Genomic DNA, 72089 nt, shown 5'->3' with positions numbered 1-72089 from the left:
GTTGTTTTAGATCCACCATGTTGACACCTAGACTGGCGCCATCAGTGATTGAAATTTCCTCGAATTTCTTTCTTAGGCCCTCAGTGGCCTCAGTTGCTTTCCCCTTGAGACCTTCAGTGGCCCTTGGTTCGACGTTAGCAACCTGTTTACCTTTGACAGAGATTCCAAAGGAAACATCGTTATTTAGGCCATAAGTAGTCTGCTTTCCATCTAGCGTATAGCCTTCAGTTCCTATCGCCTTTACAGCCTCCACTTCCCCTACGTCAATCATGTTGATTTCGACAGATTCAGCATAGTTTGTATCAGCAATGTTGAGGGGATCGGCGTCAACCTTCATCTGGTTCTTTCCTTTGTCAGCGAACTTGATGCGGCCATCTCTGATTGCATTCTGAATAAGATCCCTGAAAAGAAAGCATTGTGAGGTTTTATGGCCTAAAAAATTGTGATATTTACAGAAGCCTCTTTTCTTTCGTTGTTCTAACGGAGGAATTTTGGTATTAGGAGGCACTATCATTTGGCCATCTTTTACTAATAAATCGAAGATCTCGTCACATTTGGTAACATCAAATGTGTAAGTCCTTTTAGGAAATCTATCATTCTTTTCAGTTTCGATAGGGTTCCTGTCATTCGAAGGTTTAAGTAATTTGCAGGCATAAGGTGGTGCTTCTTTTAATTCAACCAAATCTACTTCGAATCCCTCAAAACCATAAGGGTCTTCAGAGATTTCAGACTCCCCTTCTTCGAATTCGACATAAGCAACCCTCTCTTTCTTATAATTCTTATTTGCTCTGGCCTTTTCAGATTTTAAGCGTTTGACCTATTGAACCCTATATGCTAATTTGGCCATATCTCTTAGATGTTGGGTATCTAACTTTTTCCTGATGGAATAGTCTAAGCCTCCAGCGGCCATTTCGACCAACTCGTGCTCAAGCACTATTGTAAAGCATCTAGATTTCAACAAACGAAACCTATTCAGATAATCATCTATAGGTTCGGTGAATTTTCTTTTGATACTGGCTAATTCCTTAAGACTTATCTTAGTTTGGCCCACGTAGAATTGTTCATGAAACAATCTTTCCAGATGAGGCCAAGCATCTATGGAATTTGGTGGCAAAGTTGTAAACCACGTGAAGGCGTTATTTGTTAAAGAATTGGGGAAATATTTCATTCTTAGGTTCTCACTGTTCGCCAAATCCCCTGCCTCAGTCATGTATCTGGCTATGTGCTCTATAGCGGATTCACTAGTGTCTCCTGAGAATTTGGTGAACTTAGGGATTTTGCAACCCCTTGATAATTCTATTTGTAGGACATATTTTGATAACGGAGAGGAATAATTTGGCCGTCGAAGTCTTGTATTCAGACCATTCTGGGCCATGATTCTCTCTATCATACTAGTTAAGTCATTTTCCATCATGTTTTCCCGCCTGACCCTATGAATTACTTCGTCTGCATCCTGGTCTCTATTAACCATTATCACTCTCCTAGGTTGTTCTTCAGGGACTTCCAGTCGAATTGGTTGTTGTTCCAATCTTGCCTCCATGACCCTTTCGTCAGGCGCTTGCCTTGGTGGTCGAACCTGATCTATAGTTGGTTCTTCTCCCTGGACTATAACCTGGTTTGGCCTGCGTCGAACAGAAGACTGTGGGGCGCCTAGGAAATCTTCTATGCATCCCATCTGCGCTGACAGTTGTTGGTATGTTTGGGCATTGTCAGTGTTAGTCCTATTCACATTCTGTATCAGGGGAGAAAAAATGGTATTCATTTCTCTGGCCAGAACTCCCACCATATCATGGTTACTGGCATCCATTTGCTGTCTAAAGGTTGTCTGGTTATTCGTTGTAAGGGTAGGTAATAAGGTGGGGACTCCTTGTGATTGGATATTTCGACCTACATGGTTCATGCCAGATCCAGAATTTTGAATTGGCGAAATAACCGTATTATGTGGTTGAGTATATATGGAAGAATTGTTTTGAAGTCCCGCCATGGCAGTAGATGGTATTCCATATGGGTATTCTCTCAAAGGCCTAAAGTTCTCGAATCCTGGTGGCCTAGGGGTTGAAATTGCACGAGTGTTTGTTACGCCTGACATAATAGGCATTGTTGTCGAATTATGCAAGGCCATGGATCCAGATGTTGGTATGGCCTATGCACTAGGGATCTCAGTGGATACATCAATCGAATTTGCTCTGATTGTGCCTGTTCCCCGGGGAGGGAATTGTTCCCCTTGACTGGTTGTATTAACCATCTTTTTTGCGTTTTTTCTGTTGGTTATAGGTTGCGAATTATTGGTTATCCTACCACTTCTAAGGATCATACAACACTAATTTTTAAACCAAAAGAATAACAACAATTTTTGTATTGTAAAAGTAAAGCAAACTATTGTAATTAACAATTATTTTGACACTGTCCTACTGGGCGTGCCAATTTGTTTACCAGTGATTTCTGATAAACAACCGCTAGTCTTCCAATATTATAGATTTTTGGTAACTTACATGATCGACTAGATTGATCCTAGGACATGTGTCTCAAGAACTATTATTATGGTGATTTGACTCATGGTTAAATTTGTTTCTGGTTTATGAACATCGAAAAGTATTTTGACAACAATTCTAAACGAAATTTATGACTTTATGAATAAAGAGTAAATGACGATAACTTTGTAGGAAAGGGTTTTTAAAGATAACGAAAGTACTTGGAAAGGTGAAGATAAGTGAAGTAAATGTTTTCAGTTTTGAGAAAGTACTGGAAATGAAAACTTGACGAAATGTAAATGCAAAGGTGAAAATGATGATAAAATACTGAAAATAAGGGCAATTCGACAGAAGAAAAGACAGTGAATAATTTTAATTTAAATAACTTGCATGAAATAGATAACATGAACAAAATTATGGTGTTCTTCATACATACATTTTCAGCATAAAACTCTTTTCTCTCGCTCTGGTACTTTGAGTATATTTTGTGAATTTCTGTATATCTGTTTGAACACACCTTGAAATCTAAAACTAAGACCCCTATTTATAACAATCCGACCCTAACGGCCTCTATATAGATGACTTCCTCGTTCGACATTTTCAAGTGTTGCATGTCTTAGATGTTTCCACGTGTTGACCTGACGAAACTGCTTCGTTTAAATTTCAAATCTTTCCCACTTGAAGCTTCGACTCTGTCAAAACGCCTACGTCGAAGAGAGCTTTGTGGAGATCCAAAAAATCTTCTAAGTCTCAGGCTCTGACAAGAAAGATTTGTTTACCCAAGAAAAGAATTCAACAAACAGCTTCGACACAACCATTTTTTATTTATTCTTCAAACGTAACACTTCCAAAGAACTTCAACTATTTGTCGAAATCTCCAGTTAACACATGGTCATTGTGAAGCTATTATTTTGAACCTGTGACTTATGCCATCTTTGAAGTCATCTGACACATGGGCAAATTATGAAGAAGATTATGAAGTTGCTAAGCTTGGATGTGGCTATCTTTATTTCACACCTTGCTATTCATATTGCTATTTGTGTATTGCATTTTTGCTTGACTCTAAAGTCCAAGTAAAATTTGGGTTTCTATATGATATTCTTGTCTATTGGATTGCAGCCCATTGGTCAGATCTTTTCAACTCTTAACTTTAAAATTTGTGCTTAGGATTAGTCTCTTCATCTCCTCCCCACTTCTTTAATTTCAAAGTCTTTCCCTCCTTTTAAAATCTTCTTTGCTTGGATCTGTTTTTCTAACTTATACCATATTGCAAACTAGAAACTTTGGCCTTATGCCATTGCATTTTCAAACTTTTTTTCTTTAATCAAATTTGTAAATAAATTTAACTATACTTGACTTAAAATTTCAAAATCCAAAAAGAATTAACATTCATTCAAACCATTTTTAGGCCCTTGTGCCTTTTAAACTTAAAACTTTGTTAAAAGCAATGCATCCACTTTGAAATTGTTACCACGAACTACGAGGTTTTGATCCCTCATTTTTATGTTGGTACGTAGGCACAAGTCCGAAGGTCTTGTCAAACACAAAAATATAATTAATGAATTCTTTTCTCATCCCCCCATTCTATTTATTTGCAAACATCATTTGTCCAAAACACATATGCATACAAAAAAGGGCTCCCTAGGAGTACGTAAGACACTTTTGATGCTAACACCTTCCCTCTGTGTAACCAACCCCCTTACCTGTAATCTCTGGAATTTTATTAGTTTTGATTTGAAAACTTCTTATCTTTTGGGTTTTGTTCGTACTTTTCCTTTTTCCCTTGGAAATAATAAAAGCGCGGTGGCGACTCTTGTTTTATTGACGTCTAGCTTATCCATAGCTTGATGATCATGCATTTACTGTTACACAATGCATTCAATGTTTACGCTATTTAGGCTGTGCAGATGAATAACTTAGCAATGCATTCAATTTCAGTAAAGAAACTTAGATTTTTAAAAATGTCTTCCACGTAACATTACATGATGGTACGTAGGCACAAGTCCGAAGGTCTTGTCAAACACAAAAATATAATTAATGAATTCTTTTCTCATCCCCTCATTCTATTTATTTGCAAACATCATTTGTCCAAAACACATATGCATACAAAAAAGGGCTCCCTAGGAGTACGTAAGACACTTTTGGTGCTAACACCTTCCCTCTGTGTAACCAACCCCCTTACCTGTAATCTCTGGCATTTTATTAGTTTTGATTTGAAAACTTCTTATCTTTTGGGTTTTATTCATACTTTTCCTTTTTCCCTTGGAAATAGTAAAAGCGCGGTGGCGACTCTTGTTTTATTGACGTCTATCTTATCCATAGCTTAATGATCATGCATTTACTGCTACACAGTGCATTCAATGTTTACGCTATTTAGGCTGTGCAGATGAACAACTTAGCAATGCATTCAATTTAAGTAAAGAAACTTAGATTTTTAAAAATGTCTTCCACGTAACATTACATGGTCATCGCCCATGTCGAAGGTGAAATATTTGATCATCAGTTGTTCGGTTTTGGTTTTCGAAACACAGTGGTAACTCGGTTTACAATAAATCGATGATCAAAATTTTCACATCTGAAACAAAGAACAGAAAAGAAATTGCAGTGCAGTAATGTGGGCCAAATCATTTATAAAAATCCGGTTTGGTTTGCAGAAAACCAGGTGAAATTTTATCAGAAGAAGATTCGAGATGATGACGATGTTTAACATATGTTTGTCAGTCACGAACAATCTGGTTACAACGATATAGAGTTGTATATATTACCACATCAACAATAGATGTCTCAGTTCATTGATCAGTCGCAAGTGTTTTGTGAGACTGATGATGAACAAGCTGAGGTGAATGTTCCAGAGGACGAAGAAGAAGAAGCCGAGATCATGGTTGATTCAATGGTGAACGCTGATGAGGAAGAGGAGCCAATAACAGCAAGTCATGTATATTGTCCACCCTAACACATGACAAGGTTGAATTTGGGTTCCGATGAACCTTCATCAGATATATGGTATAATCCTTATGTGCAAATGCAAGGATCTTTAAAATAAGGAGACACATTTCGCACAAAAGAGGAATATGTAAAAGCCATTAAGGAATTCCACATGCAACTATCAGCTGATTTCAGAGTTGACAGAACTGACGCATTGAGGTATAAAATTTATTGTCTGAATGAGCACTTTCTTTTTAGGTTGTCAGCTTCGTATCGGAAGAGGAGCGAGTCTTGGGAGATTGGATCAATGGGTCCAGATCACACATGCATGCTGACAAACCCAATACGGGATCATCGTAAATTAAGCTCTCAGCTAATATACGATGAAATATTATCTGTCATTGGCGATAATCCGTCGTTAAAAGTGAGTACAATAATCTCGCATATTAGCGCAGAGTACGAGTACACTCTATCATATAGAAAGGCATGGATAGCTAGGACAAAGACATTTGAAAAAGTGTTTGGCAATTGGGAGGAGTCTTACAAACAACTTCCAAAATACCTATTGAAGGGGAGACTGTCGAGGGATGGAGTTTTTTCCTAAGAAATCTCCGATTGCATATTGCACCTCAGCCTAACTTATGTTTGATCTCCGACAGACACCCTTCAATCATCAGTGCATATGATAACATTGATAACGGCTGGCAAAATCCTCTTTCGATGCATATGTTATGTATTAGACATATTGCTCAGAATTTCATGCGGGAAATAAAAGATAAGACGTTGCAGAAGAAGGTTGTCAATGCAGGTTATGCATTATCAGAACCTTCTTTCGAACACTACCGCGAAGAAATAATATTGTCAAACGAAGATGCAGTACGGCAGATCGATAGTATTTCATTGGAGAAGTGGACTAGGGCATACGACAATGGTCAATGTTGAGGCCACATGACGACAAATCTTGTGGAATCAATGAACTCTGTCTTCAAAGGCATCAATAACCTACCTATAACCGCTTTGGTGCAAGGAACATATTTCAGGCTAGGGGCGCTGTTTGAAACCAGACGCTCAAAATGGAGTTCAATGTTGCAATCTGGACAGTTGTTCAATGATGCTTCAATGAAATTCATTAGACATGAAGCTACCAAAGCAAACACACACGTGGTTGCAGTCTTTGACCATACTAAAGGTTGGTATAAGGTTGTCGACTCCATGGATCATAATAAGGGCATGGCGATGAGACAATATAAAGTCGAACTAGATAGAGATTGATTTGACTGCGGAAAGTTCCAAGCCTTTCGTACCCCTTGCTCCCATGTAATTTCGGCATGCTCAAAGGTTCGAAGGGATCCATCCTACTTACTATCTGAAGTTTACAAAGTCACCAGCCTTTCAAATGTTTATAAAATTAGTTTTTTCGCAGTGGCAAAAGAGGATTATTGGCCAAAATATCAAGAGGACATCGTCTGACACAACGAAGTTATGTGAAGGAAGAAAAAGGGTCGCCCAAACAACACCCGGATTCGAACCGAAATGGATATGGCGAACAAAATGGTTAGACTGTGTAGTTCATGCCGTCAGACAGGTCAAAATCGCAATAACTGTCATAGTGTTGGAACGAGCACAACCAGATAAATCCACATGTACCTCTATCACAATATATGAAAAACTAAATTTATTTTATATTAGAGGTCCGTGACGAAAGTACCATTACATAAACAGTAACACAAATAATTATAACAACTAGAATACAAGAGCTATGCGATTACAACCATTAAAACAATTTTGAACATGTAATGCATCATCCTACGAACGTCTTGGTCGGTCTTAATATCCACTAATTCATGCACTTCTCCGTTTTGGTTGAACGTGGACATAAGCTATTGTATTCTTCTAATCCTTTCACCCTCTCCAATTTCTCCCTCTAACCAACTGTACAACGTCCGATTAAGATGTTCAAATGTATATGTGTTCCAAAGCCGAATTTGTACCGAAGCCGCAACAGTGAAAAATATTACATCTGCATTTCGTTTCTGAATGTATGCAGACATTGTTAAAACAGAGAAACTTGAAGGTGAGTGGGATTGAACTAGAGAAAATATGGTATTAGGAGATGATTTTGTGTGAAAAATATTGCATCAAAAGCGTGACATTTATACAGAGTGAACATAAAATGCATGCGTCAATAGTGTTGACGCCCACATGACATGACATGCAGGCGCCAAAGGGATTGACGCCCACACCACAAATAACACTAAGACGCCATGAGCATTGACGCCTCCTCATGAGGGCCAATGCATGCGCCAATAGCATTGACGCCTCCTCATGAGAAGCCCAATACATGCGTCAATGCTATTGGCGCCTCCTCTTCATGCTTAAGGGGTGCGTCAGTTCGTTTGGCACATCCTCTTCTAAAAGTGATTATTTTAATATATATTTTTTGAATTATTTGTTATTTTTGATTTTTTTTTTTAAAAATGATTATTTTAAAAAAATCACAAAGTGAGTACTATTTCTTTGTATACCTCTTCCAACGTATTTATAAATTTAATTGTTAACAAAATTATTAATCCGTAGGTAAAAACCTTAAACAAGATAACATTAAAACAAATAGAATATTTATTTTAGAAGCCTCGACCAATTAAATAAGGAGAATTGGAAGACGTGAGATTAGACCGAGACTAGGTATAAAAGAAAGTGCTAGTGTTACAAGACAAGACAATGGTTGATTTGAACATGAAGGAAGATTCGCACATCTAACACGTCATCACGTCCCTTCTCTCAATCTTCCAGTAGATAGCGACCTTCTCTTCACATAACAAATTAGAATCTTCTAAATTTGGACCAATTCATGCCCTTTACAAGACTTGTAATTATTCCACATTAGATATTACACCTTCCCCTTCCTATTTCTATTCATTTTCATATTTCCATGAATATTACTAGTCGTAATATAATTCAAATATCAAGATCTATTTTTTTTTTTAAATAATCAACTTTTTTTAAAAATAATTCTAAAATAATAAATTAAAAAAAAAAAATCCAAAATAATCACATTTAAAAGAGGATGCGTCAGATGAATCGGCACATTCCATATGGATGAAAAGGAGATGCCCAAGACATTTGTGCATGCACTGGTAGCCTCATGAGGATGTGTCAATGCTCTTGGTGCCTGCATTGACCCTCATGAGGAGGCGCCAATGCCTCTAGCGCCTGCATTGGGCCTCGTGAAGAGGCGTCAATGTCTTTGGCGCCTGCATGATGCCTTAAGAGGAGACGTCAATGCATATGGCACCTGCATGTGTTGACATGTTGGACGCCTAGCCTCTTGGCGCATGCATTTTATACCTTGTCATAGAGATTCCTTGGACGCATGCACTGTGTGTTCTTGTCATTCTTGTCACTGCATGCATGGTCAAGTCCGTGCAGACGAACCGAGTGATCAATGCATTCAACGTTTATACTATTTAAGTGCATTTGAATAACACATTAATGCATTCAATTTCAGTATAGAAAAGAAAGTTAGAATTATAAAAATGTCTTCCTCACAATATTACATGATTAGTACCCATATTGAAGGTGAAATATTTGAGCATGAATTATTCGGTTTTTGTTTTCGCAACACAGAGGTAACTCGGTTTACAATAAATCGATGATCAAATTTTTCACATCTGAAACAAAGAATAGAAAAGAAATTGCAATGCAGTCTTGTTGGACAAATCATCTATAAAAATCCGGTTTGGTTTGTAGAGAACCAGATGAAGTTTTATTAGAAGAAGATTCGAGATGATGAAGATGCTCAACATATGTTTCTCAGTCACGAACAATCAGGGTACAACGATATATAATTTTATATATTACCACAACAACAACAAGTGTCTCAGTTTATTGATCAGTCACAAGTGTTTTGTGAAACTGATGACGAACAAGTTGAGGTGAATGTTGCAGATGACGAAGAGGAAGAAGTCGAGATCTTAGTTGATTCAATGGTGAACGCTGATGAAGAAGAGGAGTCATTACTAACTAGTCATGTATATTGTCCAACTCAACACATGACAAGGTTGAATTTGGGTTTCGATGAACCTTCATCGGATATATGGTACAATCCTTATGTGAAAATGCAATGATCTTTGAAACAAGGAGACACATTTCGCACAAAAGATGATTGTGTAAAACCATAAAAAAAAAATCACATGTAATTATCAGTTGATTTCAGAGTTGATAGAACAAACTGTTCAACGTCCGATTAAGACGTTTAAACGTATCTCTATTCTAGAGACAGATCTTTATCAGAGACGCAACGACGGAAAATATTACATCAACATTTCACTTTTGAATGTATGCAGACATGGTTAAAACATAAAAATTTGAAGAAGAGTGGAGTTGAATGAGAGAAAATATGGTAGTAGGGGATGATTTTGTGAAAAATATTGCATCCAAGGCGAGGTATTTATGGAGAGGAGGTATAAAATGCATGTGCCAAGAGGCTAGGTGCCCAACATGTCAACACATGCAGGCGTTAGAGGCATTGGCGCCTCCTCTTAAGGCACCATGCAGGCGCTAGAGGCATTGTTGCCTCCTCATGAGGGCCAATGCAGACGCCAAGGGCATTGACGCCTCCTCATGAGACTACCAATGCAGACGTCAATGCCTTGGACGCCTCCTCTTCATCCATATGGGATGCGCCGGTTCATCTGACTCATCCTCTTTTAAATGTGATTATTTTGAAAAAAAATAAAAATTTTGCTATTTTAAAATTATTTTTCAAAAAATTGATTATTTAAAAAAATCAAGATCTAAACCCTTACAACTACTAAGTTTAGAGATTCCATCTAGAATAATATTTTATTTTATTTTTAAGATTAAACAATAAAATTTTACAATATTTTATTATTATTGTTAGTATTGTATAATAAAATATTCACATTAAAATGACAGTATTATGAAAAGCGATGTAATTTAAATGTTTCCATTTGTTACTGCTTTTGTATAAAAAAAGTAAAGCGTGTCCACATTTATAACCCTCTTAAAATAAACTCAAAAAAAAAAAATTTAAGAGAAGAGAATTTATTTTTCAAGAAAGACTTGTTTGACACAAAATCCAAATATTTGGGGCACATCCAATTTTTGTAAGAAAATAACTCCATTATATATTTTAATATTATTTTAACTTTGATTTATTTATTTATTTATTTATTTACGTGAGTGTCTCCTAAATATAAAAGAAAATGATAAGTTAATCGGTAAAATTGTCATCAATTTACATTTAGAAGGTCCCGAATTTGGTTAGATTTATTTACATCTTATCTATTTTTCTTTTTCTACTTCTCTTATTATGACTATCGTTTAATAGGTTTAAGGTTATTATTTGGCTCTCTCGTGCTTAGAATATTTTGGAGGTTTTTTGAGTGCCCCCTCCAAGAAATTGGATAAAGTTGAATTGTGATGGAACCTTCAAATCTCCTTCGGGTCTTTTGGCTTATGGGGGCATTGCTAGAGACAATGATGTTCCTTTTTGGATGTTTTTTTTTCGTATTTAGGAGTCTCAAATTCTCTCATTGCTAAACTCTCGGATGTTATAATAGTAATAGAGTTCGCTCTTAAGAAGAATTAACATAATGTTTGAGTGGAATCGGATTCGGCGGCGGTGGTTAGAGCTTTAAGTCCTATTTTTGTGTGCCATGGGTGATTAAGAATAGATGGCTTAATTGTATATATAAATTTAGTTTCAAAGTAGAATTTTGTTGTTTCTCATTTTTAGAGAAAGAAATAGTTGTGCAAATGTGCTTGTTAATTTAGGTCATATTTTGACTGATATTACTCTCTTTTCTTCTATATATTTGTGTATTATGGTTGATTTTATAAAGAGCAGGATTGATTTGTCTTTTTTTAAATTTGCTTAATATTGAGAGGGTTTTGATTAAAAATTTCACTAGTCATAATTTCTACGTCGGTGAAGATTTAAAAAAAAAACATATTCAAAATTCTATTAAATAGACGTGATTCATTGGATAGTGTAAAAATATTTTAAATAGACGTGATTCATTGGATAGTGTAAAAATATTTTAAAATGTCATTACAAAATAAATCCTTATTTTATTTAAGTTTCAGTTGCAACTAGCCTAGCAGCAGATAACTAAGGAGGATTATAATCCTTAATTTATTTTGAAGCAGTTTTGATTTAATCAATTTGGGTCAGAGTCGTATCCGTAAGTTACTACTAGCAGCCCCAATTGAGTAATCAATTGTTTTACCAAGTTACAAGACTTTTAAGTTTTTTAGTGGCTGAAATGAATCCTATATTCCATATAATGTATGAAATTTCCAAACAAATTGACAATTCTTTATTCATTTAAGACCAATATTAAGGTACACAATACAATTGACCGTGTGTGGTCCACATCGTTTCCTTTGATTTTTCTATCCATATACCATACCAAGTCTTCATCTTCTGAAAACTCTATCTATATAAACAAACTTCAACTCCTTCCATAATCATAAACATCCACTTAAACCCTAAAATACATTCTTCAAATACATCATAATATTTCAATCTTAATCTTCATATACTCAAAGACATGCCAATAGGGTTCATGGAACTGCATCTTCTCAAAGCCAAAGGCCTCAATGCCACTTGTTTCTTTGGTACTACATAAAAACTTCCTTGCCTTTTTTTTTAAAAATTAATAACTTATTTTTATTATATATTTTTAACAACTCTTTGTTTATTATTTTAGGTGGAATGGAAGATCCTTATGTTTTGATACAATATGAAGGCCAAGAGCATAAGAGCACTGTTGCTAAAGGTAACTTTATTATTATTATTATTATTATTATTATTATTATTCAACATCTTTATTTAAATAATGCTTGAAATAAATTAGTATTCTAATGGTTTTTTTGATGTAGGTAGAGGAAGAAAGCATATATGGGATGAGAAATTTATGTTCAAAGTAGAGAGTTTTGGATCAAAAGATAAACACAAAATCATTCTCAAGATTATGGACAAAGACAGCTTTTCTGCTGATGACTTCATTGGACAAACCATGTAATGATTACTACTTCATTATCATCTATAGCTCTAACCATGTTTCTTTTTGTTAATTTGTTCATGTGTTCTTTGAACAGAATCTATGTGAAGGATTTGTTGACTCAAGGTGTAGAAAATGGAGTTTCTAAGCTTCCACCTCTCAAGTATAGAGTTGTTCGTGCAGATCAATCTTATCGTGGAGAAGTTGATGTTGCCATTACTTTTACTCCAAAGGTCATATATATTATCATGCTAGTTAAACAATTGCTAATGATGCTAACTTTAAGTGCATTTAAATGTTTTATATGTATGTAGTTATGGTAATTGAGTTTTGGTTGATTTTTTTCTTTGTTGGAAATAGGTGGAAGATGAACTTAATATTGAAGAAGACATAGGAGGATGGAAAGAAAGTAACTATTATCTATCTTAGAATAGCATGGTCACCATGTGAAAATTATGTGTAGCTTGAAAGTAGTTTTGAATTTTCATTTTGTAATGTCATTACTTCATATTCTTTTGTTTTTTTAGCAAGTGTTAAAGGTAAAAATGTAAACTGTTAGGTGATAATCAGAGTTGTGGTTAAAGGGATTGTTAGTGAGGTTTATGGTAGCTAACAGTTGTTACATGGTACTTCTATGATGTTTGTATTCATTTGTACTATTCAATTCAATGAGAATCATTTCTCAATTCTCTCATTTCAACTTCTTTGATAGTATTTCATAGTTTTAAAAAGAACGTTGTGTTTGTGATTATTGTATCATCTTCCATCCCATCTTAGCTTTGAGATATTTTTTTTAAATAATTATATTTTTCAAAAAAATTTCTAAAATAATTATATTTTCAAAAAATATACCAAAGTAATCATGTTTCAAGAAAAAAAAACTGCCCATAAAAAGAATAGTTAGATGGTATGGCACATGGACTTAATTTTTGTATATAGGCGTCATAGGACATGGTTGTTGAAATTGTATATTTCGTGTCGGGTTTTTGTTATCGTATCCACAGGGATTGTAAGATATCACCGCCGTTCAATGGTTGTATTAATCTTAGCTCAATGTAACAATAGGGTTTTGGTTTTAATCAAGTTATCTTGCATAAAAAGTAATAAATTGCGGTAAAAGTTATGGTTTGATTAAACGAGAAATATTGTCAAAGTTAGGTTTCAATGATCACTTTGCATGTATTTGCTCGGTCAACAATCTTATAAACTCCTTTAGATGATAAATCATTTCACAAAGTCCTCTCAATATGTTTCTCTCGAACACATATTGTGAGTTTTGCCATTTTGATCCATTGTTTCTCTCGAACACAATCTATCAAAATGACAACTTTTTGGTTCAACCTTATGGTGAACAAAATCATTCGTTACTATCTCTAGCTAACAAACAAGTTTGGATGAAAACCTAGGTCAAGAGTCGGTAAACATCTCTCGATCATAAACCAACACAAAGAGTTTTAAATAGAAACAAAGTTTTCATCATATATTTACCGTTAAAGAGTTTACATATGAGGATCCTTACATTTACACACAAAGCTAGTAATCACCTACATCTAACCTTGACAAATGGATGACTTAGCTACTCATTTTCATGGTAGCTTGGTCGGCAAGTAAGGAAAGAAGGTTGATCAACATCCAAGTCGGATAATCGAAGTTGGATGGGAATCCACCTTCTTTTTGTAGAAGATGGTTCTAAGATGAAGAGAAATGAAAACTAGGGCATAAAAATCCCAAGAACAATGCTGCAAAAATATCTAGAAGAAAGTACAAAAGTGGAAAAAGTTGGTAAAAATGAGGTCTGGTGCTCAAAAGTGGCACCTGCTACTTATAGACCACTGCTGGGCTGTCAAGTTCGCTAGGCGAGCAGAATGGCTCGCCTAGCGAGGGTCTAAAATGTAGACAAAAGGCCCCTGCGCCCAGAGAAAACAGGGCCTGCTGAACTGTCATGTTCGCCTAGCGAACATACCTTCGCCTAGCGAAGGACACGCTTCAACCTTCGCCCCAGCGAGGTTGAGAGGTTTTGCTACTGGAATGCTCGCTGGGGACTCGCTAGAGCTTCGCCTAGCGAGTGAGTGCTGGCTGCGTTTTTCACCAAAACAGAATGAACTCGCTACCACCTTCGCCTCCAGCTCGCCTAGCGAATTAATTTGATAATTTACTGGAGCTGTTCGCCTGGAACTCGCCTAGCGAACCAATGCTTCGCCACAGCCTCGCCTAGCGAGCAGGCTGATGAAATGCTTGTATTCTTTGGTTCCTTTGCCAATTTTCTTGTGTCTTCATTTTCAATTAGTTCATATCTTTCCTGCACAATAACACACAAATCAAAGGCACCAAGCTTGTTTATCAATGTAATGCATTCCATGTAAAACAAATGTGGTTTTGACAGTTTTAGCAAGGAAAAAGAGTGAAAGATGCCCACATATGATAGCTCTAATAAGCACTTTTGGGCATCTGACAACTCTCCCCAACTAGATTCTTGCTTGTCCTCAAGCAAAGTATGCCTCTTGAAGGACAAGAGGATTTGCTTTAAGAAACTGGTTTCTCCGAAGTTGGATAAACGGCTCAAACACAAGCGAAATCAGCAAATACAAGTTCCCAACGGTTCGAATAAAATAATACATAAGAACTAAAACTTAAATAGCAATGCAAAATATTTATCTATCTACAACAATACTATTCTGAATGAATCATCCTATCTCTCCTCTTCGAATAAGGAATGAAGATTTTGCGCGTTTGCAACCGCGGGACTAATCTCACTCTCTAACAAATAATGAAGAAATCAAATAGATTCATACAATGTCTAACAATTAAAAATGGTATTGTGGAAGCATAAAGATCACTAAGGGCTTTTCGGTTGAAGCTTGGTTAGGTTAACAAACAAGGGTCATTTCTAAGGCCATTGAAACGAAAGTGCCGATGCAAAAGAGACATTCACAGTATTATTCACACTACTCGACTTTGTTTCATTTGTTTCTTATTTGAAACCTTCACAACACAAATTCCACAACTCAATTTTTATTTTTCACTATTTTTCTTCCAAGCAAGCACTCATTTTCATTTTTTTCTATTTTTGTTCTTTTCTTTCTCATCAAATATACAAAACAGATGTTTCTTTTCTATATTTTCTATACATATATTTTTCTATGCTTGCTCGGTTTTTCTTTTCTTTTTCAAGAGTTGTGGTACTTACCAATTCTTTTTCGTTCTCCCCAACTTATTTCTTCCACACCCTAAGTGAATGCTCTTAACTTTTTACGGTAAAAGAACAATAATCAAGATTTTCCGGGTTGTAAAAAAAAGATTTTTGAGATCTCGCTTTATTTCAAGCCGAGATTCAACTGTTTAGGCTCAAAGGGGTTAACAAATACTCTCTTTGCTCACAGGTAAGTTGTTTTTGGATGTAGTTGTGCTCGAAAGAAAACAAGTGCCTTGATCATTTCTAATTGCTTCCACAATTTCACAATAATAAAAGACAAATAATGAATCACTTGAATCAACAAAACTTATTAGAATCCAGCATTTAAGTGAACAATGGAGGTTTCCTCACAATTTGTGGTTTTAAGTTCTAGATGAAGCATTCATTCAATTATGTTGCAAAAAGACAATATTCAATTTACCAAAAAGAGTAAAGTTCCTAATGCATTCTAAAATTCTAGCCGATGGTAACCATGTACCTTAGCTTCATTCACTTGTTTATTCTTATCATTGCCATCCAAGCTCGGATGCACCTTCATTGGGTACTTCTTGAGGAGCAACCAATCTAGAAGGGTTTGCCACTCAATCAACCAAAAATTTATTAAACACACAAAATTAAAAACATAAATAAATAACATTAACTGAAAATATAAATTTGTTCATGGGGGACAAAACACCCCAATAGTACAACACCATGGTCAAAATACAAAATCCGAAGATACAAATAGAATTAACATAAAAACTGAAAAAAAAAATACAAAAACTTAACCCACTAAGGGCTCAGGACTCCTCCTCGCTACCGGCCTCAGAACCGGTAGCCTCATCATTATCATCAGCATCATCAGCATCATCAGCTTCATCGCCCACCCCCTCACCATAGACTGGCCTGTCCACAGGTCAATTAGCGTTAAGCATAAACTGCTCACGCGCCAACAATGCTCGAGCACCGGAGGGGTCATTACCTTGCAGTTCCAACCTCTGCATACTGTTGTGCATATCAATCATAGCTCTCTGGGATGCCGCCATCCACTCAAAACTGTAGTCACACACCGCTCGTAGGTAGGGATCAAGCCCGGGAGTAGAAGCACTAGGACCATCAGAAGCCCGAGTACTTCCTGAGGCTGCATTGCCACCGGTAGTCTTTGGTCTACAATATTTAGCCACATACCAATCATCGATAGGTGCCGGGATCCTAACCTGCCCACGAGACGGAAGTCTCACCCTTGCCTGAACGCATAAGCCCATGATCAAACACGGGAAAGCCAGGGGACAATTAACACGAGCCCCCGACTTAAGCCCGCTCTCGACCACCGTCTTCAGCTCATTGGCGATTATCCTCGCCACATCTATCTCAACATTTGTGAGGATGGAATAGACCAAATGTGCCACTGGGATCGGCACAGTAGAGGTGTGTGATTTAGGCTGGATGTTGGTCAAAACCAAGAGCAGTATCAGCTGAGCCATGGGAGTCATGTCCTCCCGGTGATACCTCACTGGAACCCCAGATGGGTTCGGCTCAACCGATTTCCCAGGTAAAAGCAGGTCGGCGGTAATGGCAGGGACATCTCGGTGAAGCCTTAGGTCGGTGTGGTATTGGTCTCTCTGGTCAGCTCCCAGCTGGAGCGGTTCCCCAAGGATTCGGTTGATAGCATCCCAGTCAAATGGAATTGCACGCCCGGCAACTCTAGAAACCCAAGTAAAGGGTTCGTCGTCGTCGGGCAGTGCGTTAGCATAAAACTCCCGCACTGTCGCAATGTCGTAATGCTCTATGGGACTTATCAACCTATCCCACTTCTTTGCGTCTATCAACCCGGAGAAAGTTCTGTAAGTGCCCTGTGGGTTGATCAGAAATCGCTTCTCTGGAAGTATCTTTCGCTTCTCCAGAGCGATGTACCGTGCAGCCTGTTTTGGACCGACAAACTTGTCGGTATCGAATTGAATAGGCACGGTCCGGGAAGTAGTTGCTCCCTTTCTTTTCTTACCAGCTCCAGACCTTGACTCCATCTGCAAATTATACAAAGAAACAACACACACCAAACAACAGATTAGCCAACAAAGCATAATTTAAAATACTGCCTTGCTCGCTGTTGCTTCGCCTAGCGAAGTGGCAGCGAACGCTCGCCCCAGGTTCGCCTAGCGAGTGCTAGCGAACCTTACGGGTTTTGGGGTTTTCTGCATTTTCAAAGTTTTTTCCCCCAATACCCATACTCTAATGGTTCCCACATCAGAACCTAATGATTTCTCATGAAAATTAATCGTTCTATGCTATTGGGGATTGCCTAATTGCATGCAAAACCTAAAGTAACACTAAATCCCCAATTTGAAAACCTAAATCTCCAAAAATTGCAAACTCCAAAATACCACATGCAACCTAAATGTTCCCATACCACACTCATCTTATTTGCCATTCACATTTGGAAATTAAGAGTTCAAACAAAAAGAAAAATGTAGTAGGGCAAACCTTAGGTACACGGATTCGGAAATGTGAAGTGAGAAGAGTTCGCAATCGACCGAAACGAACAAGTGTTGGTGATAAAGATGCAAATGAAAGAGTTTGAGAAGCCTAGCACAAATTCCTCAGCAGAGCCGTTCAGAAATTTTTTTGAAGGTTTGGGGCAAAATGGCCCTGCTGAGATTTAAATAGTAAACAGTACTGCAGCGCTCGCTGCTGCCTCGCCTAGCGAGCTGCTAGCGAGCATGCTCGCTACTGTCTCGCCTAGCGAGCTGCAAGGGAGCATGACAGCAAGTGCATTGGCAAATGCAGCACTTGCAAGTCATCCAGCATGGGTTTAGCACAATGTACTCAATACAACATAAAACATAAAACAGTAAATACTTACAATGTTGGGGTGCCTCCCAACTAGCGCTTGTTTAACGTCGGCTAAGCTCGACGGTGCGATGCTCACAGAGGAGCATCGAGCGGCTGAGCACAACTCTCGCGATCCACATGACCGCCGAGATACACTTTCAGTCGTTGACCATTCACGGTCCAACTATCTTTCTCGTCCATGTCTTCAATGACAATGGCCCCGTACTCTTTTACTTCTTTCACCCGAAATGGCCCGGACCATTTTGATTTCAACTTCCCGGGAAACAACTTCAACCGGGAGTTGAACAATAGGACCAATTGTCCGGGCACAAATTCTTTGTTACAGATCTTCTTATCGTGATACTTCTTTGCTTTTTCCTTGTACAACCAACTTGAGTGGTATGCGGCATTGCGCATCTCCTCCAACTCAAGTAGTTGTACTTTCCTTTTGTTACCGGCCAACTCATGTTCAAAATTTAAAAACTTTAGGGCCCACAAGGCCTTGTGTTCCAATTCAACCGGCAAATGGCAAGTTTTACCAAATACCAATTGAAAGGGAGTTAGGCCAATTGGAGCTTTAAAGGCCGTACGGTAGGCCCATAATGCTTCGTCCAATTTTTGGGACCACTCTTTTTTAGTATTAGACACGGTTTTTTCTAGGATTCTCTTAATCTCTCGATTAGAGACCTCCGCTTGCCCGTTAGCTTGAGGGTGGTACGGAGTTGTCACCCTATGCGATACACCATAATGTTTTAGAATTGTTTCCAAAGGTGCATTGCAAAAGTGTGACCCTCCGTCACTTATCAACACTCGGGGGGTTCCAAAACGGGAAAATATGTTTTTCTTTAAAAAATTTATCACCGTTTTGGCATCCGCCCGAGGTGAGGCAATCGCCTCAACCCACTTAGAGACATAATCAACAGCAACAAGCATGTACTCATTCCCATAAGAGGGTGGGAAAGGTCCTACGAAATCTATGCCCCAACAATCAAACACTTCCACTTCTTGGATATTTTGGAGAGGCATCTCATCTCTCTTACCTATCCCACCGCTTCTTTGGCAGCTGTCACAACTTTGCGCATGGATATGTGCGTCTTTGAAAATAGTTGGCCAATAAAATCCCGATTGAAGAATTTTAGTGGCCGTTCTAACCCCATTATAATGTCCGCCATAAGGCGAGTTGTGACAATGCCAAAGGATGCTCTGGGCTTCATCACCAGTTACGCATCTCCTTAACAGGTTATCGCTACCCAACTTAAACAAGTATGGGTCATCCCAAACATAATACTTCGCATCCGAAAGGAACTTCCTCTTTTGGTTCGAAGTTAGGTCGGCAGGCACAAAACCACTAGCCTTGTGGTTTGCAAAGTCTGCAAACCACGGCCTAACTTGAACCTTAAACAGTTTTTCATCAGAAAATTCTTCCCGGATTTCCTTTTCAGATGCGGTAACCTCGACATTCACTAAGCGGGATAAATGATCCGCTACCAAGTTTTCCGACCCCTTCTTGTCTTTGATTTCGACATCGAATTCTTGTAACAAGAGGATCCAACGGATGAGCCTTTGCTTCGAATCCGGCTTGGTTAGCAGATACTTAATCGCCGCGTGGTCGGTATACACAACGACTTTAGACCCTATAAGATAAGATCTAAACTTTTCTAGCGCATACACTATTGCGAGTAGTTCTTTTTCCGTTGTGGCATAATTTATTTGAGCCTCGTTAAGAACCTTACTCGCATAATGTATCGCATGAAAAGTTTTGTCTTTTCTTTGGCCAAGTACCGCTCCAACAGCATAGTCACTCGCGTCACACATTAGTTCAAAATTTTCATTCCAATCGGGAGCGACTATTATTGGAGCGGTAACCAATTTTTCTTTTAAAACCTCAAAAGCTTGCAAACAATCTTCGGTGAAGAGAAATACCTGGTCTTTGGCGAGCAAATTGCTCAAAGGTTTAGCCACCTTTGAGAAGTCCTTGATGAAGCGCCGGTAGAACCCCGCGTGCCCCAAAAAGCTACGGATGCCCTTCACATTCACCGGAGGGGGTAATTTTTCAATTACTTCAACCTTAGCTCTATCCACTTCAAGCCCCCTTTTAGAGACTTTGTGGCCTAGCACGATCCCCTCGGTCACCATGAAGTGACACTTTTCCCAATTTAGCACCAAATTGGTCTTCACACACCTTTCCAACACCGTCTTCAAATTTGCCAAGCATAGACTAAACGTCCCACCAAATACCGAGAAGTCATCCATGAAGACTTCCATTGTTTTCTCTATCAGATCGGCAAAAATGGCTTGGACACATCGTTGGAAGGTCGCCGGTGCATTGCACAGCCCAAAGGGCATTTTTCTGTATGCGAACACTCCAAACGGACACGTGAAAGCCGTCTTCTCATGATCAACCGGGTCAACCGCAATTTGGTTGTACCCGGAGTAGCCGTCCAAAAAACAATAGTATTGTTGGCCCGATAGTCTTTCAAGCATTTGATCCATAAATGGGAGTGGGAAATGGTCCTTACGAGTCGCGGTATTCAACCGTCTATAATCTATACACATTCTCCACCCCGTGGCAACTTTAGTCGGGATCAATTCGTCTTTGTCATTTCGGATTACGGTCATTCCACCCTTCTTCGGAACCACGTGCACAGGACTAACCCACGGACTATCCGAGATCGGGTAAATCATTCCCGCATCCAATAGCTTCACCACTTCCTTTCTTACAACCTCCTTCATCGTAGGATTTAAGCGGCGTTGTGGTTGAGCCACCGGCTTAAAATCTTCCTCCATCAAAATCTTGTGCATACAATAGGATGGACTAATTCCTTTTAGATCGGAAAGAGTCCAACCCATAGCTTCTTGATTGGTTTTTAGCACAATGATTAGACGGGCTTCTTCTTCTTTTGTCAAGAGGTTGCTTATGATGACCGGCTTTGCCTCGGTCTCATCTAGAAACACATATTTCAAAGTCGAAGGTAACTCTTTTAATTCAATTGGCGCTTTCTCGTCAATGACCTCCTTCTTCAAGTTTTCTTCCTCTACTTCCCACGGTTGTAGGTCTTCCAAACTATCAAGTTCCTTTAAGCATTCCTCAAGAGCTAGCTCCTCTTCAACAGTGAAAACCTCCAATGAGTCGTCAAGAGCTAACTCCATAGGAGATATCTCATGAATATGCTTTGAAACCTCTATAATAGCGTCTTCGATCACATCGATGTGAAAGCTATCATTTCTATCCTTGGAATGCTTCATCGCCTCGAATAGATCAAATGTGACTTCCTCATTTTGAACACGCACCTTCATTAAACCGTCATCAACATCTATCATCATTCTTGCGGTCTTCATGAATGGTCGGCCCAATATGAGCGGAGCATCATCATCTTCCTCCATATCAATTACAATAAAATCCACCGGGAAAAAGAATTTGTCGACCTTCACCAACACATCTTGGGCTACGCCATGAGGATGGGTCGTCGACTTATCCGCCAATTGCAATGTCATTCGGATGGACTTAATCTCAATGTTGCCAAGCCTCTTGATAATTGACAAAGGTATAAGATTAATGCTCGACCCCAAGTCAATAAGTCCCTTCCCGACATAAACGTCACCAATTTTAACCGGCAATGTAACTCTTCCCGGATCAACCTCTTTCTTAGGAAGCGTCCTTTGAATAATGGCACTACAGCTCGCATCAAGGACGATGGTCTCCGGTTCCGTATACCTCCGCTTTTTGGTTAGTATGTCCTTCATGAATTTGGCATACTTTGGCATTTGTTCCAAGGCTTCAGCAAACGGAATGTTGATTTGCAACTGTTTAAAAATATCCATGAACCGGGCGTAATACCGTTCATTCTCCCTTTTGGAAGGAGCATGAGGATAAGGAAGATTTTGGACCGGAGTAGCGCTCACTACCTCCTTTCCCTTTGCAATTCTAGCACTTTTCCATCTAGGCTTCTTCACTACCTCCCTTATTACCTCATCACTTTTATTTTCCTCAATCTCCACACCTTTTTCTTTTTCAACTTCACCATTATTTTTATTCTTTTCAACTACTTCCTCATCACTCCACACTCCTATTTCACCATCAACATTTTCCTCCACTATTTCCTCCTCAATTTCTTTCTCTTTCTCTCTTTGTTCACTCTCAACTCTTTTTTCATTCTCACTACCCAACTCCCTCCCACTTCTCGTCATAATCGCCTTACAATGCTCCTTAGGATTTGTTTGCGTATTAGCCGAAAAAGAAGGACCGGTTTGTTGTTCAGCGAGTTGCTTGGCAAGTTGCCCAACCTGAGTCTCGAGATTTTTTATGGCCGCGTCATTACTCTTTTGATTGGCCATTGACATTTGCATGAATTGCGTCAATGTCTCTTCCAATTTAGAATTGACGACCGGCGGTTGTTGAGATTGATACGGATTTTGGGGAGGGTTTTGACGGCTAGAAGAACCACCTCCATAACCTTGGTTATGATAATAGTTGCTTCTAGGTTGGAACCCTTGGTTCCCTTGGAATTGTTGTTGTTGTTGTTGTTGAGGGTGCGGTTGATAAGGTTGTTGTTGTCTCGATTGATAGTCCCGTTGATTGGCCATGTAGTTTACTTCGTCAAAACCGGGAGGTGGACAAAATCCGGTGTCATGTTCACCTTTACAAAGTTCACAACAAGCTATTTGTTTAGCTTTTGACGGTTCTCTTAACTCTTTGATTTGTTGCGTTAAGAGTTCCACTTGTTGTGAGATGAGCTTGTTTTGGGCAAGGATGGCATCATTCGTCCCTAACTCAAGCACTCCCGCCTTCTTCAAAGAATTTCCACGACTTTGACTCTGAAGATCATTCAAAGCCATTCGATTGATAATGTTGGTGGCTTCTTCGGCACTTTTTGACATCAACGAGCCACCCGAAGTGGCATCCAACAGCGTTTTGCAGTTTGGTTGAAGTCCATTTCTGAAGATATGGATTTGAGTTAATTCATCAAATCCATGCCCTTTACATTTCCTAAGCATGGACTTGAATCTCTCCCACGCTTCATTCAAAGATTCACTGGTTCCTTGAGAAAACACCGAGATGGCCGTCTTTGATTCCATGAATCGGTTATGGGAGAAAAATCTTTCAATGAATTTCTCTTCTAACACGTTCCAGTCTGTCATTACGGCTGGTGTTTGATCGAGGTACCAATCCTTTGCTTTACCGAGCAAAGCGTGGGGAAATAAACGTCTGAACAACGGAAGCTCCTGAGCCTGATCCACTCCGGCAGCCAATGCTATCTCATAAAATTTTCTGAGAAAAGCAAATGGGTCTTCATGGTCCATTCCGGTGAATGGACTCCCATATAATAAATTCAGAGTTCCCGTCTTCATCTCAGCTTGCCTTCCTGTGTGGTTGGCAAACTGAGCGGTGTTCCTTGGACTATTGATACATGGAGTAGAAATAGGTGGTGGTGGTTGTGGCTCCATGTTTGGTATGAATGGGTGTGGATTTGTGGTTGAAGAACTTTCTCCTTGCTCTTGGCGTTGTCTAGCCTCTTGCCTCCTACGTCTCGTTTTGCTATTGAGCCTCCTTGCGGTTCTCTCGATCTCAGGATCAAAAAGAAGTTTGTCCACAGGGATTTGCCCTCGCATAAAACGTAAGCTGCACACTAAACCAAACAAATTACAAGCACAAGTCAAAAATTCACAAGCTAAAACTTAAACAACCATTGCGATGCTCGCAATATCAATTTACAATCCCCGGCAACGGCGCCATTTTGTTGAAAATGTATATTTCGTGTCGGGTTTTTGTTATCGTATCCACAGGGATTGTAAGATATCACCGCCGTTCGATGGTTGTATTAATCTTAGCTCAATGTAACAATAGGGTTTTGGTTTTAATCAAGTTATCTTGCATAAAAAGTAATAAATTGCGGTAAAAGTTATGGTTTGATTAAACGAGAAATATTGTCAAAGTTAGGTTTCAATGATCACTTTGCATGTATTTGCTCGGTCAACAATCTTATAAACTCCTTTAGATGATAAATCATTTCACAAAGTCCTCTCAATATGTTTCTCTCGAACACATATTGTGAGTTTTGCCATTTTGATCCATTGTTTCTCTCGAACACAATCTATCAAAATGACAACTTTTTGGTTCAACCTTATGGTGAACAAAATCATTCGTTACTATCTCTAGCTAACAAACAAGTTTGGATGAAAACCTAGGTCAAGAGTCGGTAAACATCTCTCGATCATAAACCAACACAAAGAGTTTTAAATAGAAACAAAGTTTTCATCATATATTTACCGTTAAAGAGTTTACATATGAGGATCCTTACATTTACACACAAAGCTAGTAATCACCTACATCTAACCTTGACAAATGGATGACTTAGCTACTCATTTTCATGGTAGCTTGGTCGGCAAGTAAGGAAAGAAGGTTGATCAACATCCAAGTCAGATAATCGAAGTTGGATGGGAATCCACCTTCTTTTTGTAGAAGATGGTTCTAAGATGAAGAGAAATGAAAACTAGGGCATAAAAATCCCAAGAACAATGCTGCAAAAATATCTAGAAGAAAGTACAAAAGTGGAAAAAGTTGGTAAAAATGAGGTCTGGTGCTCAAAAGTAGCACCTGCTACTTATAGACCACTGCTGGGCTGTCAAGTTCGCTAGGCGAGCAGAATGGCTCGCCTAGCGAGGGTCTAAAATGTAGACAAAAGGCCCCTGCGCCCAGAGAAAACAGGGCCTGCTGAACTGTCATGTTCGCCTAGCGAACATACCTTCGCCTAGCGAAGGACACGCTTCAACCTTCGCCCCAGCGAGGTTGAGAGGTTTTGCGACTGGAATGCTCGCTGGGGACTCGCTAGAGCTTCGCCTAGCGAGTGAGTGCTGGCTGCGTTTTTCACCAAAACAGAATGAACTCGCTACCACCTTCGCCTTCAGCTCGCCTAGCGAATTAATTTGATAATTTACTGGAGTTGTTCGCCTGGAACTCGCCTAGCGAACCAATGCTTCGCCACAGCCTCGCCTAGCGAGCAGGCTGATGAAATGCTTGTATTCTTTGGTTCCTTTGCCAATTTTCTTGTGTCTTCATTTTCAATTAGTTCATGTCTTTCCTGCACAATAACACACAAATCAAAGGCACCAAGCTTGTTTATCAATGTAATGCATTCCATGTAAAACAAATGTGGTTTTGACAGTTTTAGCAAGGAAAAAGAGTGAAAGATGCCCACATATGATAGCTCTAATAAGCACTTTTGGGCATCTAACAATGGTGCATGCTTATAAGACATGTCACTGCATGTGGCGCATGCATGCATCCTCTAGGAGCATGTATTCTGAGATAGGACTTATGTTAGTGGAAATGGAATATTTCACCGACTCTTCTGAGCATATGAACCATGCATCAAAGGTTTTGTATTCTGCAAACCTATTATACAAATTGATGGAACATGGTTGTACGAGAAATATAAAGGAACACTACTCATAGTTATGGCACAAGATGGAAATAACATTTTTCCAATCGCCTTCGCTTTGGTTGAAGGGAAGACTGATGGTGGATGAAGTTTTTTTCTAAAAACTCTTCGATTACATGTTGTTCCTCAACCTAACTTATGCTTGATTTTAAACAGACATTCATCTATTGAGAGTGCTTATAAAAACCTTGATAACAGTTGGCAAGATCCTCCTTTTACGCATGTCTATTGCATTAGACACATTGCTCAAAATTTCATGCGGGAGATCAAAGATAAGACGTTACAATTAGGGTATGCATTAATAGAACCTTCATTCAAACACTACTGTGAAGAGATCAGATTGACAAATGCAGATGCAGTAAGATGGATCGATAATATTCCATTGCAGAAGTGGATTAGGGTATTCAACAATGGAAAATGATGGGTCCACATGACAACAAATCTCGTCGAATCAATGAACTATGTCTTCAAAGGCATCTAAAACCTACCGATAACCGTTTTGGTGAGAGCAACCAATTTTAGATTAGGATCATTGTTTGAGATCAGACGTTCAAAATGGAGTTCATTGTTACAATCAGGATAGTTGTTATGTGAAACTTCAATGAAATTCATTAAGGAGAAAGCTTCCAAAGTTAACACACATGTCGTCACAATGTTTGATCGTCGTAAAGGTTGGTTCAGTGTAGATAAGGAAATGGACCACAATGAGGGGAGGCCAATGGGATACTATCGAGTCGAACTAGATAGAGGTTGGTGCAATTGCGGAAAGTTTCAAGCCTTCTGTAAGCCTTGCTCCCATGTCATAGTGGCATGTTCAAAGACTTTGCATGACCCTTCCATCTTACTATCAGTCGTTTACAAAGTCATAAACATATGCAATATGTACAACAATAGCTTTCTAAGGGTAGAAAAAGTGGATTATTGGCTTGCATATCAAGGGGAGATAGTTTGGCACAATGAAAATATGCAAATAAAGAAAAAGGGTCGCTCTAATAGCACATGTACTCGAACTGAAATGGACATGCGAATAAAATTGTAAGATTATGTAGTTCATATCATCAGCCCGGACACAATCATACAAACTGTCCAATGTTGGAGCAAGCTCCACAACATATATCAATAATCCATTTTTAGTCCTTCATTTTATATGTAATTCATTTTATGTGACCATTTTATTTGATTTTGAAAACAATGTTCACTACATAAAGATCATAACATTCTGTTATAACAATTTAAATAACAATTAAACAACAATTTAAACAACAACTAAACAACAAGACAAACAAATGCAATGAATAAACAACATATCTATGTTATTAGAACCATCATGATAATTTCCTCACAACTATACATCATAATATGACAATCAGTGTCAGTTTTAACTGAATCTCATAAATGACTTTCTCAATTGTCATTGTACACCGTAATAAGCCTTTGAATTCTTCTGATCTTTCACCTTTTGCAATGTCTCTATCTAACCAACGGATCAAGCTCCTCTAAAAATGCTCTAAAGTCTATGTATTTCATAGTCGGGTCTTTATCGGAGGGTTTATTGTTGAATCAATCAAATTGGTATTTCACTTGTGAATATAGCTCGACATTTTGAAGAAAATTTGAAGGAGACAATTAGAAGATGGGTGAAAAATAATGGGGAGGGAATGCAGTGTATATAAAAAATTCTAAACAACACAGTAGCCACTGCCTGTGGTGCATGCTCCTAGAGGATGCATGCATGCGCCACATACATTGGCATGTCCTATAAGCATATGTCATTCCCTATGGCGCCTATGTACAAAAATTGAGTGCATGTGCCATACCCTCTGGCTACTCCTCTTATGGACGAGTTTTTTTTTGTTTGAAACATGGTTACTTTGGTTTTTTTTAAATATGATTATTTTGGAAATTTTTTATAAAAAATTGTTATTTAAAATAAAATAAAAAATTAGCTTTGAGGTCTTTTTCATTTTGTCACACATGTTCAAAAAGATTTCAAAGTTTGAATAAATTGTAGCTATATGACACTTAAAATTAAATAAATTGTTAGATGGGAACAACATCGAATTTAGGGTCAGTCAAGCGAATGTTTGGAGAATGTAATGTAGTTAAATATGAGATTGTTAAATCTTGTTAGATTTGGTTATGTTCATCATTTGGGTTTGTTGGACTCGTTTTAAAGGGATTATGTTTTATTGGCAACACCTTCAACACAAGATATCTACTATAGATGATTTTTTCAAGTGCAGTGTGTTGGTTGATTATTAGAGTTTTTCTGGTAGTTTGTGTTGAGGATGAGTAGAGTAGATTTCTCATTTGTTTGTGACATGTTATATGACGATGTATGTGGTATAGTAATTTTAAGTAGTTGGTGTAAGTTAAGTGTGCATCTAAGAGGGGGGTGAATTAGGTACTATGATTTTTTTTTCCGGTTTTTGACTTTTTTTAAGAATCTTCCCTAAGTGATTATTATGTAATGAAAGTGGTAAATACGGAAAGATAAAGAACACCGAGAGATATCCTGGTTCCCCTCATAGTCCGAGAGTACTCTAGTCCTCTTTCAACATGAAAGAGATTTTACTATTGTTATGACTTATACAAGACTCTTCCTAGTCTTCCTATATAGAGACTAACAATCACACCAAGAACAATCCTCTTGGATTTTTCACTAAGTTCAAAAAGAGAACAATCCTCCCTTTAATGAACCTCGTGTTTCCAATAATCCTGGACAACAAGGATACACAAAGTAATCTGAATTTTTTATAAGTATGTGAAATGGAATTGTATGAGTACCAATCTTTGGATTGATCTTCTCCTTATAACAAACAAATCTCTTAATGATATACAAGTGTTCACTATGAATGAAATGAAACTTAGAGTGTTTTTCTATGAAGGTTAAGTGCAAGAAGTTTCACTCTTAAAATTCTGGTTTTGAACATTTAGAGAATTTTTGAAAGATGAAGAGAATATTTGAAAATTTGCAAAAGGAGGGGAGATTAAAATCTGAAGAAATGGTGTTTATATAGCCCTAATGCACCTCTATAAATGAGTACAAACCATGAAAGGATGTCATGCTTCAAGAACTATTTTTGAAAACCAATGGAATGAAAAAATGTAACTTTTTCAAGCACTGGTACAGTGGTAATCGGTTAACCAAAAGTGGTTAATTGATTACACCCTTGTAACGTGCAAAATATTTGAAAGATTTCGCTTGTTAATCGATTAACACAATATTGTTAATTGATTAACAGCCTTGCAGAATGCAATAGTTATTTTTCAAAGAGAAAAACTTTGGGAAGATGCATACAAAATTTTTAAACAAACATGATATGAATGTATGAGGACTTGAACATTTGTATACTCATTAGGAATGTTGAATGTTATATACCTTATCATTCATGATCAATCCATAAGTATTTCTTCAAGACTTGACATAATATGAAATTTGTCTTTGCTTTAGAAGTATTTGAGTCATTTCTTTTTGTCAGTCCATTCTTCCTTTGTAGAATCTTGTCGTCATCAAAACACTTGAGAAGCATGCCTTCACATTCTCCCCATTTTTGATGATGACAACCATATCTTGAAAGTTTGCTTCAATCTTATTTTTCTAACACAAAATGTTCCCCCTTGATCAATGCTCAAAAGAGTTTTTGCTAGCTGCACTTTGTTAGAGGAAGCATACAAAGCATACAACATAATAACAATACTTCTCCCCCTTTGTCATTACTAAAAAGGAAGGGAAAAAACTTAAAAATTGAAACTTCATAAGTTGTATGAGTTTAGCAAAAAATTATGTTTAGCACATGTAAAACATAAATCATATGAACCATAAATTATAGACACAACACATAACATAAAAACATATAGCATAACATAATTGTTATACGGAAACATAACATGCAATTGTTCAAAACAAAAGTACTTAGAACATAACATAACATAAACGTTAGAAGAAAAGTACTTAGAAACTTAAAAGAAAGAAACATAATAGCAATACAATGCAATACAAGACATCTATTCATTTTTCTAAAAAAGCACTTAAATAAATAAGACTAAACATGAATAAAATCCATTTATGCACAAATAAATTAACACATGTGGTAATTTGTCCCAGGTGTAATCGGTTAATTGATTACAACATCAAAATATGCAGAAAACACGCATGAAAAGGGGTGTTAATCGGTTAGCCACTTTTGGTTAATCGATTAACGCATAAAAAAATAGTGACTTCATAACTGGAAGCATGCATGGAATTTCCACAATTTATCACTTTGACATGTTATAACATATAATAATGCAACTTTGGATTAACCATACATGTCATAAAAAATATTTTAGCATCATGTAAAATGAAAATTTGTAAATATAATGAAAAGCTCACATTCTTGAAAATTAAATAAAAATTTTGAAAGTTAAATTTTTGTGTAGCTTTGATTCATTATAGAGTATAATGAATAAATATTGAAGAATTATATGCCACCTTCATTTAAAATGCCAAGCTCTCTTCTAATTTTGAAAAAAACATCTTGAGAAAGCGACTTTGTGAAGATATTCGTGAGTTGATTTTGAGTATCAATGAAAGAAATACCAATGTCACCTTTTAGAACGTGATCCCTTAAGAAGTGATGTATAATGTCGATGTGTTTGGTTCTCGAGTGTATGATTGGATTTTTTGAAATATTGATTGCACCTGTGTTGTCGCATTTAAGAGAGATGCTACCTAGATTTATACCATAATCAAGAAGTTGTTGCTTCAACCAAAGTATTTGTGCACAACAACTACCTACGGCGATATATTTTGCTTCTACAGTGTTGAGAGCCACACTCGCTTTCTTTTTACATCACCAAGAAACTAGAGCATTTCCAAAAATGTGACATGTTCCACTCGTGCTTTTCCTATCCTTCTTACATCATGTATAATCTGCATCAGAGAAACCAACAAGACTACATATACTACCTTTGGGGTACCATAAGCCGACATTGAATGCTTCTTTGAGATACTTCATTATTCTCTTCACAACAGTGAGATGAGATTACTTCGGACAAGCTTGAAAATAAGCACATAAACAGACATTAAACATAATATCGAGTCGACTAGCCGTTAGATACAACAAGGAACTGATCATACCTCGATACTTAGTGATATCAATTGGAGTTCTGGATTCTTCATGATCAAGATATGTCCCCGATCCCATTGAAATGGATATATATTTACAAGTATCCATGTCAAATATTATGAGAAGTTCTTTGCAATATTTAGATTGATTGATGAATATCCCATTCTTTGTTTGTTTGATTTGCAATCCAAGGAAGTAGTTCAACTTACCCATCATAGACATTTCAAATTCTCCTTGCATGATTATTGAGAATTCTTCACATAAGGATTCATTTGTGGATCCAAATATGATGCCATCTACATAAATTTGCACTAAGATGGTATGATGGTTAATTCTTTTGATAAACAAAGTGGTATCCACTTTACCTTTTTCGAAACCATGTTCGCAAAAAAACATTCTTAACCTATCATACCAAGCCCTTGGTGCTTGCTTCAATCCATGCAAGGACTTTTTGAGTTTGTACACATGATTATGATGTTTGAAGTCTTCAAATCCTAGAGGTTGATTAACATAAACTTCTTCAAGTATGTATCTATTTAGGAATGCGCTTTTAACGTCCATCTGGTATAACTGAAAGTCCAAAGAACAAGCATATGCCAACAATAATCTAATTGCCTTTAGTCTAGCAACAGGAGAAAATGTTTCCTAAAAATATATACCTTCCTCTTTATTATAGCCTTGGGCTACTAATCTTGCCTTATTCCTTACAATGATATCATTTTCATCTAGCTTATTTTTAAAAATCCATTTAGTATCAATAACATGCTTACCTTTTAGTCTAGCAACTAAATCCCATACTTGATTTCTTTCAAATTGATTAAGTTCCTCTTGCATGGAATCCATTTATCATCATCTAAGGCATCTGTGACTTTAGCAGGTTCAACTTGAGAAATAAAATCCATGTTAAGACAAGCATATTTAAGATTCAAACGAGTATACACTCCTTGATTTATGTCTCCAATAATTTTGTCAATATGATGATCTCTATGCATTCTCCATTCTTGAGGAAGATCTTTTTGATTTGACTCTTGTTGAGTGGATTCCTCTTTGTATTTCATTTGATCACCATCGTTGACTTTGGTAGAATCTTTCATAGGATTTCCTATAATCTCATCATCATCACAAATAACTTTATCCTCTTTCGAGGTGTTAGATTCATCAAATGAAACGTGCATAGATTCTTCAATTGTTAAAGTTATTTTTTTATAAACTCTAAAAGCTTTACTAGAAAGATAATATCCAAGAAAAATACCTTCATCGGATTTCTCATCAAACTTACCGAGATTGTCTTTGTCATTGTTTAAGACAAAGCACTTACATCCAAAAATGTGAAAGTAAGAGATGTTTGATTTCCTTCCTTTGAAGAGTTAATAGGGGGTATTTTTCAATATAGGTCTAATAATAATTATATTACTTATATAACATGTCGTGCTCACCATATCCGCCCAAAAATACTTTGGAAGATTTGAGTTGCTAAGCATTATTCTTGCAAGTTCCACAAGTGACCTATCCTTTCTCTCCACCACTTCATTTTGTTGAGGAATCCTTGGTGCAGAGAAATTATGAAATATTCCAGGTTCTTCGCGAAACTCTTCGAAGGAGGTATTTTGGAATTCTCCACCATGGTCGCTTCTTATGGAGGCAATAGTTAGTGATTTCTCATTTTGGATTTGCTTTGCATATTTCTTGAACGCCTTGAATGCATCACTTTTCTGCACTAAAAATAATGTCCAAGTGTATCTAGAAAAATAATTAACAATAACTAAATCATACACATTACCTCCGAAGCTTCTTGTTCTTGATGGACCAAATAAGTCCATATGCAAAAATTATAGTGGCCTTGTAGTTGACACCACATTCTTTGATATGAAAGTTGATTTGGTTTGTTTTCCATTTTGACATGCATCACATAATCTATCTTTGACAAACTTTATCTTAGGAAATCAAATAACAAGATCATGCTTTATTAGCTTATTCAAATGTTCCATATGAATATGAGCGAATCTTTTATGCCAAAGCCATAAATCATTATTGTTTGCCATAAGACATTTTACCTTCAAAGACAAATCATCAAGGGAAATCATAAATATATTATTAAATATTTTACCTTTGAGTTTTACCTCATGTCTAACTTCATCTTCAATCAAGCATTCATCCTTGGTGAACTTGATCTTGAAGTCTTTGTCACAAAGTTAGCTAATACTTAGAAGATTGTGCTTTAGTCCTTCAACATAAAGAACATCTTCAATGGATGTGAAAGGTGGTGCTCCAACTTTTCCTATGCCAAGAGTTCTTCCTTTGTTGTTATCTCCATATGTAACACAACCCTTGGCATTAATCACTAGATTTGAAATTTTGTTAATGTCTTCCGATATATGCTTGGAACAACCACTATCGAGATACCAAAGATTTGATGTGGTTTTTAAGCATACCTACAAAAAAAACAAGTTTTTTTAGGTACCCAAATTGCTTTGGGTCCTTCATAATTAGTACCTTTCTTTACCCACACATAATGCCCACTTTCCACACTAAAGTTTCTAACATAGCAAGCATTAGGTGTATTGCCAACTATTCCACAATAAAAATAAGTAGGCTCAAAATTGCTTCTATATCTAGGAACATAATATTTCTTTTTAACAAATCTTTTCCTTTTAGGATAGTGATGAACAAATTTTGGTTTGTTCACTTTCTCTTTGGATGGTTGGTCGCTAGCTTTAATAAATATAGTTTTACTAGAACTTGGTTTGGAAAACTTTGAATAACAAAGTCCACTTTTATCATTGGAATATCTTTGTTGACTAAGGACACCTTACAACCCAATTTGTCCTTTCTCATACCTTTCAAGAACTCTTTTTAATTGGACAATTTGAAAATAAAGTGATTCACAATTTTGACATACAAAATTCTGTTTTTCACTAATCATCTTTTGTTTTTCATCTTCGACATCTTTTTCCATTGTCACGACTTTTTACTCTAGAGATGAAATTAGTTTCTTTTATGATGATATTGTTTTATATAGAATTTTTCCTTATTTAAGAAGTTAATTTATGGCACCTTGTGCACCACTATCATAAAGAGAAAAATCGTTACTAACCTCATCTTCTTCATCATCGGAATTGTGTGAAGCCATCAATGCTAAATTTACACATTCGTTACTTTCTGATCCGGATGAAGAACTTATCTCATTATCTTACCATGCAACATATGCCTTTTATTATTGAATTCCTTTTTTCCTTTAAAGCCACCTTTCTTGGAGAGTTTTGGACAATCCGACTTTATATGACCTTGCTTTCCATATTCATAGCATTTGACATCTTGTGTAGACATGGAAGCCTCCCTTTTCCTGAAATGTGTATTTCTTTTTGAATAAAAGGATTTATCATTTTTACCAAAAAACTTACCAAGCCTTTTAACAAGGAGAATGAAATTTTCATCTTCCTCCGGTGCGACATCATCTTTATCTTCTTTTGAATCTACTTTCAAAGTAATACCTTTGAATTTCTTCTCTTGACTTTCATACTTTTCAAGTCTTCTAAGTTCAAGTTCATGTTCTTGGATTTTTCCGAATAATGATGCGGACGTCATGGTAGAAGGACTTTTCTTCTCCGATATAGCCGTCACTTTTGGTTGTCATTATCTAGTCAAGGATCTTAGAACTTTAAGGTTGAGATCATCATTTGTAAAGGTCTTTCCGAGTGCAATTAAATGATTCTTCAAGTGAACAAATCTTTTCTGCAATGCAACAATGGATTCTTCGAGTTGCATTCTGAACATTTCATATTCTTGACTCAATGTGTTCAATCTGGATCTTTTAACTTCAGCGGTTCCTTCATGAGTCTCCACCAAAGTGTCCCATATTTCTTTTGCCGATTTACATTGAGAGATACGGAAAAACTCGTCCATACTTAATGCATTTTGAAGAAGATTGATAGCTTTCTTTTCATTAAGTATTCTTTTCTTATCATCTTCATCATAAGAACTTTAAACCTTAGGAGTGTCAACACCATTAACTACACTAGTTGGATTATGCAGAGCATTTTCAACGGCTTCCCATATACCATATCCCTGTGCTTCTAAATGTGCCTTCATGCGGATTTTTTAGAAGTTAAAATATTCTCCAGAAAATAGAGGAGGTTTGTTGCTACTACCACCATCTTTGAAAACTGGGTTTGTGCTAGCGGAAGCCATATTGGATCATGAAGGAACAGGTGTTGGTGTAAGCCCTAGAGGCCAATACTTTTTGGTACTTGTATCGAATTATTTATTAATAATAAAAGGCATTCTCTTTATTATGGTTGATTAATAAAGTCCCTGGAATAGATAGTCCATTTAATGTATTAAGTGTGACTTAATCATGAGAACACATTAAACATAAGGACATTATTCCTAAAGTATCCGTAGTCGAGCTTTAGTGTGAAGTGGGATAACATTAAAGCATTAAGACGATTATGTTTGTAGACTGATGATCACATCTCATGGATCATGGATAAAAAGTTATCAAGTCTTAAACATAGGTATGAATATTATGAGTAATATTTATACCGGATTGACCCGCTATGAGAATATTATATAGAAAGTTATGCAAGGTGTCATAAGTTATTCTCATGGTGATAATAGTGTATTCCACTCTTCGACCTGAAACCACTATGGACCCTAGATGTAGAGTCGAGTGCTTTATTGTTGATCCAACGTTGTCCGTAACTGGATAACCATAAAGACAGTTGATGGGTACTCCACAAAGCATGCTGAGGGACATGAGTGACCTAGATGGAATTTGCCCATCCTGCATAACAGGATAAATGTCTATGGGCCCAATATTGAACTGGACAAGGATGACACGGTTTATGCCTTGTGTTCAATATAGACATAAGGGCAAAAGGGTAATTATACACATAAGTATTATCACAGAAGGAATTGTCAGATCACATGACATTTTCGTGTCTTGGGTAGCAGTGATGTGCTGCTAGATACCGCTCACTGTTTATTATGTTAAATGCGTGATTTAATATAATTGCCAACGTCACGAAAACCTACAGGGTCACACACAAAGGACGAATTGATGAGAGATAGAGTAACTAAGGAATACCGTAAGGTACGGTGCCCTTAAGTGAATTATAGAACATCGTAAGGTACGGTGTACTTGAGTAGAATACGAAATATGGTAAGGTACCATGGGCTTAAGTGATTTTGGGCATATTATAAGATATGGGCCAAAATACACTTAAGTGGGCTTTTTAGCTTGAAGCCCACACAAGTGGTTCTATAAATAGAACCCTTCTGCAAAAGCATTATTTTGCGGTTGCATTATTTTCGTTTTCTCACTCTCTCTCTCTCACTCAAAGCCTTCATTCATACCAGCTAGCACTGAGATTGAAGGAACCCGTTCGTGTGGACTGAGTAGAGACGTTGTCATCGTTCAACGTTCGTGATCGCTTCGTGGATCTGCATCAAAGGTTTTGATCGTCACAAGAGATCTGCACCAAAGGTTTCAACCGTCACAAGAGGTAAATATTCTATCACTGATCATGACCATTCGTAAGGATCTCTAAAGGAGAAAATTTTAATTTCCGCTGCGTTTTGGACCGCAATTCTCCTTCAACAGGTTACCTATAACCTGCTCTCATACCAATTGTAAGTTGAGTATGCACCAAAGGGGGGGAGGGGGTGAATTAGGTACTATTAAATTTTTTTCCGGTTTTTACTTGTTTTAAGAATCTTTCCTAAGTGATTACTATGTGATGAAAGCGGTAAATGCGGAAAGATAAAGAACATCGAGAGATATCCTGGTTCCCCTTATAATCCGAGAGTACTCCAGTCCCCTTTCAACATGAAAGAGATTTCACTATTGTTAGGACTTATACAAGACTCTTCCTAGTCTTCCTACACATACACTAACAATCACACCAAGACACAATCCTCTTGGATTTTTCACTAAGTTCAAAAAGAGAACAATTCTCCATTTAATCAACTTCTTGTTTCCAACAATTCTGGACAACAAGGATATACAAAGTAATTTAAATTTTTTATAAGTATGTGAAATGGAATTGTATAAGTATCCATATATGAATTGATCTTCTCCTTATAAAAAATAAATCTCTTAATGATATACAAGTGTTCACTATGAATAAAATGAAACTTAGACTGCTTTTCTATGAAGGTTAAGTGCTGAAAGTTTCATTCTTAAAATTCTGGTTTTGAACACTTAGAGAATTTTTTAAAGATGAAGATAATATTTGAATGTTTGAAAATTTGCAAAAGGAGGTGAGATTAAAATCTGAAGAAATGGTGTTTATATAGCCCTAATGCACCTCTACAAATGAGTACAAATAATGAAAGAATGCCATGCTTCAAGAACTATTTTTGAAAACCAATGGAATGAAAAAATGCAATTTTTTTAGGCATTGGTAGAGTGGTAATCAGTTAACCAAAAATGGTTAATCGATTACACCCTTGTAACGTGCAAAAGATTTGAAAGATTTTGCCTGTTAATCGATTAGCACAATAATGTTAACCGATTAACAGCCCTGCAGAATGCGAAAATAGTTATTTTTCAAAGAGAAAAACTTTGGCCAAATGCATCCAAATTTTTTAAATAAACATGATATGAATGTATGAGGACTTGAACACTTGTATGCTCATTATAAAGGTTGAATTCTATATACCTTATCATTCATGATCAATCCATAAGGATTTCTTTAATACTTGACATAATATGAAATTTGTCTTTGCTTTATAAGTCTTTAAGCCATTTCTTTTTGTCAATCCATTCTTGCTTTGTAGAATCTTGTCGTCATCAAAACACTTGAGAAGCATGCCTTCACAGTTGGGTGAATTTTTGTTCTTCTTAGGGATCTACCAACTCTTTTTGAGATTATTTTTTTGTTGGGTAGAATGTCTAGAATTAGAGGTGAGCTTTGCATGATTTGACATTCGATTGTGTAGTCGATTGAGAAATCTTTAAATGATTTTTTACATGTACGTGTCTATTAGGATGAAGAATATAGAAGTGAATAACATTTATTTTGCTTGAAAATTTCCTCTTCGTATGTTTGTGACCAACTCTTGTTCTTTCTCTAGATGACTTGAAAATCCTATTTTCCGCCTGAGCTAATAACGGTTTGAGAGTCTTTGGCCTAGTTCTTACAGTAGAGTGTTATTGGTTTATTTTATAAAAAATTATGTTTTTGTTGACGGTAGTTTGTTTGGACTGAGAACTAGTTTGTCGAAAATGGTGCGGAGATTACTTGTATGGTTTTTCTCCTGAATATAGGTTGTTGAGTGGTTCTTTTCCCTCCCTTATTTCTGAGTTTTCTTTTTCTTTAGTTATTTTTCTTTATTTTATCTATATTTTTTAAGCAGTTTTGACTTGATACCTCTTGTGTCTGTGACGTGTTTTACTTTCTGTATTCTTTTGGACCTTTTGTTGTCATTTCTAATTCCCCGTCTCTCTATATAAATCATTTTTATGTTAAAAAAAGTCAAGAGAGTTCCACAAAATTTATGGGAATATTAAATCCAGTCAATGAAATTACTTTGCCTCCTAGAATTTACCCATTTATATTTTTTTGCTTGTCAATTTAGTAGTTTTCTTTGTTTGTCGTAATTAAGTCTCCTCACATGATTTCACATTCTAGGGTTGAGTGCGAAATCATTTTTAAGCATGCATAAATTGAACTATTTCATTAAGGCTAACACAATATGCTTCTAATCAATTATTAAGAGGTTTGGATCAAGAAACACATAAGAGTATGGTTCAATTCGTGCCAAGTCTCGGTTAAAATCAACACTTCATTTTTGTAAAAAAATTGAGTTTTTAAAAGTGTGAATCGAAGTAGAGAATTTGGTGACTCGAATCAAATTGAATGTGAAAAATCAGGATTTGCTTATATGAGTCTAATTTGAATCACAAGATAGTCTAACTCGAATCAAATATGGTTCTAAAAAATAGGATATTGTTGTTGTGATTTTGATTCAAATCTTAATAAAGCATGACTCGAATCATAGAGGTTTTGATTCGAAACATGAGAAAGCTTGACGTGAATCAAATTTTTTATTTTGGTTATGTAATCTTTATTCGAATCATAGATTTGGACGACTCGAATCACATAACTCGAATCATAAAAAGCTTGATTCTAATCATGAGAGTCGTTTTTCTTGGTTCTTGATTCTTGATTTAAATCATTCACTCTCTTGACTCGACTCATACCATTTTCTCTTGACTCAAATCAAATGGATATTTTGTCTCATTTTTGTGCCTTATCTCCAACAGATATACAAACCATTTTTTTTCACATAGTAAAACATTGAGAATAAAATAAGGACACTCAATAAACTCTAGACTTCCTCCTTCATGAAGCTTTAAAATATACTTTGCCAAAGTATCGACGCTCTTATTATCCTCCCTATGAATTTTCACAACTTTGACCTCTAAGAAAGCTTCCATAAATGTCTTGATTTTGCAAATTAATTTCATATCCTTCAATTTATTTTTCTTTCTCCATATTGCATTAGCATCTTCTTGATTATCAACTTGAGTTTCTACTCGATTATAACCATTGGAAGGAGCTAGCATTAAACCTTCGAAGACACCCCAAAGCTTAACAGTTAGAACATTTCACTTACCAAACCTCTTGGAGAATCCACCCAACCAAACACCCTCATTATTCCTATCCAATCCTCCATAACCAGCTTCATTGTTCTTTGCAACTGCTTCATCAATATTGATGCAGATCCATTCCTTCTCAGGTTTTTGTTAATCAATAGAAACTATGTTTGTGCCTCTGTTGATTACCTTCTTCTGCATAAGCCTACTTTGATTGTAATATCTAATTGCTTCCTTTATGTCCTCAACCAGATTGTATGGAGCAATAAAATCTGGAAAACAATTCCTTTGATTTCTCCAGTACCAGAGCTAGTGGAAAGCAGTGGCCCATAGAGAATGCCAATTATCATTTCCTCCTAGCTTCATCTGCAAGTAGGGCTGGAAATGAACCAAACCAACTCGAAAATAGTTCGAGACTTGATTCGATAATTAATTCGTTGGACTTGGTTCATGAACCAAATGAGTCGAACTTGAGCTCAAAACTAAGTTCGTAAAACAAATGAGCTGAACTTGAGCTATGTATAGTTCGACTCGTTAGGTTCATGAGTCGACTCGGTTATATATATATATTTTTAAATCATATATCTCAATAGTATCATTTAAAAAAATAATGTATAGATTTTAACCTTTTAACTTATCAAGTTAAATATTTTAAAAAATACTTGTGACATTTTTTTATACAAAGTAAAATACTTCTAACTCAAAAAAAAAACATAATGCACCGTGACTTTTAATTTTAAAGTGTCATTTTAAACTACTTCTAAATTTGTTTTTTAAACTACCACCATTTTAAAAATAACGTTTTTTAAATATTGTACCATTTATATGATTTAATTTGTATCCTTTTATATTATTTTTGACTTTATTATTATTATTAACTATTTTTAAGATTTTAAATATGCCCATTTATTAGTATTGCATTTTTAAGATTTAATGTGTATTTAGTCTTTATTACTTGTTAGTTGTTAGCATCTCATACAATTAATAGGGTGTTTAAACCATACCAGTGTTGTAACATAAATCTAGAAATTTCATGAATTTAAAAAGAATTAATCATTTAAAGTACTGCTATTTGTTATATCTGAGGAACTAGTATTGTGTTAATTGTGATATATTAAAAAGGTAGCTGCAATGTATATTAATTTGTGAGCTTTAATATGGTGTTCAAACCATACCAATGTTGTAACATAAATCTAGAAATTTCATGAATTTAAAAAGAATTGATTTAAGGTACTTCTATTTGTGATATATGAAGTACTGATATTTGTGATATATTTTAAAGGTACTGCTATTTGTGATATATTTAAAATGAATTTATTTATAGAAGTAATTGATTTAGCATAGCATACCATGATCATGTTGTGTTGGTATTATGATATATGAATTTAATTGGCTTAAAAATTATCCTCTTCCATCTTGCAGGTTATCCTTTCCTTACTAGCTATGACAGTAAATCAGTTGACAGTTGGTGTAATGAAGATTGAAGTTGAATAATTATTTTGTGATAGGAATGTATCAATTTCTAATAGTTTTTGTTGTACTATTTTATTATATTTGTAATAGTTTTTGAGACAAACTTAAACTCAAAAAGAATAGTTTTTGAATTAGACTTTTAAATTTATCTCTTGAAAGCTTTATTTTGTTTTAATATTTTCCCTTTAAAAAGAATAATTTAAAATGTCAAATATAATAAAAAAATTTAAACTTTAAAAAATGACTTTTTAGTCCGTGAAGTAAACAAACTGAACCTAACGAACTGAACCTAACGAGTTGAACCGAGTTGTTCAAGAACTTAAAACGAGTCGAGTTCAAGCTTAAAAAAAATTGTGTCGAACTCGAGTCGAGTTTCGAGCTAAATCAATTCTTATCGAGTCGAGTCGAGCTGACGACGGGTTCGACTCGACTCGACTCATTTCCAGCCCTATCTGCAAGTTATGTTCTAGCCAGCCATAAAGGTTAACTTCAAAGAATATATTTATGTCAATAATTGCCAGCATTTGTAACCAGATAGGTTTTGCATATCGACAATCCCTCATAACATGAAGGATAGTCACTTCTTCTCCAATACAGTCCTCACATGATGGATTGCTTAGATTGAAAAGACTAAGATATTTATTGTTTTTATTCCCTTATGATGAATCATTCATATAAATCTATGAATTTGCTCAGGGACACTCAAATTTCAAATATGCTGCCAAGTCTCCATATTCCCTATATTGTTTGTGTCTGCAAGAAGATCAAACGCATTGGATATTGTAAAATACTGAGTTAGTTCCTCCCCTTCTCTCCAAATTAGGAGGATCGATGTATCGAATTCACTCCACTAAATCCTGAGGAAGAATGCTTCTCAAAAGACTCCAGTTCCAGTTTCCACTTCTAGTCATTATAGTTGACATAGAGTCATAATCCATATTATTATTTGAGTTAGTCAAAGTGATCAATAATTCTAACTCCTGGCTCAATCCAGCAATCTGACAAAACATTGATTTTTTAACCATTCTCTACTACCCACTTATACATTTTATCAAGCATAGGCCATAAGCTCACAATTTGTTTCCACATGCTTGTGTCATAAACTTGGGCATGAACTTCATTATCATTAGTACTCTTCCTGCCATATTTTCCACACATAAATTCACACCACAATGAATTTTCTCCAGTTTTGATCTTCCAACCTAATTTAGAAATAAAAACCTCATTCATATCATTGATATTTGTCAAATCCAATCCTCCAATCTTTTTTGGTTTAGTGATCTCCTTCCAACTTATGGTATGCATTCTTTTCTTATCTTCACTATGGCCCCAAATGAAATTCCTTTGAATATTCTAAATTTCCTTTAATTAAGTGGTAGGAACTCTATTAATCATCATGGTGTAAGTGGGAAAATCCTCCGTAATTGTTTTTGCAAGAGTGACTCTACTTGTAAAGGACAACTGCTTGCCTTTCCAACTAGTCAGTTTTGTAACACCCCAATTTTAATTATCTGATATTATTTTAGTTTTGGTTTGTTTATGATTTGATAATTTGTTTTATTTATTTCATGAGGGTGGGTATAAATATTGTATATTTTTATTCAATTAATTGAAATAATAAAGAAAATAAAGAATAAGTGGATTTGAGGAAAAAAAAATAGGAAGTAATGGGAATTGGGAAGGTGAAGTGAATTATTAAGGAATTAGGGGAAGTAGAGTTGGGGAAAGTAAAAATAAAATAATATTTATTTAAATATAAAATTAGAGAATAGAAAATGACATTACATGAAATTGGTGAGAAAAGAGAAAGAGGGGAGAAAAAGTCCTAGTATAGCAAGAGTGGGAAGAGGGAGATTCCATTGTCAAGTTTGGAGCTTTTTCGCGAATTCGAGGTAAGGGGAAATGTTCATGATAAGGGTTATCAATCTTGTAGGGTAAAGAGGGATCCTTACCCCTTTCTTCTTCGCTTTCTCCTTTGTCCTCCATTGTTAAGGGTTTGTGAATTATGCGAGTTTTGTGCAGAACCTCCATAACTTGATTGATTTATTGTTAATCTTAATTGTGTTAATCATGATAAGTGTTTTTTATGTGAATTTGTGTGATTGGATGCCGTGAGAATATTTTAGATGATGATGTTCATATGTTGATGTTATGTATTGATGACAAGCATGATGAATTTATGTAATGATGTTGATTTTGATGTTATAATATGTTGATTACCATATGATTCATGGACTCTAAGTTATGATATATTATGGGATTGTTAGAAGTCAAAATTTGGATTTTTGGGTCTGATGCAGGGATGGAAAATAAGAGAAATCACACAACATTTTGAAATAGAGTTTTGGGTTCTGGGAAGATGCTGCGAGTCATAGCATCTACTACGGACGGTCGTAGCAGCCCTTTGGTTTTTGTACCAGAGGAGTGTAAGAAGGGGGACTTCCCTGGGGAGTTCTACGGGTCGTGTTATCCAACATGAATGGTCGTAGTAGCTCATTGATTTTTGTACCAAGTGCGTCGTTTTGTGCGTAATTTGAGTTTTGTGACTACATTTTAGGCGCTATTCAAAGCGTTGGTCGGCTGACGTGTAGTATTACCTCATAGTAACTTCTTAGTGGTTATATGTATGTATGAGGATTAGAATCAAACATTATAAATGCGTAAAGTGAGTTGTTTAATTTGATTGGTGGTATAGTGGTTCATGACCTTGATGACTGTTGATGGGTGTGGTGAGATGAGTTGTTATATTAGGTTTGGGTGAACAAATGAGAATTGTTTCGTGTCAATCTGATTTATTCAGAATCGAGTCGGTGATCATTGGTGAGTATTTATATGATTAATTATTATGCTATCAATTGGTGAATATTATTGAGTAAGGAGATGATTATGTATTGATGAGTATTGTTGAGTAGTGTTGTGTTATAATTATATATTATATTGAGTTATCATTATATGTTGTGCTGAATTATGGTGAGGTATATGGTTTGAAGAAGAATTGTTGGTGATGATTTATTGCGTTTATATTGTTGTGGCATTTCATGCATCACGCATGTCTGAAGCAGATGTGCGGACTTCGGTCCATCGGTAATGATTGATGAGTGGATTAATTATTAATATAACTCTGATGTCCAATATTGGTGAGTGGATCGATCAGTAATATAAGTCCGACATCAAAAATAGGTGAGTAGATTGGTACCACGTGCATATCGAAATAGAGAAGAATAGTGAATTGCATTCATTCTTACATATGTGAATTATTAATGTTGTGAGTGATTATTAAGGATTGTATCAGATTTCTAACTCCAATTCTTAAATTTGAGATATTTGTTAACTATAAAGCTTTTAACAAAACCTACAAGGATTCCAATGATTGATCACTATCTATGAAGATGACATTTATGTTTATTTGGTTTTTCATCTTTATGGATATGTATATCTATTCTCTCTTGTTAGATCTTAGGATAATCTCCATGGATCATCTCAAGAATGTCTCATACTTCCTTAGCCTAAATGAATTGAAAACAAAAAGACACTCCTCGGTGCTTAGAGCACTCATCATCAAGTACTTGACTTTAAATCTGAGTTTGATTTTTCTTTTTTTCTTCTTCGATCCAAAGTGAATCAAGTTTATTTACTATTTTATTATCAACATAATTAGTCGAAATAAATTAATAATTCATGAAAAACTCCCACATTTCAAAATTGTTTCTTTAACAAAAAATCTCATGCTTATTTTCCATTGTTCAAACCTTTCACCATCAAACGGTGGAGGGGTATTCATGAAAAGACCTTTGTTAAAAATAGAAATGTTTTCATTCATCATTCCATCTCTTGAGATCATTAGTCTTATAACAGGAAATAGACTCTGATGCCACTTGTTGGACAAGTGACTCCAAACATACGAGGGAGTGAATTATGTTGGTTAGAAAAATGATGCCCAATTAAAAATTATTTGATAAAAGTGATTGTTTAAAATAATTTTGTAAAGCAAACAAAAAATATGTAGTGGAACAAGTAAAGAAGATGAAATCAGAGTAAAGGAAAGAAGAAAACACAATGAAAAATAAATAAATAAATGAAATACGAAGAGATACGAGTTGAGAGAATTGAAACAAAGATTTATAGAGGTTGGCCAAACAATTTAGCCTACTCCTCTCCCCAAGAATTTCTTCTTAAGAGTTTCCACTATCAATGTGAACTTTTTCACATGTTATGCCCACAAACCTTATTACAATCAAACTGAAGTCTTACACTAGTTATCCTCCAAATCAAACACGATATTTTACACCAGCCTAATCTTGGGACCAAGCGAGCATTTTTGCATCAGGTTAAGCTTATGAGCCAAACATATATTTTGACAGACAATCTCACTAATCAAACGAGAGTTTTACATTGGGCTAAGCTCACGAACAAAACAAATAATTTAATAGACAATTCCACAAACCAAACTAAATATGTTAATGGTTTAGCTCACAAAGCAAACAATAACTTCTCACGAGATATATTACACAAGATATAAGTTTCTCTTGGGGAAATTACAGTACTAACCCTAGCACCTTAATAAACAAAATCCTTCCTTGATATTTTTCACTTTCAAAGCACTAAGACAATTTAACAAATAAATAGAAAATAGATTTGTTTGTGTGTTTTAAAAGTGATGAGATTATATATCCATGGCCTTTAAATGTTATAATCGACTATACCATAGGATTAATCGCTTATGAGCTTCAAAATACAGCAACCCTAATTTCCAAAAAAGAAAATCACCAGCGGCTATTGTCCTAATCAATTAGGAGTGTTCTTAATTGATTAATAAGCTTAATGCCTTGATCTAATCTATTGGATAAGGATCTTAATTGATTAAATAATGTATATAAGCTTCCTAAATGCTTAAGAACATCCCTGGTCAATCCTACAAGCATCTTGATGGTTCCTCTAAAGTTTTTAAGGAGTTTTAGAAAATTTAGAAAGGTTAAAACACATATAGGTAAGTGTGAGCATTTCCTTAATAATTTAAGAATTACTCTAATATATTTACAATACTCCAATCACTCATACACAGACCATAAGAGCTTTCACACTTTCTCTCTTTCACAATTTTTGAAGTTTCAATATCATTTGCTAGATTCATCATAGATTAAAAAAAATCATTAGGGACTTGGCATCTTCAATCTCATGATGTTTGATATGACTTTTGATAGACATTATCATCATAGATTGCTTTGACAAAAATCATCAGAGATTTCACCAAATCCTATTTGACATTAGATTAGATGGTGTCCTTAATAGAGATTGGCTTTGACATCTTTATCTTACAAGCATAATAACTTGATAGACTTAATCATAACTTCATATGAAGACTTCACATCATAATATTGTCATCATTAAAATCATTGAGATCATTTGTTTGCTGCAGACATTGTACTTACACAAGAACATAAACCCACACAAAGAATAACATTGAAATCATATGGGGTATTAAAGTTAAGATTTTAAATAATTGTTCTATCTACATTAACCAAATTGAAATGATTGGAAAAATGATTAAAAATATTTCCTCACACACCAACAACTTCTTCCACTTGCATCTCATTACCATCATGGCACACATTAGAATTCACCTTATTCCTATTATTTATCAACCCATGGAAAATTTTGGAATTTCACTTGCCTTCTGCCACAAAAGGCTACACTTAACTTTCAAAGAGAGAAAAATTATAAATACAAAGTAAGTCTCACCTCCACTTCAAAGTCCTCCAACAAAGAATTATCACAATTTAAGTCTAAATGTTGCAATCTTTCTGATGAAACTTGAATTTGTTGGTCAGCATTTTTATGCCACTCACCACGACTGCCTTTGATGAGCTTAAATTTTTCCTTCAGCACAAAGCCACCCCATCCTCCCACTTGGAAGATCCTCAATTGATCTTTGACAAAAAAATTGTAACCAAAAAAATTAGACCAACATTAACATTTTAACAACCAGAATAACCAAAGATCTCAATCTGTATCATCTAATTTAAGAAGATTTGGGCAGTGGTCAAACAGACCTCCTAACATGTTGATTCATTAGAAAAAACAATAAACATGTTAATTCTTTAATACATATTCATTCATTCACATAAATAAGATAAATATCTCTTAAACTACCAAACTACACCATGCTCAATACTTTACTAGTACCTACCACAAGTCCTTAATTCTTACTATTTCTTAATCTTAATTAAGGTTCCTTGATTTGATTTTTGTTTCATTCGATATTGTTTGGGCAATGTTGATGTTTAACAAATTAAATATAATATGATAATAAGAGAAATAAAACAGCCGACTTAGCTCAGTGGTAGAGCGCGTGGCTTTTAACCACGTGGTCGTGGGTTCGATCCCCACAGTCGGCGTTTCTTCTCTTGTTGATGTTGTCAAAAAAATCTAATAAAGTTCAATTTTTGAAGACTTTTTTTGTTTTGTAAAGCCATTATTCATGAGCTTCATGACACCTCCATTTCATTGATGAATTTCACGTCACCACCTCCACCCTTTAATTCAACATTCTACAAAAGGAAAAAGTATACATATTCATATGATCTCCATGCAAAATTCTAACCAAAAACTCATTCCCACCACTGCCAATCCACCGCAAATTCTTATTATAAATTCACACATATATACTTTAATGCCACCCACTAACAACTACACTCAATGTTTAACAACCTTTTGACTGTGACCAACTGCATTAAATAAATAAAAACTGAACTAAAAGGTCTCTTTGTTTTCTTACTCACATACATAGGCAATGAAATTCGAAGACTATCTCATGGAGAAAAGACAGGAGTCACAAAATAGACAACAACTTGAGAACGAGGTGAGTAACTTCATTTGAATTGGTTTCAAGTTTGAACACTTTTTTTATTTCATGCATGTTCTCATAGGTTGTTCAATACCAAGCACAATTGAAAGATGAAGAATCACTCAACAGGGTCTTACGTTGTGCAAAACTGCATGGACCTGTTTGTTCTCTTCAACGTATTCCTTCGGAGTTTCCGCCTCAGGTTTATGAGCTTCTTGAAGAATTGGCGTTTGTAGAAGAAGAGATCACTTTGCTTGAAAGAAAAGTTAAGGAACTAAAACTTAGACTGAACCAGGAGAGAAATGAGACGACGGATTGGAAAATACGCCATGGAAGACAACCTAAACTATGTGACCAGTTCCAAGGATCATTTTCACACAACTTTGAAGTATTCACTAAAGAAAGAAAGTCAAAAGATAGAATGGCCTCTTTAGGTTCTTCATTGGATATTCATAGCTTATTTTCCACCCCAAGAAGATCAAAAGGTAAGCCTCGTGTTCAATTTTCTTCTTCTTCTATTGTTCAGTTTTAATGACCATTTTGGATATTTGTTGAACAGAATATGAAGTGCCAAGAAGGAAAACAGGACAGGTCCCAAGACAAAATGTCATTGAGAAACCAAATGAATTGTCAGAGGAACTTCTTAATTGTCTAATAGGAATTTTCCTAGAATTGAACCAAGCATCATTGGACATAAAAGAATCAGAAACTACTGTCCCAAGACTCACTCTTTCCTGCATGAAGTCCAAAGGCTTCATCTCAAAGACTAATTCATCCAACTGCAAGACACATTCATTCCTTTCAAATGGAAATGCATCTTGTCTTGACCCCTATGGCATCTCAGCAGATATAGATTGCACAGCAAGAGATGTAGGACCTTATAAGAACTTCATCCAAATTACTAGCAGCTCGTTAGACACTGAATTTTTTTCACACTGTTTGCCGGCATTCAGAAAATTGAGGTTGATATTTAGCTTTTAGTAGCTTGAAATTATTGTTTAAATATTATCTGCATGTTATACATCTTATCTATTCCCCTTCTTTCTTAGGGTCTTGATGCATAAGCTATGTGATGTTGATTTAAGTTTCTTGAGCTACAAGCAAAAGCTGGCATTCTGGATCAACATATACAATGCTTGCATAATGAATGTACTGTAAGGAATTTCAAGTTTTCGTTGACAAGAACTTACCTTGCATCACGCATGATACATATGAATCTTAGAAACCTTGTTATATTTCTTATGAAATTACAGGCATTTTTGGATCATGGCCTTCCTTCTACACAAGATAAATTGTTGACTCTTATGAATAAGGTATATGTGACAGAGACTTTTTTTGTCATGATTGTGCTAATATTAACTATGTAGATATACATTGATTCAGGCCGCAGTGAATGTAGGCGGGATAGTACTGAATGCTCTGGCTATTGAACACTTTATTCTTCGCCATCCATGTGAATCAAAACATGTATGTAAATATATTTTCTTATCCTATAAACGATGTCTCAACTGCAATTAAATGTTATTGAAATTGTTTACATAACTCAACTAACTATAAAGAACACAAATGATTAGGGTCCTGTGGACGAAAAGGAAGTCCTGGTGAGGCATGCTTATGGTGTGGGGTATCCAGAACCCAACGTCACGTTTGCTCTCTGCCGAGGCACTTGGTCCTCACCAGCTGTAAGTGTATTGTTGAAGTTTATCCAAACCGGTAAATTAACTTTGACGAAACAAATTGAGGAACCAGAGTGAAAATTTGATGGGGTAAAGGTAATTAGTTAATATCAGGTGTTTCTTGTGGCAGTTAAGGGTGTACACTGCAGAAGAAGTTGTGAACCAATTAGGGAGAGCCAAAGTTGAGTACTTGGAAGCTTCAGTTGGTATAACAAACAAGAGAAAGATAATTGTGCCTAAGCTTTTGCAGTGGCACATGCATGATTTTGCAGATGAGATGGAATCGCTAGTGGAATGGATATATAGTCAACTCCCACGCTCAGGATCACTAAAAAGAGCCATGATGGAACACCTCATAAGGGAAACAAAATATCCCATGTCTAAAATGGTGGAAATCCAGGCATATGAATCTGAATTCCGCTACATCCTACCCATTTAGTTTATGTATCATCTAAAATGGTGTTTTTTTATTCACTGAAGCACTAAGAAAAAAATGGTTTTATACTATTTCTTATAGATAGAGCACTACAACGTTTCATTAAACAATAGTGTCTCTACTAACAGTGGTGCATTTGAGAAATTAACAGGACACTAACAAATGAAAAACTGCATTTTTACCAACAATATTTCAAGGCTTAGTGTATGAACTTTTTTAAGTGATTAATTTTTGTTGCTAAGGTCCTCCATGAAAGTTTAAACTCTGGACGTCCTTTAAACATTTAAAACCTTACTTTTATTGTTGTTGCCTTCAGAAGAAAGAAAGATTCATTTTCTATTTAAAACTCATAGCGAGGCAAAACAAAAATATAAAAATATAAAAAAAAATTGCAGCGCAGAACAGAATATAATTCTCCATAAATTTTACGTACAATATCATTAATCACAATCACTTGACTATTTTGCTTACACTCGATCATAAATTAAAAAACTTACAGGAAAAATGTAAATGGTGCAACTTAATAACAGATACACATAAACATGAGAAATCCTCCAAATAAAAATGAAAACAGACATAAAAGTCTAAAAAATAAGGATTGGCCCCAAAAAGAAAACACTATCAAAATGATTAATCATAAACCCAAAACCTCGCTAAACATAAACTCAACAATTAGCCAGGAATTTAAAGTTTTTCATGTATACGTCCACAAACTAATCCCTTTTATTTTCTGTCCGGACTTATAAGTTGGTAACGGGAGGCTCAGCTAAGAAATTGACAATCCTATTTAAGAAATTTAAGCCAAATACAGTCTCTTCACAGTTGACCTTTACAGAGACAGTCAATGGGTCGGAGCATTTACCTTCAACGGTAACTGTAATTAAGCATGGCATGGAATTACTCAATATCTCACTGCTGAAACGCAAACACAAACCAGAAGCATCATCAAGGTTAGAAGCAACAGGCAAATCCACAGATACAAGAGAAAGGTTGGCGTTGCTCAGCATCTTCAGTGCTATGGTTTCACATATCACAATAAATGTGTCCTCTGTTGGAGAGTTGCTTTCCTTGTTCAGCTTTCGCATGTGATCATTAAATGTGCAACTGGATGCCAATAATGCAAGAAAATCTTAGTTAGAATACTCGGGGATGAAACAGGAAAAAATAAAAGGGAGAAAAGGTTGTTCCTGAAGCTAACAAGTAATTGCTAGGATCATTTTGTTTGACAGTGTAGATCGTCTAAGGTTTTAAGAAAAATGGTGAAAAACTAGACTCCGGGTTCTATTATGGGCTGCCTGTATAGCAGCATGGGCAAATTATTATTAATACAATTATTCTATATTCTGACAATATTAAAATCAAATGGCCGCAGAGGGTCTACTTTTTTAATTTTCATTCTGACATATATCATCTTATGGATCCAAAGAAACATATTATATATTTCAGAAATGCCTTCCCAAAGGCACCTAAAGGATATAGAAGATAAAAGAAAGAGCTCCAACGCACAATATCCATACTAATCAAAATTAGTGTCCTTCATTTTTTACATGCAAAAACTTCCAGAATATTAGATCAATAAACTGAAAGTAAAAATTCAAAAGAGAGTACAACATTTATTTATGAGGAGCTTCCTATTCTTAATGGTTTTAATTCAAATTTAAATTCAAATCTCCATCATTTTTCTCCCTGGCATTCTAACTCTCACCCTGCATATGTGTGGCATCTTACTGCTCACTGATGTGCAAATCTCTAACAAGATAGTTTTAAGTTCTCAAGCATCTTAGAATGTTAGGCCAAACTCAACTCCAAAAGCTATAGCATGGGGATGAGGATTGCATAATTCTTATAAAAACTGCTTTGGTCATATCTCTAGCCAATGTTTGATCTGAACACACCCAAGACCAGACTTCTATAGTATGGACTAATGCAAACAGCCGAATAAAGAATTATGATGGGCTCTAACACCATATTAGAATTTAGGTTACGTCTAACGCAACTCCAAAAACTAGCTCAATAACTGAGGATTGTCTTAACATTATGAGCATTGAGCACTACATTTGCCATATCTTTAGTCAATGACGGATCTCAACAAATATCATCAATCTTCTCATTCATTATTAAAAAGATTTAAGTATGGGTAAAGAGGGCTCCAAAGTATGAAGGAACTACAGGTCTTCGTAAACAACACTTTGATCAGATAAATGGTACATAAGGCCTGTTGTCTTAGAATTTTTAAAAAACATTTTTTATGTTTCAGTTATGTTGGAATTTCCGCCTTAATTGTGATCCACCCCTAGTCGCCTTAATTGCGGCACTTTGGCTTGCTTCATTGCAGCCCCTAACACCTTCATTGTGTTAGCTTTGAAGGGGTGGATTTAGTCCCAAATTGCTTATAGAGATATGGTCTGTGTTGTGTTTATAAATGGGGGCAATCCTCACCATACAAACCGATTTTGAAAAAAAAAATTAATAGAAGAGAGAAAAAAAAAAGCATATTTTTTCAACTTGCATAGTTTTCAACTTGAATACTTTTGGTTTATATTTTTCTTAAAAGTCTCTAATGAATAAACTCCAAATAATTTAATCAAAATCACTTTTTTTTAATCTATAACAAACGGACCCATAATCTCAAGGGTTGGGAACACAGTCCTGACTATTTGTCCAACAAACAACAAAATCGACATACCTCCTCACATATTCAAACATCCCTGGAAGGTGTGATTCCTTATCTCTGAAATCTTCAATGTTAATCGAAAGCGGTTTTACAAAGTATCCGATGTCAGGCCTTAACTTGACAGGGAATTTCTTGTCATTGCAAAATAAAGCCAGTTTCAGGGGCAAAAGATGGTGATGGAAGCGAACTAGTAGAGTCCGTTTATCTTTTTGACCAGGGTCCAGGGAAGGGATAGCCTCCATTGAAATCAGTGCTGGTTTATCAATATGAGATTTCAAGGCACTGCAAGAAAAACATAAAACACGTAGTATGCATAAGCACTTACAAAGATAGTAAGTAAAACTTGAGATATAAGCTGGAAATGCGGCAGGTTCAGTGACCACAGCCAGTACGTAGAACCCCAATTTACAGGCAATCTAAATCTAAAATAAACATGGAAGTTACCAAAAAAAGGAGGGGCAACTCTTACTTTTCTGCTGCTTGAGATATTTGTTCAGTAGAATCTGCGCTTTGGCTAGAATCCTCGTCTATTAAGACTATATCGAACATGGGCTCCAAAGAACAATTTTCAAATAATAATTCTAAACATACAAGATGAGAGGATATGCTTGAAGTTTCAGATGAAAAGGAATAATTCACCAATAAACCATTTCCATTTGCAGGATCCAAGAGAGTGTAGTATTTGGGCTTAATACGGCTTCCAATATTTCCAATGGTTATTCTTGCTGAAGATCTTCGAACTTGGCTTTGTTCAGTTTCACTTCCTTTAGATGACTTGGATGGTTCGTCCAACCAAGACTCAAGAGACTTCGTTGACATCAAGTCACTAAAACCAGAAGTGCCAGAGTGATCCCCGCCATTCTGGTTTTCATTAACATTGCTAGTGTCTGAAATCTGAATCAAGGGACCATCATTGTTGTCACCTTCATCGCCAGATACAGTCTCATTGCTGCCACTAACCTCACTGGAACCAGATATTGACTGTTCAGAACTATAAGCAGAATCATTTTCGTCATCTGAAGACCCAGATGTACCAGGATCATCCACTTCACCTGAATCACTTTTAACAGCTCCGTCATACTGCTCAATGTATGGAAGGCTACAAGGTTTTGGGAGAGGCTCATAGCCTGGAGCTGCATGGAATACTATCTGTGAAAGTGACCCTGGGAGATAAAACCTGCCATTGATAGGTTCAGATGGAACTGTCACAGTTTTTGTCTGTCCACCAAATATGCATTCTGCAAGTACACTAGGCTGGTCCTTCTTTAGTGATTCGTCATTTTCCTCTTCCACATTTTGAGATTCCAAATTGCTTGAGAGAAGTTTCTTCAAGAAACGCGAACGATCACGAATATCATAGTTCAGATCACGCTCAGCCAATTCAATAATATATGTCCAAATTTTTCTCAAGGTCCGACTATCTTCTCCTTTAATGCACGGCAAGAGCTGAGGACAAAAATCACGCAAATCGTGAACTCATTTCTTTCAATGTACATGTATATAAAATCCAAGAGTCAAGAACTAAGGTTCCAAATTCTAACATGGGTTATTAGCTCATTATATGGTCCTACATACATTTAACAGTACACAAAATTCAACCAGACAATATAGAATACACAGTGATATGATATACGTCAACCAGACACTCAAGTGCAAAGAGATATACATCATGGAAATAGATCACTTTGCATTCGAAGGTAAGCTAAGAGCATTCAAGTGTTATAATGATTACCTTCTTAACAGTCTATTCTACTCACTTCTAGAAACATCAACTATACAAGTCTCGCTGACTTTTAATCATGCACACAAAGATATCACTGATTTATTTTTAAATTATTTATTGGTCTAAATAGAAAATCCAAGTAGAAGGTGCAAGAGTACAGTGGAAAGTGAAAATGCCACATGTAGACCTATACAAGTAATAAGATGTGAGTATGCGACTGTAAAAGTGAAAGCATGGGATTGGAAAAACATCTTAGAATTAATGGAAGAAAGATTAAAGATATCTATGAAGACATAAGACACAGAGAACTATGACATTCAAGATCAAATATCTATGAAATTTATTTAAGTTTATCATTATCGCTAAAAGAACAGTTTACAATGATTAAGTGGATAACAATCCGGCATATATGTTTGGATGGGGAGGTAGAATTAAGGGACATGCTAAGACAGGCATAAACACATATTACATATTTGGATTGGCGACATCCTATAACGTCAGATGCTCCAAAACTAGGATCTTATGCAAAATGCCCACACCATTAACACATACGCAAGTTTACGCCACATTTATGGAAGTCATCTATAGGCTCTAAATTGATCATTTTCAGTTGGTTCATTTGGCTGTTGTACAGTGGAACAGGAGAGCGCTGATGCACTGACTACTTCCACTTTTGATGCTTTTTTTTTTGTTGCTTCGGGTGCTGAATCATCCGTATTTCTTAAAAAACAAACAAAATTCAAAAGAAAAATACTACAACATTCACACCAGGACAAATCCATTAAGCAAAGCAACTTCTTTTTTCTGAAGCTAAAACAGCTGCAAAACATAAGCTATTCGCTAAATAAAACAGATTTTCAGTTTACAAGCACTTCTCTAAACAACTAAACTATCTAATTGGGGACCTTGACAGCTATTCTCAAGCAGGATTTAGCTATATTTTATCACAGTTGACAGCTATTCACATCAAGTCTCAAAAAAATTCCACTAAAAAGAAAAAACTAGTAGAATACATTTTGACCAGTTATTAATTAATCAATCAATAAGCAACAACTTAATAAGAGCCAGCTTTTTTGTACAAAAATGCAAAAGTAACTTAATGACATACCTTTGTTATCGTATTAAGAATCTGAAGCTTAGTTTCTAATCCCTCTGAAGTAAAACACCAAGCAAGATACTTGAGTACTGTACTCAACATCCTTGGAATTATCTCACCCAAAGAACCATACTCCCCTAACAACCAGACAATCATTGCACGGGCAGCAGGGACCTTGATTGTATCCAAGCTACGAACCAACTGAATTATAACCTGATAATAACAATTAAAACAGTTTGAGATCAGTCAAAATACTGCACAAGCAATATATCAAAAATTTACAAGTACAACTAACTCAATAATTGCTAGACCAATGCCTACTAAGTTCCAATATATCCATCCATATTGTCCTTTGAAACTTACTTTAAATCAATACAAAAAAAATAGCACCATTCAAAATAATTTTTATGAGAAAGAATCAGAAGAATACCTTCTCGTAACTGGGCGGTTCTAATTTTATAATTGATATGATGGACATAATTGCCTGAATTAGTACACCCTCTTCTCCATCCAAGGATCTTATTTCACCACACAAAGATTCTGCAAATAAAAATATTAAACAAGAAACATGAAATATTTTTTCAAATGATAGAATTAATAATCAGGCCACACACCTTGCCTAATCAGAGTCGACAATCCTTCCAGGCATGTAGTTGCCATTTTTGGAAGTCTCTGGGCACATAGACCAATGGAAGCAATTGTGTCGGCAGCAAATCTCCTATCTGGATCTCTAATATAATCCTAGCAACACACTAAGAAAAGCATCAATTAATGCACCAAACTCTGATTCTAGATGTTATAGCAAAGACATAACCATAATAATTAATTAAACATTGGGTTCCTAACAAAGCCTTATGAGCAGGTTACAGTGATTTCCTCATTCCTGCATAAGCAGATCTAGGTCCTGGATTTTTATTTTTCGATTTATTTGAGGTAAAAGACCCATATTGGAGTACGTGATGATGAAACCCTACACTGATTCAGGCCATCAATAAAAATGGGTATTTATTAAATAGAAAGGGACCAGGGGATAGTATTTGATTGTATAAGTTATAGAGGAATACAGATGGGTAGAAAAGTATAGATTGGGAGACACTGGGGTTTCTAGAATTTCCTAGTATGTATTCTTGTTTTTTTGTATCTCACATTGAGCAGTGGCAGTTCATTGTGTGCAAAAGAAAGAGGAAGGATCAGTCTTCCCTGAGGAATAACAGTTGAGATATGAACTATCATCAACGTTGGCTCTAGAAGGGGAGTGATCAATATTCTTGAGGAATAAGATGGAGATTCTGATAGAAGAGCTGCCATGATAGAAGAACTGTCATTTACATGTCTAAGCACCAATAAATGACGGATGTCCAGATTCATGGCACTGAAGGTAAAGAAATTTTTCACTAATTAGGATAGAAAACCAGTTGTTGGGATTCTGGGCTCTGGCACTTATGCGCGCCAGAATCTGGCCAACCGGGGAGACTGGCAGCAAAATACCAGTGCTGGATTTTATGAAAAAGGGTTACAAGGGAAACATAGATGAAGCACGGCAGATGAGGATATAGATAACGTCTATGGGAGATAACACATACGGGTGACAGCACCGCGCATAGAAAGGAACTTTCTTCAAAGTGTATTGGAAACAGGAGGATGAAAATGGCTATATGTTGACAAGTATATAAGCATTTGGGAAACCCTCCTTTAAAAGCTAGCTATCAAGGGAGAAGAACCAAGTTTCTTAAATACTCCACCGGGAATTCCATACTAGATAATACTCAATGTGGGACTATGGCACCCTATAATACCCAAGTCCCTAGAGCATCTCCCCGGAGACTTCACTCTCTAAGAAACTAGTAATCATAACTAGGAAATTGAATTCAAATAATTTTATTGAATAGTTTGGGTTAAAGAATTTAGAATTTAGATTACAGAAGGAACTCTAATTTACATAATTATAAGAGAGAAAACAAAAGAAATTGAGATAAGCACAGCAGGTTCCCCCCAAGATTTGAGAGCTTGGTCTCTCCCAATCAATATCTAGTCCAAAGTAAATGCCTATGCTACTGCCCTGTCCTTCAATTTCCCTACTTATTCAATAATTATTTAACATAACTGCTGCGTCATAACATGATGACGTCCTAATTGGTTCGTTCGGACCATTCACATTGAACCTCTAGGCTGCCTCTCATAATGTTTACTAATAAGAGGTCCCACATTTCTACTACGGCCTGACGGAAATAGTAAGAAAGTTCACAGCTGAAAAAAGTTCAGATGGTCTGAAGGTGACGGATTAAATAAATTAATAGTCCAAACAAATATATACTTGATGTGAAATACCTGAAACTCTTTAAGGATGAATGGAATAGATGCCTCCGAAGCAATAATAGAAAGTATTTCCAGCTTAAGCGCTTTTATTTGATAGGAATCTGCAGTGTATATGAAGAAGTCTTCATAATGTGGAGCAAATAGAGAGGGCATAGCTTTGGCAAACACTTGGATATTGCACAATACCTGCATAAGTCATAGAGTGAATAATTATTAAAATCAAAGTCGAATATCAGAAATCAATAATTGATAATATACATTGATTTACAAGAATTCATCATTTTCTTGCCTAGTGTAAGGATATTTTCTTTGTATGTACTTCATTTTCATTCATATTACACTTTCCATACCATCAAAATATAATTTTACTCTCCAACCAAAAAAGTCAGAATTCAATATTGGAATTGGAAGTAATAAGTCATAGAGTAAATAACTATTAAAACCAAAGTCGAAAATCAGAAATCGATAATTGATAATATACATTGATTTACAAGAACTCATCATTTTCTTGCCTAGTCTAAGGATATTTTATTTGTACTTCATTTTCCTTCCTATTACACTTTCCATACCATCAAAATATAATTTTACTCTCCAACCAAAAAAGTCAGAATTCAATATTGGAATTGGAAGAAATGCATATCAATAGCAACAGTAAGTGAGAAACCTCTCAAGAACAACTCAACAACCCTAGCCTCAAAAGATTAAGAGTAATCTATATATATCTTAACACCCTGCAGATACAATGTTAACTCTGATAGAATTAAGTCGAGAAATCATTAATTTCATCTATGTTAATCGTCAAAAAAAAAACGAATGAATCAGCAATGTAACATTATGAACTTATGACCATGCCAGAAACAAAGCATTCTAAATTGGATGGATGAGCAAAAATTTGTTCAATAAGCACATTCTGTTATTTGTTACCACAGCTGACTAAAAACTGCCTTGTGTAAATGTTAAATTGTCAGTTCTGGGAAACATGGTGTTAATAATGTCATTCAAATATCAGCCACCAAAAAAGGTAAAATAAAATCATGTGTTTGAAGGAAAACCATTAACATTGATCTCTAAATTGTATAGTCCCTCCTTAGGTTCAACAAAAAAATATCCAACTTTAAACTCAAACCATCCATGTAAATATTGTGGTGTTGCCTATTATATGGGTAAACCATCAAGGAAAGGTGACTCCTAACTCCTAAGGAAGAGGATGTTACTCGTTACTAAGTTCTAGGGAGTGGCTGTCTGTACCCTTGTTCCCAGAATATGAGTTTAATACTTGTCCCACTAGCATTAAGTTATGCAGTGATATATCCAACTTCAAACTCAAACCGTCCATGTAATTGTAAATAGTATGGTGTTGCCTATTATATGGGTAAACCATCAAGGAAAGGTGACTCCTAACTCCTAAGGAAGAGGTCGTTGCTCGTTACTAAGTTCTAGGGGATGGCTGTCTGTACCCTTGTTCCCAGAATATGAATTTAATAATTGCCCCACTAGCATTAAGTTATGCAGTGATTATGATGTGCCCATTCAAACCATCCATATAAATATTGTGGTGTTGCCTATTATATAGGTAAATCATCAAGGAAAGGTGACTCCTAACTCCTAAGGAAGAGGTTGTTACTTGTTACTAAGTTCTAGGGGATGGCTGTCTGTTTGTTCCCAGAATGATTTTAATACGTGCCCCACTAGCATTAAGTTATGCAGTGAATCAGTGATTATGATGTGTCCATTTAAATCATATATAAGCCATAAACAAAATATAAAAACACAAATGATAATAATCATTTTATATCTTAAGTAAATCACAACTGCCAACTGCCAAATCTAGACTAGTATTGGTATTCTAAGAGTGACAGAAGACGGTTATCTTCTCTTGGTGAGCATATGTTTTAACCAGTATCAAAATAAACAGATATGTAATGAAGGCAGGAATTGGATAGGAACAAGTTTACACCATTTTGCACACAATTTACTAGTGATGAAGGATTCAGACTGCAACTCTAAGGGCAAGTGTCCGTACACTCTCCCTCTAACCCAAATCAGATCCTCTCCATCCCAGCTTTCCACTCTTGTTACTATTTATGAGAACACACTAACATAAGAACATACACTTTTAACTGCTAATGACTACATAACTGTTAGGCTGTTACTAACTGCCAATATCAAGGTTTGATCTGTTTTCCCAAAAACTTTTCTATCAAAGAAAAATCAATTTATTGGACATAAGAGGATAAAACACAACCTATTGTAAGATAAAACACATATACAAGCTTCTTAAAAGAAAAGCCCGTGGATAAAAGTGTACGTAATACAATTTTAAAGTAACAAACAAAAAAATATAATAGCAAATGTAGATAGACACGCGGAAATAAAACAAGACAAACAAAGATTATAAGGAAGGTTAGTTACCACATATCTTGAGGCATATGATGATCGCAGGACAAACAAGAGGGGTTTAACAATTCTTTTAACATCCTCTTTAGGTGCCATTATCCAGTGTACACCTGCAGCTGCAAGTACAACTGCACTGTTATGAGACCATAACAATGGTGATGTACACTGCAGTAGGATCTTCACAACTTCATTGCTGAAAGATGTATATTGTGATTCATCCAATTTAGGAGTGACCTTAATAGTAGAACTAGATCTTGATAAGTACTCATCTGGCCCTTCAATGTAACACTGGAAGATCATTTGTGCTAATTCCGACACAGACTTCTCGACCGCATAATCAACATCTTCTTTTAAGGTAGAATAGTGCTCGTCTTCATCTAAATTCCTATGATCTTTATTATTCAAAGAAAACATGATGGATTCTTTGACAAGCCCATGCCTTGCTATCACATACCGTAGAAGAATCCCAATTAGCATTATTTGACCCCACTCTTCCACATCAGGAAGAATCTCACACAACTTTTTGTAATTTCTTCCAATAAGTGAAAAATTGTTTGGGCACACAGAAGTAAATGCAGAAGCAGCAGCTCCAACAACTCCCGGGGAATGATCATTTAACAATAATCCAACAATCTGCACCACATGAAGTATCAAAATTCATTTATAGACAACTTTTATGCCCTTCCAGCCATACATTGACAAAATCAAATATCTGGCATAAAACTTTCTTAGGTTAATCAGTTCAAAAGTATGAAACCTAAAGCTGGAAGAAACCAAGATGCTTTTCTATTTATTATAATGTAAGTTGCAACCTAGATCATATAGAAGGAAAATGTCAACAAGTAGGATAAAAAGTACTCGTGTCTACCAGACCTCTTCAATTGCAGATGCGTGTTCCTCCATTCGTAAATCATGAAGCTTAGGAAGAGCATTAGCAGCACATTTCCTAACATAGACAGAAGGATCTCTAGCACATTTTCCCACAGCAACAAGAACAAGAGATGCAATTGCATGAAGGCGGATTCCCGCCATGGCTCGGAGTGCCCATGCCCTAACCAATGGGTTTGTGTCCACCAGGTCCTTTTGGAAATAATTAATCGACAACAATGCTTCATTTGGACGCCTGAACAGAAGAAATAAAATTGAAACTATAAGAACAGCAGCAAACAACAACCCATTATATCACAAAATTCAGGACAAAAGAATCCCAATTCCCAGGGATCATCGTACAACATTGTCTTAAACAAAAAAATATGTAGAAAGAATTGATAAAACAAATCAAAAGACCTAGAAATGCATAATACATATACTATTCTACAAGTCCACGAACTAACCAGAAAACAAAACACATGCCTGGCCTAAATCATATTCTCAAATGCTTGAGTAAGCATAGTACTCATTTAATCAACTCGGAGTTTAAAACAACAAAAGCACTGCTAGATACAATGAAATAAAGAAGAAACGCACGTAGAATACAACATACTTTTCAGCATAATGCAGCAGGTACAAGTAAACCAGCTTCTTCACTTCTAATGACGAAGAAGCGACGTTCTTTACAACCTGTAATTTTCAAACGCAAAGAAAACTAAGTCAAAAAATCAAAAGAGAAAACAGATACTAGTAGCACACGCACAAAGAATCATCTGTACAGATGAACAAATATTAATTCAACTGAATCACTAAGAAAAATAAACAACATTACATAACCTAGATGCATAATTTTCAACCTAACAAACGTGAACCAGATCGAATTTTCCGTTACTGAGTGACGGTTAACCGTTATAAATAGAGAAGCGTGGATCGGAAAGAGGATGAAGAAGGAGTGAGGGAGTAACCTGAGGGAAAAAATTGGAAACGTCAAAGCCTTGGGCGATGAGAGCAAGCAATCGTTTGAGAGCTTCGCATTTCTCGGAATCGAACCTGCTGTCGAGGAGAGGGGCGATGTTGACGTCTTCAGGATCATCGTATAGGTGAGCATCGGTTCCGATCCGGAACACCGCCGTCGATGCTTTGCTCAGAGATTCCGCCGTTGCTCCGAATTGGGGGAACATTTAATCTTCTCTGTTGAAATGAGAAGCAAATGTTTGAGATCTGATTTGATTTGTATTTTACTGAAGGTGAATTCGGGTGAGACGACGGGTGTAGCAATGAACCACTGAGCATTTGGATGCCGGAAAGGAAAAAGAGCAAGAGTGCACGTGCTAAAGAGAAAATGATTACAAAAATTAAAAAACTAAAACTAAAAAATTAATAACTTAAAAAGAATTTAAAAAACTCCAAAAATATCATGAAGAAAAAAGAGATTTTTCCTTTTGAGAAAAAAAACAATTTTAAATACTAATCTAGATATATAATATAAAGCCAATAAAAAAGAGGGAAGAAAGTAGAAAATTGATGTGATTTTACATTAAACAAAAGAGTATTTGTCCTATTAGAAATACAACTATTACACTAATGTAATAATTGAGATTATTATTTTAACTTTGACAAATTATGCATCTATAATAATTGGCCATTACTATTAAATAAATATTTTTAACTAATAATAATAACTCCTTTGAAATATGTATTAGGATGCTCCATTGAAGTTTTGTTGATGAGAAACTTATGGAAACATATGTTGTCTCGTTAAAAACTTTATTAATAAAAATTTATTGGGATAAAAACCTTAATAAGGGAAAAAGAGTACAACATGATGCTCTCCGTCAACATAACACATTTAGTTCTTTAAAGATCTCAAAGGTGACACATTCTAATATTTTATACATGTTTCTTGAAAACTAATGTAGGAAGTGTCTTTGTGAAGAGACTCGTCACATTATCACTTAAACGAATATATTGAATATCAACCTCTTCGTTTCTTTCGAGTTCTTGTGTGAATGAGAAGAACTTTTGAGGGATATACTTGATTTTGTCACTTTCGATGTAACCTTTTTTCATCTGGATAATTAGGGGTATTCAAAATTGAACCAACCCAATAGAAAACCGCAAACCAAACCGAAACTGCAAAAAAAATCATTTGGTTCTTATGTGTTTGGGCATTTTTTTAACAAAACCGCACAGTTTGGTCTGGTTTGCGATTTGTATTTTGCAAATCGAACTAAATCAAATCAAATTGCATTATGTTATAACTCGGACTTCACTTATCTCACATCTAATCCAAAAGTCAAATTTATTATGCCTTAACCTTATAAATATTCTCTTACTTACACTTAGGATTTTAGTTTCAACTTTCTCAAATCTCTTCTAATAGTATAGCGTGTTCTTCTCATCTTCTTTATCATGTACATCGCATCTCTTTGTCATGTAGTATCGCGCATTGATTTGGTTTGGATTGGTTCGATTTTATTTCTAAAAGGCAATCGGACCAAACTGAACCGCATGTTTTTTCTCTTGCGGTTCGGATGATTTTTATCTTCAAAATCGCTCAAATTGCACCGCAAATACCCTTATAAGTAACACATGCAGCATTGTCTTCTTACAAAATTGTTGGGTTATTATCAATTGGTAAATCAGACGCTCCTTGGATATGTCGAGATACCAATCGTAATCATCTATGTTATTTGCTTGCTTCATGAAGGGCAAATACTTTAGTATGATTTGAAGAAGTTGTTACAAGTGTTTGCTTTTGTGATCTCCATGATACTGTAGTGTTACCATATATAAATATATATTCAGTCTGTGATTTAGCATTATGTGGATCTGAAAAATATCATGCATCTGCATAACCAAACAAAACCAGTTTTGTATTGTTAGAATAAAATAAACCAAGGTCATATGTACCTTGAAGATATCGAAATATATGTTTTATTCCTTTCCAATATCTTTTTGTAGGACATGAACTGAATCTTGCTAGTAAATTCACTGCAAAAGTTGTATCAGGTATTATATAGTTAGCAAGGTACATGAGTGTCCCAGTGGCAATCAGGTACGGTACTTCAAAGCCAATATCTTCTTGTAATTATCTTCCTTAGGTCTAAATGGATAATTTTTAACATTAAGTGTTCTACCCATCATTAGAGTACTTAAAAGGTTTGCTTTGTCCATGTTAAACCTTTTCAATATCCTTTATGTATAATTTGATTGATGTACCAATATATCATTTTTAGTATACTCAATTTGTAAACCAAGGCAGAATTTGGTTTTTCCCAAATCTTTCATTTCATATTCTTTCTTTAAGTAATCGTTTGCTTCCTTAATCTTTCTATTAGATCCAATGATATTTAAGTCATGAACGTAGACAACAATTATTACAAAAATGGATATTGTTTTTCTTATAAAAACACTAGGGCAAATAGGATTATTTTCATAGTCTTCTTTAGGCAAATATTCATTTAGCTTATTATACTACATGTGTCCTAATTGTTTTAACTCATACAACGATCTTTGCAATTTAATTGTATACATTTCTCTAGGTTTTGATGTCTCGGACATTTTGTTAGTACCTTAGGATTGGCATTAATTTTGTAAAACAAATAATATAATCACCTCTGTTGTTTTAATATGTTGGGTTGAAGAAGTTCAACATCTGGACCAACGTGTCATGTAGGATGTCACAACATCGTGACTGTGACATGGCGCCTGTGTATAAAACTGAATTAGTTAATTCTGTTATGTGTTAACTGATTCAATATTCTAGGATTAGTTAGAATCCTATGTGGCGTTATTTGTGGAGGTCTTGAAGACTCAATCAGAATATTTGGTGAATATACAGTCTCTAAATATGGAGACGTTTTAGGAACTAAAAGATTGAAGACCTTGATTGTAGCAGAAGTTTTCTGCTGGCTTTGTAACAGCAAAGGAGAAGTTTGCTGCGATTTCTGAAGGCCCAAATCCAGTTGGGTGTTTAGGTTATAAATAGCAGATTGTAACCTAGGTTTTATGTGCCTCAAACAATGTAAAATTAGGGGTGTGTGTGCGGTAAACCTCCTAACCTGTGGGAAGGTTACCATGTGTTTCTCAGTGCTCAAAGCATGAGATTATTTGTAACTCAAAGCCAGTAGGTAAGAGTTGTTATGGTCTTGAACGAAGCTGTGAAGCAAGTTCAAGTTGTTTAGCATTACATTGTAATTGTAGTGATAGGAATGGAAACTGGTGGTTTCTATCTAGGAGTTCCTAGATATAGATTGCATTGGGTAGGGATTAAGTTAAGAGTTGTAAACGGGGGAGTTTAACTCTGAATTAATACTGCTGATAGTGGATCTTCTTCCTGGCTTGGTATGCCCCCAGAGTAGGTGATGTTGCACCGAACTGGGTTAACAATTACTTGTGTTTTTACCTTCTGCACGTTATAATTCTGTCTGTTATAACTCAGCATTTAGTACAGTCTGTTTTTAGGAAAATAACAGACTTAGCATATGGTATATGTTCTGGATGTCAAACTGAATGTTGTGACATTCATTCCTGACAGCATATGCTAAAGTGTAGGATGGTTAATTTTTCTGTTTAAGTATTTTTCTCAGGCTATTCTTCAGGAATCCAACAGCTGAGCTAAAATCCAGGAAAATAACAACTGAGCTACAATTAATGAACCTAACAAATAGCCTATTTGTTAGCACCCTAATATGTGGAAATTAGGTTAACTTGCTTAACCTTAATTTTAGGAAATACAAGTACAAGGCCCAAGTGCTGCAATATAATAGTTCAGTATTTATTTCAGTCTGTTTTTCATGAGGATAACAGACCTGGCATATGGCCCATTGTCAAAATGACTAACTGGATGTTATGACAGTTATCTCTGTCAGCTGATACTGAAGTATAGCCTGGTTGGTCTTTTACAGTATAGCAAACTGTAATGCTGTAACAGGTGATGTTCAAATCAATGTTGAGACATCATGCTGAGAACTGTGCAGGCTCAACAGAAGTAAGTATTATGTTTGATCTCTGCTGTGTCTTTGTACCAGATGGACAGAACTGGGTGTTCTTCCATTCTATGGTGATATAGTAGCAGATGTCGTGACATCGGTGAATGTGTGCATATTAGTACTGGGTTTTAATTTGTATAACTGTCTTGCTGTATTAGTAACAATGTTGGATCAGATGTCATGACTTGGAGTAGAACATCTGAACTCTGACTACACCAGAATTTCAATTGGTATCAGAGCAGGCATCATGTTCTATCTCTGGATGAGATCCATGGGTGATACTTTCTGGTATCTTGCAAAGAGTTATGTTAGTACTGATGTTGGAACCTGTGGAAGGTTTTATGATTTCCCTGAATGGTCCCTTGAAGTAGGTGGATGGACTATTCATGGAAGGAACTGTGTGTACCTGTCTCTAGAGGTTGGCAATTGGCCTTTGTTTGGGACAGTTGTGCTAGTATTGAATCATATTCAAACTTGGTATGTTCTTGGAGGCTGATCTGGTGAAGTGTGTGTTCATAGGTTGAGTTGTGTTATGATTTCCGCTGCATAATACCTGGCAAAACTCAAACTCTGATGTAGTTTCCCCTCATGTGGATGAAAGGTTGTTATATTCAAGATTGCATCATAATCTACTGAAGATGTCAAAGATACTTGAGTCTCCTCAAGTCCACTCATCATGACGTTCTCACTTCAGGATGGTACGAATCCCCTGATCACTGAGTCTTTTACTCTCTTGGGTAGTGTATATGAAGACCTTGTAGACTTTCAAGGAGGGATTATTCCAAGGAGGTGGAACTAATGTTCTATGTGATGTTAGAACATGTTGTTCAACAAGTATGCAACTACTGGTTGAAGAGCAGATGGTTTTAGGTGTCAAACAAAGGGATACTTGTGTTTGGAACCTACTCCTGACCTGGAAGAGGAGACATCCGCGTGTGCTAAGTTGACAAGGGTAGGGTCAACTGTGGGCGTGCTCAAGAAGGTCACTTTTAGACGTCTGATCTCTAGAAGTGGAGCTGGTTGAGATGTGACATTGTGTTATTTCCTGCTGTTTGTCTTATTCCTGTAGATTGATCAGGGTTGGATAGGTGTTCCCTGAAGTACTATGGAAGACAAGTCCCCTGGATGCTAGAAGTCAATAATGGGGTAACCTGATTGCTATTTCATTTAAGAGGATTGGGATCATGAATCTTGTTATTCAAACACCGCTCAGAAGTGACAGTTCCTTCAAGGAGTGAGAATATGAAGATTCAGAGGTTGGTTGAGGTAGTATGCCCTAGCAATGCATATCTACTATTGACTGGTGTTGTTTCTTTTCACTAGTACTTATGGTCAGCTGGAGTCTGATTGGGGTGATTGGAGTATGTATAGGTATAACTCATAGAGTTAGTTGCCACTGGTAGGGATGGTGTATGTCATGGTGATACATTTGTGTACAATGCCTGGATATTAGTGTGGAGTTTCCATGATTGTTAATTTGAGGGGGAGTTTTGGTTAACCTCCTCACTCTTGGTCAGCCTAGGGTCTGTTTAGGTGTTGACTTGTGTCACATGGGTTCTGGTTGTTGTGTGACACATTTGCAAGGAAGGATTCATCTCTCTCATTCCTAAGGGTGAATCTAATCTGGAAAGATTCTCAAAACGGTTGAGGTGCTTGCGAGCAAAAGATGTTGACACAAGAAGAGTATTTTCAAAGTATTCTTACGGTGGAAGTATCTGAAAGGATTTAAGATCAATGTCTACTTGTGCCAAGTACAAGTATTTAATCGATTATCCTTGGAGCTCAAGATAATTGATGTTCTTAAAGATGTTGGAACATCTCTTCTTCAAGACCCTGTGCAGAATCACAAGAAGGGTAGTACATTGGCTTATGATTTATCACCTTGGTGGCAGCAAAAGCGTATGATCTCTGAAAAGGTTTCCTGGAAAGAAACATGTTCAGCATTGGTGTGTACAAGAAGAAGAAGACATCAGAGTCTTGATGGTGGTTACTTGGATCAACTTACTTCTGATATAGGCAAGGAAGTGCATTGACTAATGTACACTGTGGAGTTAGGAACAAGTGGCAGCATTCTTGACATCATGGAAACAACCTTGATTTAGGAAGTGGAATCCTTGGTATAGCTGAAGGGTTAGTTTTTAACTGGTCCTTCTGAAGACTCATGCATCAGAGTGTCTGATGTCTTTGAAGAAGAAGCAGGGATTCATCAAGGTGTGAGCTTGGATGACTTAACTGCAAACCTGCAGGATGGAGGTTGTTTACTCAAACTTGGTTCCACAATCAAGTCTATGAAAACGTTGAACTCTTGTTCTATGAAGGGAGGAAGTTCTTTCAAGTGGCAGAAGAAGGAGCTGAATTCAACAGCTAGATGTTAAAACACAATGTTGTGACATTTGGTTCAACATCAGAATCTTAGTTGGTGAAGTGGCACATCAACTTAAGATAGAAGGGCCTACAGAGTTGTAGATTGGGTACTTCAAAAAGATCGTTCTCATTGCAGTTCTTTGGAGTTGCTGGATGGAGAGGATGTTACATGTTCATGTCTTAGAGAATCTAAGTTTGGTTTAACATGTAGCTTGAAGTTCAAGTCTCACTTGGAAGGTCAGAATATCTTTGGGAGAAGTCTGATAAACGGGGAGAGGTCAAAAAGTGGCATTTGACTTGTTCATATGAGGATTCATGAAGGAGGTAATCAACCAGTGGCATTTGGTCTATCTCAGAAGTGAGTTCGAAGAATCAAGATAATCAACATATGGCAGCTGATTATTCTTGAGGAAAGTCTGAGACAAATTACTTTTGAGCAAAAAAGTAGTAAGTTGAAGACAAAAGGAGGTGTTTTCTATTCATCTCTTGGAGCTTGTGGTAGGAGTTCTGAGCTATCTATGGAAGATTATCTCTTGTAATGGGATGAGAATGTATATGTCCCAAAGTGTGTCTGGTTTCTTTTGGATCAAGCTGGTGACTCAGTGATATCTGAAGATTATCATATGGTGCTCTTTGTTATGTTGTGAAGGATGTCCTAACTTATGTTAGAACATTTTGTGAAGTGGTTTTCTGTTCTGGTTAGAAGAGAGATTGACACAGAGTGTGGATGTGTTCAGCCAAGAGGGTTGAACAGAGGGTGTGCTCTTGAAGACATGAAGATGCGTCTTATGTTTTCCATTCATCTAGTGGTCTGGGTTCTCTTTGAATCAGGAAGTATGTGAAGGTCCAACTTTGGGGTGTTGGATATGTTCACGTGTGATCTCCAAGTGTCAAGAGGAGAGTTGGTTGTTCATGACAGGGGGAGTTCTGTCTTTGCGCTGCAAGTAATCATCAAGCTTGTGGTCTATGAGTTCTCAGATAACAAGGTATGACACCTTGTTAGTTATTGGGATGATGTGGTGTGTGTCAAGACTGAGTGAGCAGAAGAATGTCTGACCGGATGTCATGACATTGCCTTGGACAATATTGGTATTTCCTTCTGAAACTTACAGTCATACGGAAATATGGATGTGGTGTGAGACTGTGTGTTACAGTTGTGTGGTACAGGGGGAGTAACCATCTACTGTTGTTTGTGATTTTGGTTGTAGTGGTGCTAGATGTCAAACTACCACTGGAGGTAAGAAAGTGGTTTTAGGAAATGGTGATAGGGAGAATACATGAAGAATGCAGACAAAAGTCGTGTTGAATGTTAAGACATCGCTTGCAACGTGTCTGACAACATATATGGAATAGTCTACATGCATTGGAACTGCTGTTTCTGAAAAGAAACAGTCAAGAGCTATACAAGGTATTCAAAGATAGTCTAAGATATTGTTGGTGATTCTCTGACTGATTCTCAGCAAATATTTATGGATCTTGACCAAGCATTTACTCCTACTGTTAATTCCTAAGCACGGTCTGGCCTATTTAAAGGATGTATCAGCACTCCTCTTCTCACAAGAGCAACATTCCATTCCCTCTAAACCATGGGGTTTGTTAAGATTTGAGCATACTGCGCCTGGATCTGGTTTTGTGAAGGTTTCATTTATAAATGTTTAGCTAAAAAGGGGGAGAGAAACATTGTCCTGAGGATGTACCAGAAGCAAGCAAAATGTGGTAACAAGCAGAAGTTGGTTTAAGGCACAAAAGTCACTAACTGTGTATATCACTTGTGTCTTGTGATCTGAGTTAAGAGGACAGTTGTGTCCTGTGATCTGAGTTACATTATCTATGTACTCAGCATTACATATTCTACAGGAAGCTCTAGGGTTGAGGGGAAGGGTTGTGATGCAGCTGATTCTTGTACAACTTCTTCTTCATGTACACCAAAGTTGGTGTTGGTGATGGTGTTGACAATGACAAAGAGGAAGTGCGGACCTGTAATACCCCAAAATTTACCCTTCATTTTTCCTAGAAGCATACGCTTTACACCTCATGCATGCATTCATTTAAAAAAAACGAAAATAACGAGAGAAAAAATAACGAAAAAAAAAAACGAAAAAAAAAGGAAAACGAAAACGAAAAAAAATTAAATAAATAATAATAAATAAATAAATAAATCTCAAACTTGGACCTCTCTCAAAAGCCCACTAAGCTACCAACATTAGCCTATAAATACTAGAGTTTCATTGAAACAAAAGGGAGAAAAAGGAAGGGAAGCAAAAAAACACTCTGAGGTTTCCTTGGAACAAAACCCTGGACAAAACCTGGAGAGAAACCTGACAGAGAACTCAGAGCAGCTTCCAAACCCTGAAGGGAACTCAACTGCACAGAATCACCTTTGCCTCACATAAACCCTAAAGATTGTTTTGTAAACCTCACGGGTGCAACTCAATTTCAATCAAGCTCTCCAATCAGGTTTGCCCTTATTCCCATTACCTTTGTGCTTTGAAGTTGAATACTCTGAATGTTTGAGGTATGATGGATGAATTTCATTAGGTTTTTGCCCACGGGTTCATAATTATGTATGAATGTATAAATAATGCCTTGAATGCTTAATCGTTTAATTTCTGAAGTGTATGCCACAGGGTTTGAGGTTTCTGAAACCATACTGTTATCCATGAAAAAAATGCTTATCTTGTTTCACTAACCCTTTTGTTGAGTTTTTATGAAGGCTCACGTGACTTTTGCAGGGATAGCTCGCTGGATATTCCACTTTGCTTGTGGGATACCATTTGGGATATTTATTCTGATTGCCTTGTTGGCACATTTACTTTATACATGTTTGTTTTGTATGTGTTCGTATCCCCGCAGGTAGCGCGGTTCCTTCGTCAAGGACTGCCTTTTTGCATGAGCATCCCTAACCCTAACCCTTCATTGATTTTTCTTCTCCTAAGAACACGTTAATTCCTTCTACTACAGGCGAGTAAGTCTCCAAAGGTCGAGCATCTGGTAGATTGCGTAGTAATGTCGTTCGTCCAAAACCCAATCCATAACCCCGTAGTTAGCCGAACTACGGCTTGCTCTGATTCTCATTCCAGATGAGATACGTAGGCATAAGACGCGATGTCTTAGCGAGCACACATCCCCTTAACCCCTAGGTAGCCGAGCTACGAAGACTCTGATTCTCATATTCAGATGAGATACGTATGCAGTGGATGCGACATCCGTGCGAGTCATTTTCTTTTGACCCTTTTCCTTTTTTTAGTAAACAGCACAACATAAACTCACACCCTTTAGACAAGAACTACAAAAGTGGATCCTGTAGAGTACTACGGATGCGTAGGGGTGCTAATACCTTCCCTTCGCATAACCGACTCCCGAACCCAAGATTTGGTTGCGAGACCTTGTCTTTTCCTTTCCTCTTTTCAGGTTTACTTCGAGCGTTTCCTTTCCCTCCTTTGGGATAAATAACGCACGGTGGCGACTCTTTTGTCATTTTCTTTCGCCGGTTGTTTTTTCGCACACCGTATTTTTCAGGTTGCGACAGCTGGCGACTCTGTTGGGGAAACGGTTTCCCTAAGCGAGTCCCTCCTAGCTTTTGTAGTTTGTTTGTTTATTGGGTGTTCATGCTTTTGTACAGTTATTTATTTACCTGCTTTACCTT

The 72089-nt window shown here is 36.1% G+C and overlaps 3 protein-coding genes and 1 non-coding gene across 5 annotated transcripts; 3 read left to right on the top strand and 1 right to left on the bottom strand.

Annotated features, from left to right (window-relative positions):
• The first annotated feature begins 11875 nt into the window (after positions 1 to 11875).
• On the top strand, positions 11876 to 13119 carry LOC127118286 (elicitor-responsive protein 1). Its single transcript, XM_051048456.1, has 5 exons — positions 11876 to 12041; positions 12134 to 12202; positions 12306 to 12444; positions 12525 to 12660; positions 12788 to 13119. Exons 1-5 carry the CDS (start codon positions 11975 to 11977, stop codon positions 12854 to 12856), a joined length of 480 nt encoding a protein of 159 aa, XP_050904413.1. The 5' UTR covers positions 11876 to 11974; the 3' UTR covers positions 12857 to 13119.
• Positions 13120 to 47376: 34257 nt separating this feature from the next.
• On the top strand, positions 47377 to 47448 carry TRNAK-UUU (transfer RNA lysine (anticodon UUU)). Its single transcript has one exon. It is a non-coding gene; the product is annotated as a tRNA-Lys (tRNA).
• A 261-nt stretch (positions 47449 to 47709) lies between these two features.
• LOC127118285 (uncharacterized) lies at positions 47710 to 50282 on the top strand. 2 transcript variants are annotated; one of them, XM_051048454.1, is made up of 8 exons: positions 47710 to 47912; positions 47980 to 48382; positions 48457 to 48859; positions 48947 to 49046; positions 49151 to 49210; positions 49281 to 49364; positions 49472 to 49579; positions 49704 to 50282. In XM_051048454.1, exons 1-8 carry the CDS (start codon positions 47844 to 47846, stop codon positions 50010 to 50012), a joined length of 1536 nt encoding a protein of 511 aa, XP_050904411.1. In that variant the 5' UTR covers positions 47710 to 47843; the 3' UTR covers positions 50013 to 50282. The 2 variants fall into 2 exon arrangements, with proteins under 2 accessions (XP_050904411.1, XP_050904412.1); XM_051048455.1 differs by having other exon boundaries at positions 49472 to 49610; positions 49704 to 49971.
• A 116-nt stretch (positions 50283 to 50398) lies between these two features.
• LOC127118284 (AP3-complex subunit beta-A) lies at positions 50399 to 62432 on the bottom strand. Its single transcript, XM_051048453.1, has 11 exons — positions 62051 to 62432; positions 61699 to 61775; positions 61089 to 61338; positions 60231 to 60848; positions 57831 to 58004; positions 56117 to 56243; positions 55933 to 56042; positions 55515 to 55715; positions 53153 to 54129; positions 52696 to 52965; positions 50399 to 51113 (listed from the first exon to the last, which is right to left on the bottom strand). The coding sequence occupies exons 1-11, from the start codon at positions 62264 to 62266 to the stop codon at positions 50750 to 50752; spliced, it is 3384 nt and encodes a 1127-aa protein (XP_050904410.1). The 5' UTR covers positions 62267 to 62432; the 3' UTR covers positions 50399 to 50749.
• Between the last annotated feature and the right edge of the window lie 9657 nt (positions 62433 to 72089).

This window comes from Lathyrus oleraceus, chromosome 2, assembly GCF_024323335.1.
Source record: "Lathyrus oleraceus cultivar Zhongwan6 chromosome 2, CAAS_Psat_ZW6_1.0, whole genome shotgun sequence".
Classification (NCBI taxonomy): Eukaryota; Viridiplantae; Streptophyta; class Magnoliopsida; order Fabales; family Fabaceae; genus Lathyrus; species Lathyrus oleraceus.
Note: the sequence above shows the minus strand (reverse complement) of the source record. Positions and strands in the feature narration are given on the sequence as shown.

What these genes read in the sequence shown, in the direction of transcription:
- LOC127118285 (XM_051048454.1), top strand. Translation starts at nt 47,844, where the DNA reads ATGAAATTCGAAGACTATCTCATGGAGAAAAGACAGGAGTCACAAAAT. An exon ending in ACAATGCTTGCATAATGAAT is followed by an intron (nt 49,047 to 49,150) that starts GTACTGTAAGGA and finishes ATGAAATTACAG; the next exon opens with GCATTTTTGGATCATGGCCT. An exon ending in GCACTTGGTCCTCACCAGCT is followed by an intron (nt 49,580 to 49,703) that starts GTAAGTGTATTG and finishes TTCTTGTGGCAG; the next exon opens with TTAAGGGTGTACACTGCAGA.
- LOC127118284 (XM_051048453.1), bottom strand. Translation starts at nt 62,266, where the DNA reads ATGTTCCCCCAATTCGGAGCAACGGCGGAATCTCTGAGCAAAGCATCG. An exon ending in GTCGACTCTGATTAGGCAAG is followed by an intron (nt 56,043 to 56,116) that starts GTGTGTGGCCTG and finishes TTTTATTTGCAG; the next exon opens with AATCTTTGTGTGGTGAAATA. An exon ending in ATATCTCAAGCAGCAGAAAA is followed by an intron (nt 52,966 to 53,152) that starts GTAAGAGTTGCC and finishes TTTTTCTTGCAG; the next exon opens with TGCCTTGAAATCTCATATTG.
- LOC127118286 (XM_051048456.1), top strand. Translation starts at nt 11,975, where the DNA reads ATGCCAATAGGGTTCATGGAACTGCATCTTCTCAAAGCCAAAGGCCTC. An exon ending in GACTTCATTGGACAAACCAT is followed by an intron (nt 12,445 to 12,524) that starts GTAATGATTACT and finishes TTCTTTGAACAG; the next exon opens with AATCTATGTGAAGGATTTGT. An exon ending in CCATTACTTTTACTCCAAAG is followed by an intron (nt 12,661 to 12,787) that starts GTCATATATATT and finishes TGTTGGAAATAG; the next exon opens with GTGGAAGATGAACTTAATAT.